The sequence below is a fragment of the Papaver somniferum genome, chromosome 7, assembly GCF_003573695.1.
Source record: "Papaver somniferum cultivar HN1 chromosome 7, ASM357369v1, whole genome shotgun sequence".
NCBI lineage: Eukaryota > Viridiplantae > Streptophyta > Magnoliopsida > Ranunculales > Papaveraceae > Papaver > Papaver somniferum.
This window is the reverse complement of record NC_039364.1, coordinates 207,763,317-207,834,634: the sequence shown is the minus strand read 5'-3', so window position 1 is coordinate 207,834,634 and position 71,318 is coordinate 207,763,317. Positions and strand designations below refer to the sequence as shown.

Below are 71,318 nucleotides of genomic sequence, written 5' to 3'. Positions count from 1 at the left end.
AATGTCATAGACTGTCTGAGAGTTTTCAAGAATTGGAGATATATCTAGGGGTGTAAATTCGGGCAGGCCGGGCCGCCCGACCCAAAAACTAAGACAGGCCGGGCAGGCCAGGCTTAATATTTGTGAGCCCGTAAACAAATTCAGGCCGGACAGGCCGGGCACAAGTAGATAATTTGCTACCCAAAGACCGCCCAAAGCCTGCTTTTTATACGGGCAGGCCAGATCGAGCCGGACAAGCCACTATTTTTTTTTAAGTTTAAATTTTCAAATGAACGGTATTAAATACAATATCCTTTCCTTTCCAACATCGCATATCGTAAGTGATAGTATTATTTTATATTTAAATTACACTGACAAATTTTTAATTTTAGCCTATAATAAATAATTAATTAGAGTACAATAAACTTTCTAATAAGAAAATATATTACCATTAATGTTTTGAAAAGGTTAATTATAAGTAAAAACAATTATATATTTTATTTTTCTTGACACAAAATTGACAATTATAAAATTGTAACTTTTAAGTCTTTTTAAGAGGATATTAAATGATTAATGGCACATAGAAGGCTTTCAGGCCGGGCACCAGGCCGGGTATCAGGCCGGGCATCATAATTAATATCAAAGCCCGAGACCGCCCAATAATTTAATCCAGGCCGGGCCGGGTGGTCCATGACGGGCCATAACAGGCTTTGGGCTACTTCGGGAACAGGCGGGCTCGGGCGGATACAGGCAGGCCGAGTATTTTCGGGTATTATTTACACCCCTAGATATATCTTTTCTGAGTCGAATGGGTTTCCATCTGAAATGTCTCAAATTTTTATGATATAGTGGCTTAGATAAATGAATTAGTATTTTATTTATTTGTTATTCAAATATATGAACATACGATGTAATATGTACTGTAGAGTCCATTCAGAGTTTTAATCTTTTTGGACCATTTTAGAATGGGACAAAATAAACAAGGATTCTGAGCTCATGGGACACAATTATTTATAGGAAGAATGAGTTTGAATGATGTAATTTTGTTTTATTCTACATAGTTCGATGTTTTGGTTTTGCGCGGTTACTAAAATAAGGGAGATGTAGAAGGGAAATACCATTTCAAATGATCGATAATATGTTTTTGTCTTTGCAAACTATAAAACATATCAAATATCGTTGGTTTTGTTGTGAATGAGGGCAAGAATAAACATTATTTGGGAGAATGTCAAAATATCAAACATACGAGAAATGAATCATATATGAGTACATGATAAAAGATTTGTGGACTGAAGAGCAAAAATATATATTGGTTTTGTCTTTATTTTTGTAATGATAAGGAGAGTAAACTCGATAATTAACAAATATTAAATTTAATATCCAGATAAAAATTATGCCCATGCCATTTCAGCACGGGTTAAGCGCTACATAAATCTACGCCGAACTAAAGGCTATGTAAGTAGTGGCCAAAATTTGTCCAGGAAGAAGATAAATCCACGGTCTTGGTTTTCTCAACCAAACTATTAATTATTAACTAGTATCCCATTAGTTTCTCATAATAAATTATTAATTAATTTTTCATCATAAATGTCCCCTTAATTGATCTAATAAATACATATTTTATTAGTAAATAATAACTTTATTAAAAATTATATTAATAAATATTAATGGTGGTATTGGATGAAGTAGTGGGTGGTAGAGATATTAAAGACACAAAAATATTATGGTGGGTGTTGGTCTTTTCCTGGTGGTGGAAGAAATAGTGCCGATGGCTGTTTTTAATGGTGGTGGGTGTTGGTGAATAATAGTGAACAAACACACAACATTATATTGTGAAAGATACAGTTAGCTATTTTTTCGCACGATTGGTAAGGAAAAATACCAAATATTTCGTGGATGATACCAGATCTTATAAGGCAATATCATCATATACTGTTGGATCACCCAAATAATACCCGATCAGACAAATCATGACTTTTAGTGTTAAATAAAATTGATTACAATATAAAAGAGAATTTAATAAAAACAAACCAATGGAATAAAAAAAATAGTGGAATAAATTAATTGACGACTTAAGTTTGTTCAATATAAACTTTTCTCATGACGTCTGTGATTAAAATTTAAAAAGCACGTCCAATGGTTGGGGGTGGAAGCAACGATGATGTGGGGGAAAGAAGTGGTATCAAGTGATATTTGGGATGCAGTGGGTGTTGGTGAAAGTAATATATTTTGTTAATAATGTTTCGCCACAAATTGGTTAACCTTATTGATCGTCTTAATGATAACAAAAACTCGGTAAAAATACATGACAATTAAAATAATAACTGCAAACGAACGGTACGAATCAAAATCATACACAATAAATTAACTTATTACTAAGTCGCACGGTTATGACACGAGTTATATCATAGCCAGGTGATATTTTTTCATGTTTCTTTGTTCTGTATTATAAAACAAAGTTTAACTAAGTTAGTTAACATAAAGAGAGATCTTGATTTGCCCTCCCGATTGATAAATCCACCTTTGTGGTCGATCCCATGAATACACGTAGGGATGTTCATGGTCGGTTTTGGTTCGGTTTCTAGCCAAACCAAAACCGAAACCAATACTATTGGTTTCTAAAAATCTAAACCAAACCAATCCATTAACCATTGGTTCGGTTTCCAAATGGTTCCAGTTGGTTTCGGTTTGTCCCAGTGGTTTTTGGTTAACCAATAATTATGTCAAACCAAAAAAAAATACACAAATTTACAGATAAAAAAATCGTAGTTGCCGATAGTATTGGTTTACACAAATATACAGACAAAAAAAGAAAAATCAAGAATAGTTAAAGCTTACTCTAATTCTAGAGATCAAAAGAAGATATATAATATATCTTAATTTAGTTATTGACAAATAAAAAAGAAGGAAGACGGGAAGAAAAAAGTCAAGTAGCAGCAGCTGTAGTTGGGGGTGGAGAAGGGAGGCGGCTGAGAGAAAGAGAGAGGGAGAGTATCATAATGAAATATTAGATTTAGGGTTTCTATTTATCCTCTAAATCAATGGGTAGAATCTAATACTTTTAAATCGACGGTAAAAACTAAGTTTAAAAATTAATCGGTTCCCCAATGGTTTTTGGTTCGGTTTTCAGGTCAAACCAAAACCAAACCAGTAATTCGGTTTTTCAACTTTTTTTACCAAACCAATCCAAATCTAAATGGTTTGGTTCGGTTTCTTTCTTATTGGTCTGGTTCGGTCGATTTCCAACGGTTAACCGACACCATGTTCAGCCCTAAATACACGCTTTAATTGGGAAATAACGCATTACATATTCTCTTTTTCCCATCCCAAAATCAAAAGCAAAGTGGAGAAATTTGATAGACTAAAAGTAACAAACCTACATTCCCATAAAACTAAACAATTGATTTTCTCACTCACATCCAGAAGGAGGGGTGGACTTAAAAACTTTAGTTTCCCACTTTTGAGCAAACCTAAATCAGAAAAAAAATTGGGAATTAGAGATCGACTAAAGAGACAAAAGAAATTAAATCCAAGAACATGATTTCGCTCAACCTTATTTCCTTGATGATTTGGTATCATCCTCGAAATCTTTAGTCCCTTAATTTATCAATTGTTTTTAATATCATCCTCAAGATTTCTTTAGGGAGAAGATAAATCAACGATTGTTTAAGTAAGTGTTTATAAGTGACGTCTATGATTGAAAGTTAGAAATTCATATCTAACGGTCTTAATCTGTGCACATCATTATTATCTCATTAATTTCTCATAATAAATATTTTATTAATCTCTCATGATAAATGTCTTATTAATTATCTAAAAGAATATATACTCACATTCAATAGATAACAACTATGTTAATAATTACATCAGTAGATATTATGGGTAATCAGGGTGATATTTGTGAGTGGCGGTGCATGGAGCCCGTGGCGGCAATGCTGCTGGTGAAAAAGGTAGTTGTAGTGGGTGGTTCTGGTGGTGGTATCACAATTAGTCAATATAGTAAGTGTGCAATGTTTATTCGATGTCGTTATGATACATATAACATTATATTTTACAAGTTGTGCTTGATTTTTTAGGTGTTAAAATAAGCTCGGTCAAATACAAAAGAAAAAATAATAAATCAAAATGTATGAAGAACAACTGACACTTTAAATAGTAACAACAAATAAATAACACCGGTCAAAATAATTGTTTTCACTTATTTTCGTGGCCGTGCCGTTACGGCACGGGCCAAGTTTTAGTCTAGAATACATAGCACAGTTTGGACAAATTAGGCAAGATAAAGAGAGGTCCAGATTTGTCTAGGGAGAAGACAAATCAATGGTCGTGGTTTCTTTAACTTAAACTCATTATGAGTGTTTTGTTAGTGATGTCTCATTAATTGCTCATAATAAATGATTCATTATAAATGTCCTCTTAAATGATATATTTTTATTAATAGTATATATTAAAAAATAATTTTAATAAAAAATATAATATTTATAGAAATTGGTGGTGGTAGTGGCTGGCGGAAGCGGTGGTGGGTGTTGGTGAATGGTGGAGGCGATAATATTGGTGGCGGTGATAAAAACAGTGGGGATGAGTGGTTTTATGGTTGTGGGTATTGGTGAATAGTCGTGGACAATATTAGCTCTGCATATTTACAACACATGTAACATTGTATTGTGAAAGATGTGATTGGTTGTTTTAACACTATTGATTAAAAAAATACCATATTTTGAGGATGAGACCATACTATTTAGGTAAAAATGATCATAACTGCCGGATCACCTAAACGGTTCCCCTGCTATCTTTAGTATCCGATTGTACAAATCATGGTCCTAACTGTTAGGATAAAATTGATTGTAATATAAAAAAAAAAATATAATGAAATAAATTAATTATCGACCTAAGTTTGTTCAACCAAAACTTTATACATACATGATGTTTGTAATTCAAAATTAAAAGTATGATCAACGGGAAGTAGGCAGTGATTGTGGAGGAGAAAGAAATGGTATCAGATGGTTTTGTGTTGGTGGCGGTTGGTGAGTAGTAATAAACTATGTTAATTTTGTGTCGCTGTAAAATGTGCAACATTATAAATTAGAAGATGCGAATGATCGTCTGAATTAATGATAAAATAAACTCGGTTAAAGTACATCAAAAATTAAAAAAGAAAAAACAACAGAATGTCACGTTATATAGTTACTAAAAACAAATGGCGCAAGTCAAAATCATTACAAAAAAAAATACTTATTATTGAGATAAAAAGTTAGGGTTGTACCCTAGATAGGTATACTTTTATGCCTATTTATTTGTACTGTATTATAAAAAAAAAACTTCGCTAAGTAACGAAAGATAAAGACCGGTCCTGATTTTACCTCCCAATTTATAAAATTGATGAATACGGGCGATCCCGTGAATACACGCTTTAGTTGAGAAAAAATCATTACTTATACTCTTCTTTCCTTCTTAAAAGTCAAACTTAAAACAGAGATCAACTGAAAATAACAAACCTACCTTCCCATTAAACAGAGTAATTGATTCTTTCACTCACATCCGGTAGGATGAGTGGATTTTGAAAACTTTAATTCCTCACTTTGGAGCAAACGAAAATCAGAAATAAAATTGGGAATGAGAGATATATTGCGGAGAGAAAAAAACTTAAATCCAAGAATATACTTCCGCACAATCTTCTTTAATTCCATGTGCTCTCAATCTTCTTCCACCAAAACGTACATCACCGACCAATCAAACTACTCTTTGGTGATAATATTTGAGCAAATCCTTTGTTTTTACATTGCTTCAAGTATGAATTTTTGGGGTTTCTATCATTTTCTTGAATTTCATTTATTGTATATTTAACTGAAGTATACATTTTCAAAGATAGCCTATTTGATTACAATAATCTCATAGTTGAAATTTAAGGGTGTCTGTATTTTGTGATTACCCAGATTATGAAAACTTGGATATCGCAGGTCGCTTGGGTTTTAATTTATTCACAACTTTTTGGTTTAGAAAGGTGAGATTTTTTCAAGTGCCAATTTTTTTCCTGTTTATTTAGACTTTAGTGGAAATATCATTTCGGTTTCATCTTAATAGATACACTCAGAGAGAAACTTATAAAATTATTCATATTACACGTTATAAATCGATTAGTATTTACAAAATGATCATATAAAAATCCATGTTTTTTCGGGATTCCGTTTCACTAAAAACTATTTTTCAACAAATAATCTAACATAATTATACGTAATTTATATAACACCGGCTCGTGCCATTATGGCATGGGTTAAACTAAGGATGCACAACGGGTAGGGTGGGTAGGATATGGCCTATACCCGCCACCCTACCCGTTTACCGGCGGTTAAGAAAATCTTTACCCGCCACCCTACCCGCCAAATAATGGATAGGGTAGGATACGGTTAAAAAACTGGCGGGTAGGGTAGGGTAGGGTTGGCGGGTAGGAGTAGGGTATGTGCACTTCTAGGTAGGGTGGGTAGGATATGGCCTATACCCGCCACCCTACCCGTTTACTGGCGGTTAAGAAAATCTTTACCCGCCACCCTACCCGCCAAATAGTGGATAGGATAGGATACGGTTAAAAAACTGACGGGTAGGGTAGGGTTGGCGGGTATGGATAGGGTATGTGCACCCCTAGGTTAAACCCTAGTACCCTTATACAATAGTCATATGACATTATGTGCCAACCAAATTTAAATACTTTACCGAGCTATACAGTAATACATACATTTTATCAAACATCTTAAGCACAAGAGGAGCATGGAATAAGAAGAAGTGGATAACTCGTTCAGGCTTCCTACTTCCTTGTTGAGAGTCGGAGGGGCAGAGAGGTAACATACGCTTGATTCCAAGTTTCAACAACACAAAAACCTGCATATATTCAATTAATAAATGTCGTTGTTAACATTTTAATAACAAAACTAATACTCCCCCTAAAGGTAAGATAGGTAGACTTTCAATCCGGACATCTTTGTTATTCCCCTTTTTGTAGTTCAAATAACTACAACAACAATATGATATGTTGCTCCCCCTTAGTCAATGCTTTACTCTTTCGTTAGATAACGTTTAAGCACAATTGTCCTTTCCTTAGTGATTACAAATCACTTGTTTACTCCATATATTTCTCCCTCTTATTGTCACAAAGTGACAAAGGTTCGAGCAAATAAAGGTCAGACCGAAAGGATCTTACAAATCTATGAGACTTGTACAACCTATAAGAGTTAAGCACGAAGGTTTCACATACCACTTTAGATAACCAATATCAAAACCGAAACTACAAGCAATTTGGTTTTAATATGTTATCAAGGAAACAATTTCCCGAAGCAATTTTCCCTAATAGTTTAACAAATTGACTAAGAAACTTCGTTCCCTTGTTAAACCGATTGTACACATACAATCGCTTATTTCGATAAGACCAAAATAAAGATCAGAATTAACTTTATTTTTCTCATCAGGTTCTAATTATTCAGAAAATAACTTAGACCTTTCACTTTAGACAAGACAAGTACTAGGTTAGTTAACTTGTATTTCTTGTCAAGGCATAATTCGATTAGACTTGAATAACCGAATCCTTCAATTTGATAAGTCTAACTAAGATCAGAATTAACTTAGTTTCTCTTATCCGGAATCGAGTCTGACTAAACAAATGATCCCATATTTCGTTAAGCCATAAACAATACATACAAACCAAAATAAATTGACTTGCACAATTATTTGTCTTAACCGGAAGCAATTGAAACAATTAGACATTATAGCACCGCAATTGCACCGAAATTTCGTTAAGCAAAAACACTTGATATCAAACAATAAAGAAGATACCAAACAATAAGTCAAATAAATTGACACAATTTTTCTTAACCGGAAACAATTGAATCACACACACACATCCATACACACATAATGGAATACATATCAATTGTAGCGAAATTTTGTTAAATAGGCTTTTCTTAAACAGGAAAACGATTAACTAACAAATTCGTTACCTCAGATTCCGCATCCTCTTCTCCCTAGAAAGATATATCATTAAACACAAGTTCAAGTTAGAAATCTCCCCCAGTATGTTGTCATCCTCTCGCAAGAACAAAAGAACAACAACAAAGAGAAACCTTTACCAGAGAAAGGTTGAATCGGTTTTAACTAATGCGTGCCAATAGAAAAAGTTGAAAACCCAAAACACATATGTTTATGTTAAACACAACTCAAGTAAACACAAATTGATTCAACATATCGTGACTTTTTACATATGAGTTTCAATCGTAACACCTTATGATCCTTTGATAAATCCTACCAACATGGGCTAGAACTTAATCCCGCTAAATCAAAAAGTCACACAAACCATAAGGGTTCACATCATATGAGATCGAATGTTAAGGTTATGAAAACCGAAATCAGACATCCCATAAATCGAAAACACATAGCAATAATATAGACATTCAAGCACAAGCTATGTAATCAGAAACTATCACAAGAAAAATTATAAAATTATAATTTTATTCATAAATAATTGACATTTTCATTCAAAAATAAACCTTATACAATAATAGAAATAAATAAAAAACTTGTTGTCTATTTTAATTGCAATTCTTATGAAGATCGCTTTCAAATTCTGGATTCAGATTCTTTTGAGCACTTCCTTTTCCAGCAGAAAATTTGTTCATCTCAAGCAGTTGAGAAAGAAGATCAGCTAGTACTTCTTTTGAATCCTTTAGCATTAGCTCATGATGTCTAATGCAACTTCTAATAGTAAGAATCTGTTTTCTCAGAGAATCTTGAAGATTATCATGTTGTGAGACACCTCGAGTTTCAGTCATAACCGATGTACAAAGTTCTAAATCATCAAGAGATGACCCTTCCTTTACCGATTTCTCCATTGATGCAAGATAGTCTTCTTTTAGACAAGAATAATATATATATATATATATATATATATATATATAAGATAGGAGAAAATCAAGGGGTGATATAGTTTGGTTTATGGAAACCGAATATATTTATCCCAAAAGTAAAAGATATCGACTATGAGATTATTGTTACCTAAGGAACAAATTTGCACATTCTACCCAGTTTTATGGCTCCTCACAATCAAAATTTGGGAAACAAGTGGTGATGCATTTTTCAACACAATCAGTGTGTGTCGAGGTGAGGATTAATCTCACCACATGTAACGAAGACATCCTTAGGATGATTTATAAACACAATAAATTGTGTTTCTTTGTGTTCTTTCTTTCTTGTTATTGCAAGAGTCTGCAACTTCTTTTTGAGATCTAATAAACTCATCATCCTTCAAAATCTTTATGCCCTTGCGAAGTGCCTTGATGAATTTATTTTGTTGGAGATTTCCATGGAAGATTGCAGTATGGTTATTCTCTCCACATAAAGAACTTAACATACTATCAGAAGAATTAGCTTCAGACCTTTTTGGTTTGTCAACCAATTTTTCTTGCTCAGATTTTACCTCTTGAGTTTTATCTGACAGGGGGTTTCATAAGGTTTTCAAGTTCTAGACTTATTCTTTGATTTTTCTTAATTCCCAACTCAAGTTTTTCTAAAAAGTTCTTTAGGATTTGATTAGACTCACAAGATACATCACTGTTATATTTGGCAAGAAGTGCGTTACAGCTGGATATTCCTTCATAGGGTTTTTGCTCCGGGATATCATCTAGAGTAGAGACGTAAGCCTTGTTGCACTTCTGAGCTTTTATGCTAGAACAATGTTTTGTCATATGTCTGAATCTTCGACACTTGAAACATTGTATTTCTTCATTACCTTTTTCATGACAAAAAGATAATGTATCAGGATTAGAATTAACTTTCAATAAAACATCCTTAATTCGTTGTGTTAGGAGTACGATTGTTGAGTTAAGCTCCCCTTGAAAATGTTTCTCAGTCTGGTTGATACATACTTCTTTCGAAGATTGACTTGTATTATCTAAACATCACATCCAATATTTCGGTTCTTCAGCGGAGTTTCTTTGTCAAAGATCTTTAACTTTCCTACAAGAGAGCTTCGAGAAAGTATAAAAAGATCATTGAATTCTATTATAGCATGTTTCTTAGACTCGTATCTGGATAGCAACGATCTGAAAATCTTGCATACTATTTCCTTTTCAGGTATAGCCTTTCCAAGAGAGAAAGAAGCATTGACAATCTCAGAAAGTTTAAAGTTAAACTCCTCGAAGGTATCGTTATCATCCATTTTAGGAATTACCATTCAGAAGAAAGAGATAGTAGTCATGCTTCTCTTTCAGAATCATTTCCTTCAAATACAGTCTCAAGAGTATCCCATGCTTCCTTAGAAGTTTCATATGACAGAACATGATGTAGAAGATCATGACTTAATGCATGTATTATGCATTCAATCCATCAGAATTCTGCTTTGCAAGAGCTCTTTCTTCATAAGTATAGAACGCTAAGCGTTTAAACTCTATTTCCGAATATTCCACTTTTGGTCGTTCGTATCTGTCTTCAATTAATAACCAAGTATTAAAATCTCGGGATTGAAGAAAAGTTCTCATAGCAGATTTTCATAATGAGTAATTTGTCCCATTAAATCTTGGTGGTACTTTAACTAAATCAGACATAGATTCAATTCTTATATGTTGGATCACACCAAACACAGATTGTTAGATCTTTTCGTGTTTTCCTGCTCTGATACCAATTGAACAGATGAGGGTACCCAAATACACCACAATCTTTAAAATATCCACCTATAAGTCCTCTTACCGAAAGTGATTGTCTATGGACAAATTCGAGAAAATACGACAAATCGGTATTCACACTTTGTGTGATCGTCTATGGATACGAGATCGAGACAATACAACAATGAAAGTGTGATTACTTGATAATAGGTTCAGACTTAACCAAACTCTATAGGATCATTATCAAGTAATACGGAGTTAACGTTTGTATATTTTACTTTTAATTATAATAAACAATTATAATTGCGGAAATAGAAAAGTAAAAGACACAACAAGATTTTGTTAACGAGGAAACCGCAAATGCAGAAAAACCTCAGGACCTAGTCCATAATTGAATACTCTCAGAATTAAGCCGCTATACAAAATATAGATCAAACTTCGTATATTTGATACCAAGCAACTAAACCTAGTTCACTTAGTTTCTTCAGTATCCCTGCGCTTCCGACATTCAATAAGTGCATGCACTGAAACAATTCCTTTGGATCGTATTCCAAACAGTAAAGGAACAACAAATCTGTGTGGTAACAACTCTATTGATTCTTTCCAGTAAAGATATCTCAAGTCATATGCAAAGGCTCTTCCCTTTAAACTAATAAACTCTTTTGCCTGGTTAGATCAATCTATCCAACAATTACCGAAGTAACAGAGTTTAGATTTGCAATCAATAAATATAGATCACAACAAGGAACTATAAAGCGATGTCGATCTCACGCAACTAATCAACTGAATAAATTCGATTCTAGTTGGATCCCCGACGATTTTTGCCGTTTGAACCCTCGGGAGAAAGTACTGGAGGCGCCCCAGAAATGCGCTAAGGGGCATCTTAATTACTAAGGGGTATCCCAATTACTATCGACACCCATCAGCTGGATAAGGGGTGTCCATATTCAAGCTTTTGAATTTGAAGTTTTGGCGGGAAAATAGGTTTTTCAATGGACAAAACTAGGGTTCGATATTTGGTCGAGTTTTAATGAGACTAAAGCCTTGAAATTTATTGGGTTTGTTCCAAGGAATTAAACATGACTGGTATGGGTCTTTTTTTTGATCAAAATTGGCCATAATTCGAGTTGGAGTAAAACAGGATGCTTGGACGGAATTGCTCATCTTCTCCTGCGGAATTACCTGGTTAGGCTTACTCTAATGGTTCTCCAAGATTCAACATTCTTGGAGAAACCACGTCATCAAAATTCAACATCCAAGTGTAGTGGGAATTCAAGATTCAAAACAAAGATTCCATTTGAAATGGCGTCTGATGTATCAACAGTTACACCAATAAGATTATAAATCCAACGGTCTATATGATCCTGATGGTTGAATTTCTATAAAGTATTTCCTAGACGCGAACCTTAATGGCGTTTGGTGTTTTTTTTGGGCGCCAACCCTAATGGCGTCCTTGTGTTGATTCCATCTCACGCCCAAGCAAACTGAAGACAACTCATTGAATTCAGCACAAAAACGACGGAAGAACGACACTTCTCTCACAAAAACTTGAATCTTACCCTCCCACTATAGTAAGCCTTATGATTTGGACGAGTTTCTGTTAGACATTCTCATGGTTCTGGGTTAATATGGGTCTGTTTGGATAAAACAAGATTGATAATTCAGTTAGATTCGAAAAGCAAGGATGCTTACGTGGAACAGAGGTGAAGATATTCTCGGTTTATTATTCATACTTTCCTGAGATATCAATGCTATTTTTTGGGAGATTCTGAAGAGTTTAAAGCAAGATTGAATTCTTACCATAACAACAGGGATGTGTACGTATTTTGGAGTTTAAAAATATGAATAAAATCTTTTTGATTTCGGTGATTATCGACGACACAGGAAAGTGAGGATATCTCGGGTTTTTGGAAGTTTTGGGTTGAAAACAAAGGAAGTTACGTGCAGTTTGGGAATATTTTTGTTAGAGCACTGCTCGGCCGAACTCGCATGCATTGCTATCTCAAGCATGTTTGTCAATGTTAGTGATCAAAACTATAAGTCTTGATTTCTAGATTATTATAGTTAAAGGTATCAGACTAGGATAGAAAGTGTAGTTGAGCTCAAGACTCCATGGAAATCATCATACAAGACGAAGGACTACTCAAGGAACTGGTGGAACTTCATCGACTAAAAGGTATGTTGATACTTGAACTTATCTGTCACTCAAAAGTCTATCTACTCTATCTCCTATTCTTGAGATAAAAGTTGTTTTAATATATAGACTTTCATTATACACATTTGCTATTTCGAGCCGAGTTTAACTCGCCTATCTATTTCTCGAAATATGTGTTGGTAAGCTTTCTCTTTAGACAAATTCATCTTTACCTAGTGACGAATGTCATGTTATGTTTCAATTACTTTGGAAATTTCTCTGGTGAAAAATGGTCTGTGAATACGACTATATAACGTCCTCTGAGAATGTTTCAATGATTGAAATGAGAGTTTAGATTACGTAACTATTGGTAGGATATAAGAATTGTTGTGGAAACACATATATGTATAAGTCCTTATTCCTTGAACCAAAGCTTGCGAACTTTGTTGATCAAGAGAAGCGGAATGTGGCGTGATCCAAGTTCGCGAACTGACAGAAGTTCTCGACCCGAGAATTTCTATTGGAGTTTATGAACTCCTTCCTTGAGCTTAAGTCCTCGAACCCAGTCCGCGAACTTGAGTAGGTTATATCTAAAATCGGTTTTTCTTGAACTCATGTTTATATAAACTAAGGAATGCTTTTGCAAACCATGACTATAAAGTTCATGAACCGATTCGAGTGAATCAAACCGTTTTTGCTTTGATTGTGTCTTGTGTACTTACATAAGATTTAAGCAATTGAACGACTCTCTAACTAGTTCATTTGAGTCATTTGGACTAGTTATGGTGAAGAAGAATATGGTGGATATGAAAGTGATCATATGGCTAACCATTTGGTTAACTATTGTTGAACCAACAAATGTTAATGTTTGGGAACGGTTACATAAACCCAAAATTGGACATTTCATTTGTGTGTAACAAGCTAAGGTTTCGATCCAATGGTTGAGAAATATTAGCTTGAATCTAATCAGGTTTTCATCTAACGGTGAATATTGAATGCTTTGTTACCAAGCTAACATTGACTGCAAACCCTGATTTGAAAGACTATATACGGGAGAACTCTATCAACTGGGAAACCTAATCCCCACACCTTACGTGTGATACTAGTTGCATAAGCTAGAGTTGATTCTCCTTTAACCTTTGGTTACTTCTTCTAAACCAGGTTAACGACTTAAAAACTTCATTGGGATTGTGAAGCCAGACCGATACTAATTTTCTTGTAGTTGTGTGATCTGATCTTCCTGTTTCTATCGTTTTGAGTACAATTGTAATAATTGGCTTGAGATTTATATCTCCGATAGGCAAGATAGAAAAGTAATCACAAACACTTCGTCTCATCGTTTGTGATTCCACAATATCTTTTTTCGCTGCGTCGATTAAGATTATTGTGAGGTGATTGATAATACTAGGATGTTCTTCGGGAATATAAGTCCGGTTTATCAATTGGTTCTTGTTCACCTTGATTTATCAAAAGAAGTAACAAAACTCGTAGGTATATTCGTGGGAGACAGATTTATCTATTACCGTAGTTGTGGGTGAGATCAGCTAAGGGAATCAAGTACGTAGCATCCTGCTGGGATCAGAGGCGTAGGAGCATAACTGTACCTTGGATCAGTGTGAGATTGATTGGGGTTCAACTACAGTCCAGACCGAAGTTAGTTTGGACTGGGCTAGTGTCTGTAGCGGCTTAATACAGTGTGTGTTCAATCTGGACTAGGTCCCGGGGTTTTTCTGCATTTGCGGTTTCCTCGTTAACAAAATTCTGGTGTCTGTGTTATTTCTTTTCCGCATTATATTTGTTTATATAATTGAAATATCACAGGTTGTGCGTTGTTCAATCAATTAGAATATCCGACCTTTTGGTTGTTGTTTTAAATTGATTGACACTTGGAAATTGGTCGTTGGTACTATCCAAGTTATATCTCTTTGATAAAGACTCGCAGATTTCTATTTGCTTGAGTAAAGATCAAATTGAGAGATTGAGATATAAACTCTTTGATATACTTTTTATCTAGATTGAGTCTGACTGTCTAGTTGATTTTCTAGAAAGTATATTGGAGCTTGTCCATACAGATTGCTAATCTAATTGTTTGGTGTGGTTGTTGTACCCCCGCTTTTTCAAGTGCACATATGATACTAGAACTATATTATATTGGTTAGAAAAGGTTTTGACAACACAGAGAATCCATGTAGAAAAAGGGAAAGTTCGAGACATGGGAGGAAAGATAAGAGAAGATTTATCGAGGTCTTATAGAGCCTGTGGTGTATAAAAGATTCGCTGGAGGTAATAAAAGACATAAGAGAGTATGTAGAAGAATATAATTAGCTAGAATTCGAGAAATAAGAAAACGCAGAAAGTTCTGGTGCTGCTGCAACTTGAAAAACACGAAGAACAAAAGTACGTTCAGAATAGTCGCAAAGAAGCTATCGTTATTCAACTACAGTAGCTGTCTATTGTTAATAATTCAATAGCGGAAGACCTTCTGCAACTCAAACCGTAGTGGCTGTTAACTTATTCGAAGAGTTGTTTTGGTCGCTATACATCTTTAGCGGCTTGAAATCATTGTAAGCATATTTCTATTATTTTTAATACAATGATTAATCAATTTTTCTCCACTTCTCGATTCATGAGTAGCTAAGTTTCTTTTCTAGGGTTTTGGAAGAAGTTATTTTCGATGAGTGAATTTTAGTAATTAGTTTCTTTGACTTATTACTCCAATATTGTGCTTTTAATTTGTCTAAATTTTTTCTCTTCTTTCTATGCTTTGTAAAAATCGTTTTGGGTAGTTTAGCTACCGATATTTTATAAGCGAAGGAAAATTAAGCCTTAGAATAGTGACGAGAGTCATAAAAAAGAGCTTGTAACGTTATATCTTCCAAAGCATGAGATTGGATTCAAAAAAATTTTGAGTAAATTTGGAGTATTTTGTCAAAGAAATTGTTATTGAGTTTAGAAATATTGGAAGTAGTGGAATCCAAAACCCTAGATTCATCTCTCCTTAGTTAAAAACAATCAAATTTAATTAGTTTGTCTTAGTATTTTCTTTTATTCTTCTTGAACCAAACCTTTAAAAATAGTATGAGCAACGAATCTTTCTTACCAAAACTAAAACTACATCACATGACTTTATTCTGGATGGTTTCATTTGCATCACAACAACAACTATCTTGGACAAGGGGTCTAGAGAGGAAGTCATCTAGCTTGTTTGTTAACTCCTTATTATACTTAATAAACAACCTATACTGTTGTAGATAACCCATCCACTTGAAGTACCTTGTTTGTTGGAGATTGCTTTGTATGTGGAGATACTTCAGCGGTTCATGGTCAGTATGAATAGCTGTTTCTTTTCCCCATAAATAGTGTCGTCATTTTTTGATAGCTTGAACTATTGCATACAAATATTTATCATAGGTCAAATAATTTAGAACTGCTCCGCAGAATAATTCAGAGTGGTAACATACTGGCTTACCTCCTTGTAGTAGAGCAACCCCCATATTATATCCTGATGCATCAGTTTCCACTTCAAATGGCATGCACATGTTAGGGAGTGTGAGTACTGGTGCTTGACACATTCTCTTTCAACTCCTTGAATGCTTCTTTCTGTTTCAGTCCCCACGTGCTGGCCCGACCCTTTGATAATACTCGCAATAATGGTGCAACTATACCTAAGTAATTTTTGATGAATTTTCTCAAGTATTATGTTTCTCCAATAAAAATCCGCAACACTGTTTGCGTTGTTGGTGGTAACCAATCCCTCATCGCATACACCTTACTTGGGCCAATTCAAATCTCTCCATTGCCTACTGTGTGCCCTAGATAGTGCAATGATTTCTTAGCAAATTCACACTGCAAATTCACACTTCTCCGTATTCAACTTCAAATGTGAAGACCGGAGCAGTTGTAATTTTTTTTCCAGATGTAAGATGTGTTCTCTCCATGTTTGACTGTATATCAATATGTCGTCTAGGAATACCATTAAAAAGTTATCAATAACGGTCTTAGAGCTTCATTCGTCAGTCACATGGAAGTAGCTGGAGCGTTTGTTAACCTGAAAGGCATAACTAACTATTAAAAAACCCTTGTTTAGTTTTAAAAGCAGTCTTCCAAACATCCTCCTTTCTCATGGGAACTTGATAGTAGCCAGATTTTAGATATCTTGATGTAGTATTTAGCGTGCTTTAGTTGATTGAACAAGTCATCAATACGTGACAGAGGATATGTATTCTTAGTGGTGATTTTATTAAATACTCAATAATCAATACACATGCGTCAATCCCCATCTTTCTTTAGTACTAGAATAATTGGAGACCCCGCTGGTGAAGAACTAGGTCTAATTAATCCTTTGTATAGGAGTTCTTATACCTTCCTTTTCACTTCGTATGACTCCATCATAGATTTTCGATAAAGCCCAACATTATGTACATCAGCATCCGGTAGAAGTTGAATTTCGTGTTCCACTTGCCTTTTTAGTGGTAGCTTTTTGGGTTCTTGCATGATGTCTTCAAAACCATCCAACAAGTGTTGTAATTCTTTATTTTTCGTCTAACTGTACTCCCAATCATATGCTTACCTAGGTTCACCTATTTTGTTGTCAACTGGTTGAACCATAAGTAGTGCAAAGTTTTCACAAGCATTTATCAAATACTTGGTTTGTTGCGGAGTTAGAAAATGAAGTTTTTTTTTTCAGAGGCTAGAATGCGGAACCCCTTTCCACCCTTGACTAACCTCCGAATATTTTCTGGTTGAAAGGATATTGCATCCCTGTCCCATAGGTAAGGATTACTAAAAAATAAGATGACAAGCATCTAATGGAACAACATCACATGTTACCGTAAGATGAACTGATTTTGAAACTCAGCCATTAGATCTCCAAAATCCACTGACTAAATTTGGTGACTCTGCACATCAATTATCAGCCGTCAGATGATCTGACTTTCAAACTCACCCGTCAGATGAACTGACTAAATTTGGTGTCTGCACTGGGTTTTCTGTAAATAAACGCAACTTTAAGGGCTGCAATTTACAGACTTAAAACAACAACAAAAAAACTGAACAGAGAAACTGGGTTCTCTTTTTTTTTTTCTTCTCTTCTCCGTTTTCCGTCAGCTTCTTCTATAGATTTCCTGTTGAAACGAAGATTTAATAGAGGAATTCAACATGCAGTTATACTGATTCATCACCAGGTTAGTTCTTTTTTGGTATTGGATACATTGATTATGCCATGGAAGTTGTAAATTTAAAAGAGGGTTTTTCTAGGGTTCTCTGATAAATTATTCCACATCTCCACCGAGCTTTATGATTTTCTATCTCCAACCAAATCGAATTTCGATTTCAGATTACTAATTTTACATTATCATCATCAGGTTTTGTGAATCTCTTATCATCTGGTTTTGCGAATCTCAGATATTCTCGAAGAAATCAATGTTGATGATAAGAACTTCCTGATGTTGCTGATGAATATATGGGTTCAAAGGTGTATAGTAAAATTTCCGATTTCTAATAATACAAAGAAAAGCAATTAGGGTTTATGTAAGGTTGTGAATCAATATTTGTTTGAAGATTAACAACAAATTTAATACAGAATTCCAAAATTTAATTTACAAAAGTTGGGTTTAAGTTGGGTTTAATTTTTTGAAATCTGAAATTCTAGGTTTTTTGTAAATTATTTTGGGTTTATTGTTTGAGATTTTGTAATTTCGTACCTTGGAATTTAGGGCTTTTAGTACTAACAACAGTACCATTTGATGTGGTTGAACTTTGATTCAAGTGAATTTCTGCTTTTAATCTATTAAACAAGAACAAATTTCATTTACTTACGAAATGGTGGTACTTGCTCAAAGAGTATTTGCTGGTATAAGGTAGATTAATGAATTAGACCGTCATGATGTGTTACCCATTATTTTTTATATAGTTTTATGTGAGAATTTGGATTTGTTTCATTTTATCTGATTAGCAGCATGAGAAAGCATTTGCTCTTTTGTTCTCAAAACTTTGCAAAAAAGAGCTAATGTTATGAAATTACTTAACTAAATTTTGTACTGTTTAGTCCAGGTATAGAAAGGAATTGGGCCCAACAAATGAGGCGAAACATGTAACTGTTATGGAAGCAGTCACATCAATTCAACCAAATAGAATTGCTCCCTCCCGTATCGTTATCATCCAACTCTCCTTGAAACCTAGGTCAGGTACCTTAAACATCTTTAAGTGAATGGAAGTTTTTTTGGACTGGACTGTGAGATCAGATTCAAAGTTTATAACCTGACCATTGATTAATTTTCATGTTTTTGTACACTACCAGCTTCACGCTCTCTTTCTGGCTGCAAGAAAATCATAAGTCAGAAATTCTGGAGTCCCCCATATTTATAGTACAAGTGAGTTTTTTTTTCCCGACCTTAGACTATATTTCTAATATTCATGGAAGCAAAGGACTATGTATTTTGTGTTACTCTCGACTACCGTTAGTCTAATAAATCATAATTTGTTGGATGACATCACAAAGATCGACTAATATGGTTCAATTGTTTAATTTTTGGATTAAGTGTTTGAATTTTAGATTTGATGATATGTGAAGTTAACTTCCATATGAGATGAAACCTACGTCCAAATTCTTAGATTCATACTTTACCACTTTCCAAATAGTTTACAATAAGTGATTTTGTTAGTGACGGATGGTAGTGATCTATTTTATGGTATCGTGTTGTTGTGCTTCGTCTGTTAGTTTGTTAATCATGGTAGTGATTGCTAGAGTGACACTAGGAAATATGGATGGTGGATTAAAATTTGTAGTTTGTTATTTTGTTAATCACGGTACTGCTAGAGTGAGACGAGGAAATATGGATGCTGGATTAGGAAATGTAGTCTGCATTTGACAATTTCCAATATGTGTTAGTAATTTGGGTTGATCAAATTGAAAAATTATTGTTTTCTTTTTGGGTTTAGATTATACCTATCTATGGGTGTTTTAACCATTATTTTCTTACTCTTTTGCCCATGAACTTTGAAATATAATGGTTTGCCCTCATGAAAATCCTTGAATTGTAAATGGCGCAGCTATCAGGTTAACTCTTGCAGGTGTGTGGATTTCATCATGGCTGTCCAAGCATTCACAAGTAGTGGGGTGTTTCATACTTTTCTTTGCTGCTTATACTTGCATCTTTATTTTCATACAAATTACTCTTATTCTTTGCCTGATATTGCGGAGTTGTCGTTACAAATCTTTTGCAGGTTTTTTTAGTGATTTTTCTTGGACAAAAGATAGAGATATACTGAAGAAGAAGCCTACAGAAAGTAAGCAAATTACAACAATCCAAAGGTAGAAAGGAGTTAGCTACAGAACATCCTCAAGAGTCAAGACCCCCCAAAAACCAAAAACGTTTATAATTCTAGGAACACTTGATAACAAAGGATCTCAGCCCTAAATGTTTTTTGGAGTGGTATTTTTGATTTATTATCTTCTAAATGAAATTGTTTGAATGTCCTTATTTTTGGAAAAAAAATGAAAAATGCATATGACAAAGATATTTGTTTGCCGACGTGCAACGCACGTGCACTCCACTTGTACTTCTTAATGGTTTCTGGATCTCTCATGTCCACATTCAATGCTATAGCTTGCTTGCGAAATTCGGTAGTGTATTCTTGCATATTTTGCCTTTTACTTGCCGCAAGAACTGTAGTCACTCGCGTGAACGCTCTCTATAACCAATATTGATTTTGGATAGCCATTGTAAACTGCTTAATTACCTTCTAGCTCTGGATACAACTTGATCAATTCTGGACCCTAATTTGATATATGTGTAGAATAGCCACAAAGTAGAAAAAAAAGTACAAATAGATTACTCTGAACCCTAATTTGACATATGTGTAGAATCGCCACAAAGTAGAAAAAAAAAGTACAAGTAGATTACAATAGAAAATTCTGATTTTTGCTTTAGAACTTACAACGTTTATCTTTTAGGTTTATTTTTGACCTAGGTGTTGCTTCTTTTATTTTTGTTAGTATTCCCCCTAGTCTTCTGTTTGTGCCCCTCTACAAGCACCTTAGGTCCCTATTTATAGTTGAGGTCTGTGCTAAAACTAGTAATACTCCGTTTACGCGACTTCCTTATATTTGTAACCTTCTAGGAATAAAAATCCTATTATTCCTTTTAGGAATAAAAGTCTGCTTCTAGAATTTCTTGGAGAGTAATTCAGTGATGTTTTGAACCTAGGTTTAGCCGTTTAGGGCATCCTAATGGGTCTATACCTAAAAACGGATCAATAAAACTTTGAACACAAATATCTTAGCATGTTGTCACTGAATCTATCATTCATGCGCTGTTTATCGTTTGATTCTGACGTAATTGTAATTACGAGTCTCGATAATTCATAAAAGGAAAAAAAAATACCTCACAATTTCCAATACTCAACCTCAAAAATTATATCCACTTTTTTTCCATAACTTGATCACAAAATATAACAAAAATTAGGGTTTTCGTCACTAAACATCTCATATGGAAGAACATGATCAACCCCATAACCATTTCCAGGACCGTACCCATATACATCCCTTTGTCTTGGACCAGCACGAGGGTGTTCATGTTTTAGCAGCTCCTCCCTCTGTTCTCTGGTCCCTTCCACCACCACCACCATTTTCTTTCATCTCTTCGCCGCCATCGCATTCCTCAGCCGGAACAATATGAACATCTCTTTTGAGTTTTTTGTTTCAAATTAGTTGTGAGTTCTGTAACATCCATTGTTCCTTTCACTGTTACTAAATTCTTGGCCTTAGCAACGCGGAATGAATCATGATCAACTCCTTTGTATTTCGTCACACACTTCCCAATTTTGTTAATACAGTCAGCACAATGTAAATTAATCTTCAAAATAACAGTACTCATCACTTGAGGCGCCTGTTTTTTGACAACTTTCTTCTCCTTGGTTGTTTCCTTTTCTGGTTTCTTAGGAAGAGGGTTCAACTTTCTTTTTAGTTTTTAACGCAATATATCCTCTTAGTTTTACTGGATCAACTCTTTTTCCTATTACAGTTATTTCGTTTGTTGCACCATCTCTTTGAGTTTTCTCAACACCTTCAAAACTTTGAATAGATTTCCTAACTTCTATGGGGGGTTGGATAAACCCTCCATTTTCCATGCCAGTTGGCCTAGCAAACTGGCTGCGCCACTATGGGGAATAAGTTAAGCGATCGAGTCTCCACCGAACGGTTGAGACTAAACCGACCGGTCTTATGACCGCTTCGCTCGACATCAACATCGACAAGACCGCTCGCTCGAGCACAAGCATCTTGCATTAGAGCAGCGACATACAAGGCAACTTGGGCGTTGATTATAACGAAGCGACCGGACAATCCATTTGCATCACGATCGTTGATGTTCATAGTTTCATCACGAAATTTAGCAAATATGTTATCCCACAACTTAGTAGATTGTTGATGGGCACCATCGACACTATCTTGTATATAGAACACAAAGTTTCTGCAAATGCTTTCATATTCGGCTACGGTAAATTTTGCACCCCTAATCTTCTTAGTTTTTAGATTGAGTATTAGATTGAGACATATTAAAGAAATTATACAATACGAGTGAATGAAAGAGTTGGATGATGAAATTTGTTTGAGATTAACAAATGTGATGAGTAGAGAAGAGAAGGTGTGGGTTAAAATGGTAGAGGAATGTGGTATTTATAGGGGGTAAGATTTATAGCCGTTGGATCAGATTCCACTTAACGGTGTAAACTAGACCGACCGGACTTACAGGAACCGCTAGCGGTGTAGTAAACACCTAACGGTGTAGATTTTACCGAGCGGTCTCGACCTGGCCTGGCTAAGTGGCAAATTTTCCACTTAGCCAGGCCGGTTTGCCAGCTCCATAGTGAGTGAAAAAATGGCAAACTCTTTGGTTTGCCACACCCATAGGAACTTTCCTAACACAACCATTACATTGGCAATGTCTAACGTTCAAAACTATAGTCACCATCTCTACTCCATCATCTTCTTGTTTCTCATTCTCTCCCTTGACGATCTTTTCACCTTTATTTGGTAGTTTCCTCCTTATTTTTCTTCTCTTCTTTTTGATCAGTATATAGGAATTTTTAAGAGTGCCAACAAATTTCGAACTCAAAGAATAGATACCAACACCAACCAATTTTACAATTATTACCCCCTTTTAAGTCTTCTCATAAGAGTTTTGCAAAAAATACCAAGATTTTTGGGACAAAACATGCTAGAGAGGCCTCTGCCCCGCATTTTTATTCTCATAGTTTTGGGAAATACTCAAAGGGTTTATCCGGTTCTCTTTTAACTTTGTCAGTTAACAATCCTGTGAAGACTATCTTCACTAAGTTCTGTGAAGGCTATCTTCACAACTTTTCTCCTATGAAGGTTATCTTCACAACTTTTCTCCAGTGCAAAGGTCTAGAACCCTAACACCTGGATCAGATCAGGTTCAATTCAACCTCCAAAAATCGACCAATTTTTTTTTTTAGGGTTCTTTCTTCCTCACATGTCTTACACAGAAAATTTGAAGAACGTGCATGAAGGTATTGAAGTCTTAGCAGACAAGATGGGCAATCTTGTTGAGACTATTACTAACCTTCATGTTCTTGATGAAGAGACTCAAAAGAAGAAGATGACAGATAAGTTGTTGCTACGTGAACAAGAACGTACTGCTCTCGCCACACAGCTTGCCACATCCATGGAAACCTCTTTCCGCACCGTATTTAGAGAATTTTTACCTCTGCTACAACAACGTCCTGGTGCTGCAAATCCCCCTCCACCACCTCCACCACAAAATCATGGTCAACCACAACAGCTGCGCCCTAATATGAAATTTCCAACCTTTGCTGGTGAAGACCCTGATGGATGGATTTTCAATGCAGACCAATATTTTAGTGTTTACAATACCTCTGATGCTCTTAAAATTATTGTCGCCTCTGCTCATCTTAAAGGCGAGGCCAACCAATGGTTTCGATGGAGAAGAACCCAAATTACAGTCAATTCGTGGGAACAGTTTTGTACTTTGGTTCGTGAAATATTTGCTCCGGAGAAATTTGTTGATGCTCGATTAGATATTAGCACAATTAATCAGAAAGGTACAGTCCATGAACATATCTCTGAATTTGAGCATCTCTTAAACTTTGTTGATTTTCTTGAGGATTATTTAATCAGTTGCTTCATTCGTTCTCTAAAACCTCATATTGGTGCTACGGTTAAGTTGTTGGCACCACAAACATTACTTGAGACGTTTACAAAAGCACTTCATCAAGAAGAGGCCTATGCAGCTGTTACTAAGGCTGTCGCAAGACAACCTTATCGTCATCCTCCATTTAGGCATGCTGCTACGGTACAACCAACTCCATACAATAAGTCCTCTATACCACCTGGAGCTAGACGACTTTCATTGGATGAACAGAAACAAAGACTTGCCCAAGGCCTCTGCTTTAATTGTGATGAACTCTTTACACCGACTCACATTTGTGCCAATCCCAGATTGACTATTGTTGATGTTCCTGAAATAGATGCCGACGTTGAGGATGTTAACAATGCTGAGAAACTTGTGGACACTAACAATGCTGACACTAATATTGAACCAATTGAATCTGAGGCCAAGATCACTTTTCATTCTCTTTTGGGTACTCCTTTTCCTAGGACAATGCATATTTCTAGCTTTACTAAGGGACACGTTTTAACAATTCTTGTCGACTCGGGTTCTACACACAATTTTCTTCATCCAAAGGTAGCCAAACAGTGTGGTTATTCTATTTTCTCCACAGATGCTGACTTACGTGTAACGGTTGGTGATGGTGGTCAGATAAGTACTCAAGGATTTTGTTTTAATATTCCAATTCAGCTACAAGGATATAATTTTACTTCTGATTTTCATCTATTACCTATTAGTGGCTGTGATGCCGTGTTGGGTGTCCAATGGTTACGTACGTTAGGAGAAATCTCTTGGGATTTTACAGCTTTAACTATGAAGTTCAACATTCAAGATGCTGACATTCTTTTGGTGGATAACAACGCCTCAACTGTAATGATGATGGACAATTCTTCCATGTAACATTTATTGAACAAGGAGCACTTTGGCATTCTGTTTCAATTATTTGAATTTAATGTGTCTACAAGGGATTTAAATGCCGAACTACCACCTGAAATTCAGCATTTATTATCCACATATTCGGACATCTTTCAGTCTCCTGATTCATTACCACCTTCACGACAGCATGATCACCACATTCCTTTACTAGCTGATTCTTCTCCGGTTAATATTCGACCATATAGGTACCCTCATTTTCAGAAGAATGAGATTGAAAAAATAGTTGTTGAGTTAAAGGAATCTGGATTGATCCGTACCAGTTCCAGTCCCTTTTCGTCTCCAATTTTAATGGTTCGTAAAAAGGATGGTACTTGGAGAATGTGTGTGGACTATCGGGCATTAAATAAACTTACTATCAAAGATAGGTTTCCTATTCCTTTGGTTGATGATCTCTTGGATGAGTTACACGGTGCGTGCTTCTTTACAAAGCTCGATTTACGCTCTGGTTATTATCAAATTCGTCTCTTTGAGCCAAATATTGCTAAGACAGCTTTTCGGACGCACGATGGCCATTATGAGTTCTTGGTCATGCCATTTGGAATTTCGAATGCTCCAGCTACATTTCAAAGTTTGATGAACGATATATTCAGACCTCATTTACGCAAGTTCGTGCTCGTTTTTTTTGATGACATATTGGTATATAGTAAGAGATTTTCTGAGCATCTTAAGCATTTGTCTATTGTGTTTGATATTTTACGTTCCAACCAATTATTCGTGAAAGAGTCTAAATGCACATTTTCCCAATCTTCCGTGGGTTATCTCGGCCATGTTATCTCATGTAATGGGGTATCAGTTGAAGATGATAAAATCAAGAGTGTTCTTTCTTGGCCTATTCCTAGCACAGTTAAAGAGCTTCGCGCATTTCTTGGTCTTGTTGGTTATTATCGCAAGTTTGTCAAGGATTTTGGCACTATCAGTAAACCTTTGACTCGGCTATTAAAAAATGATGCTTTTGTTTGGAATGATGATGCTACTTCTTCATTCAAATTGTTGCAGCATGCTCTTACTACAACTCCTGTATTAGCATTACTCGATTTTAGCAAGGAGTTTTATCTTGAATGTGATGCTTCGGGTGGTGGTTTAGGTGTCGTATTAATGCAGTCTGGCAGACCTCTTGCTTACTACAGCAAGCCGCTATCTAGTACTCCCTCCGTCCTAGTTTACTTTCCAAAATAGGATTTTGCAAAAACTTGAAACAAATTCAAATTACTCCCACATACATCATCAATCTTTCAAATTACTTGTTTAATATACTAGTTTTTGTATCCTAGTTTTTATTTCTTTCTTGATAATTAGATAATTTTAGTAGGAAATATAGTAATTTTTTGGTACACTTTTGTTAAAAAAAATTCAATTTTGGCAAGTAAACTAGGACGGAGGGAGTAAGAATTTAAATCTTTCCGTTTATGACAAAGAGATGTTAGCAGTTGTATCTTTTGTTCAAAAATGGCGTCCTTATTTATTGGGAAGACATTTTAAGATCTATACCGATCATAGAAGCTTGAAGGATTTTTTTGGATCAAAAATTATCATCTATGGGACAACAAAAATGGCTATCTAAATTTTTGGGATATGACTATGAGATTGTTTTTCGTCATGGAAAAGAGAACGTAGTTGTTGATGCTTTATCTCGTCTCTCCAGCCCTCAAAACTCTCAACACCTATTTTCTCTGGTGTGCAAGAAATTGTCAAAAAATGTCATCAGGATGATGCCTATGGGTCATTAATTGCTAGTCTACGTACTAATCCTGGCTTCAAGCACAACTATACTTACATAGATGGAATCTTACGATATAAGCAAAGGATTGTGGTTGTTTCTTCTTCTTCTTGGTGCTCCAAATTATTGGAAGAATTTCACACAACTCCAATGGGAGGTCATTCAGGTTACTTAAGAACCTTCAAGAGATTGCAACAAAAATTTTATTGGAAGGGAATGAAACATTCAATTAAAGAGTTCATTGATCATTGTGACATTTGTCAACGTAATAAAACTGAATCGATATCTCCTCCTGGCCTCTTGAATCCCTTACCCATTCCTGCTGATGTATGGCTTGATATTTCAATGGATTTCATCGATGGGTTTCCTCTATCTGAGAGAAAAAGCTCCACTTTGGTTGTTATTGATCGAATTTCCAAGTATGTGCATTTTATTGCTCTGTCTCATCCCTATTCTGCTAGCATAGTTGCACACGTATTTGTACGAGAGGTGGTTCGTCTTCATGGGATGCCAAAGAGTATTGTCAGTGATAGAGATGCGATATTCATGAGAAATTTTTGGACTGCATATTTTTCTTTACAAGGCACCCAACTATGTCACAGTACAGCGTACCATCCACAATCAGATGGTCAGACTGAAGTTACTAATCGTACTCTAGAGTGTTATTTGCGTTGCTTTGCTGGTATGAAGACAAAAGATTGGTTTAAATGGCTCCCTTGGGCTGAATGGTGGTATAACACAACCTTTCATACTGCTATCCAAATGACTCCATATGAAGCTTTGTATAGCAGACCTCATCCAACCATTTTATCATACTTACCAGGCTCTACCTCAGTACATGATGTTGATATAAATCTTCAAGCCAGAGATCACACTCTTAAACTGTTGAAGTCTCACTTGCATGAAGCTCAAGCTAGAATGAAGAAATATACTGACTCTCACAGAACATAACGTAGTTTTGAGACTAATGATTGGGTCTATTTGCGTCTCCAACCATATCGACAAACAATTGTTGCTAGTCAATCTTTTTCGAAGCTCTCTCCTCGTTTTTACGGGCCTTTTCGAGTCTTGGAGAAAATTGGAACAGTGGATTATAAATTGGAGCTTCCTACCACCAGTCGTATTCATACCGTTTTCCATGTTTCTCAGTTAAAAAAGAAACTCGGCGTAATTGTTAATATTGTCGCTATTTTACCAGATATAATTGACTATGACAAATGGGAACCATCTACAATTTTACAGAGACGGATGTACAAGAAGGGGAATCATGCTGGTACTCAATGGCTCGTGCAATGGAAGAACCATCCTGAAGATGAAGCAACTTGGGAGGACGCTGATGATTTCATTGCGCGATTTCCAGAATATAAGACTTGAGGACAAGTCTGTTTTCAAGAGGGGTGGGATGTTGTGATGCCAACACCACACAGTTAGTTATTTGCTGTATTTAGTTTCCTAGCTTTCCATAATTAGTTAAACTCTTTCCTAATTTAGGCTGTCTTTAAACTTCAGTTATTTTCTTGTTATTCAAGGCTTTGAAAGCTATAAATAACCTAGCCGCAGCTTGCTTAGGGAATCAATCAATAACAATTCAAGTTTACTTTATTTCTTCTTCTTAAAAGCTGGTGGCTAACTCCTAATTCAAAGGGTTTATCCGGTTCTCTTTTAACTTTGTCTGATAACAATCCTGTGAAGACTATCTTCACTAAGTTCTGTGAAGGTTATCTTCACAACTTTTCTCCAGTGCAAAGGTCTAGAACCCTAACACTGTCCTTCCCGTTTGGTCCGAATTTGATACTTCTATATACGTGTATCCCCTCCGGAACTTCTAAAAATATCCCCTCCCAACTTCTAAAAATAAAATTGCCTCCTGGCATCTGTGTAAACTCAATTGGGGAACTTCTAAAAAAAATAAAGAAGATAGTGCCAACAGGTGCCTTTAATTAACAGTTGCGGGTGCCTTTAATTAACAGTTGCGGGTGCCTTAAGAAACTTTACTTCCTTGGAGTAACTACCTAAAGAACATGGGAGGTGCTTCTGTGAAGGGAGCAATACTGAAACAATGAGTAAGTCGAACAATCAACTCTCACGGCAAAAGTGCCACAGGTTTGAGGCAAGAACTACTCGGTATAAAAGCACCATTGTCCAAACAACCCATTTTGATGATGTTACTCAATATCTACCTTTTTAGGCTACCTGTTGCGCGCATAAATGAATAATCTTGTCAGAACATAGCCAAAGTGTTAGTTTGTAAAGAAAGGAAGTTACAGCGAGAAAATAAATGTAAGAGCAGCAAAAAGATGAAATGAAAATAACGGAAACCATTTATTTAGTCAGATTACAAGGAGATATAGTAAGTTGTAAATTACATTCTTATACCTGTACAAAACTAAATGTATATACAGCATAACCAAGAATGGAGACTGGAGAGCAAGCCCATTGTCACGCACCTTGTCTTTCTGATCCTGCATTAACTTAAGTATCTCTTGGAACAGAAACACTTAATACTTTCAATATCCATTCAACTGAGCTTTAAGACTGGTCAGTGGAATGTAACGCACCGCAAGTTCATTTCTGACGGTGACGGATCCATCCATTTTCTTGTCCACAACCTGTAAATTCTGTACATCGACACCAACTGGAATCACCAATCTACCTCCTGGCTTTAACTGCTGTATAAGTGCTTGCGGAATTTCTGGAGCTGCTGCACCTACATGAATAGCATCATAGAGTGCAAATTCTGGCCAACCAAGCCTTCCATCTGCAGCCATGTAAGTGCATATCAATAAACCCATAACAACCAATAATAAGCATATGATAAATTAGCATTGACGAAATTCATAATTTAGAAGAAATGATGGAACTGTTATCATCTTGATCAGTCGTATCTTTTCAACTTTTGATGGTTCTATGGTATCAGTCAATATGTAGCATGTCGGGGAGACTCCTGAAACTTCGTAATAACTTTCTTGAACTAGTCAAGCATGAAAATATGATGTACAGTTGCCTGAGTCTGATCAATTAACTTATAAAACAAGAGAACTGATAGGAGGATATCAGATGGCTGACCAGTATATCATGGAATGACAACATAAGTTCCACTGATCCTCTTTTAAAATGTCCCCATTCATGTTAAAATTGAAGGATAATGCATAGTCAATGTGTTACAGAACATACCACTGACATGTATAGAGAGGGAGCCTTCCTCCAGGAACGGTGCAGCTGCACTGTTTTTTATATTCTCAAGGGAAGTACTTGCCAACTCAGGTATGTGCTCGATGCCGATAGCATGCCCTTGGGATCCAACCATCACGGCAAAACATGCAGTCAGATATCCCGTTCCTAAAAGAAGACCATAAGCAGAAAAAATGAACTACAAAAAATTGCACTATTCATAACTCCATATGATAACCATACAATCTGAGGTGACACAGTCCTCAAAAGTTGCAGTAAGTTAAAAATATATTTCTTGATTTACAGGTACAATCATCTAACATATAAAAATGCTTCCATTTAGAGCGAAAAAAGTGTCATCTGAAATAGTGCTTATTGAAGTGATGAAACTAACAAGAAAACATGGGAAACCCAGTTCATATCCTTGAACTTTTCTGCATTCTCCCACAAATATCGATAATTTCAAGTTAGTCATTAATGAAATGATCGGAGGCCAAGAAACAAACTTTACATAGATCAGTCCTCTTGCAGGTCAGACCAAGGAGGGTTGGCCAAAAAATGCAGATGAGGTGGAGTTTTGTGGAAATATTTGTAAGTGATACCTGTTTGTTGGGAAAAATTGTGCAAAGTTATCCCACCTAATGTTTATACAAACTTTATTTGTTTGGTGTACATTCTCACTAACCTACTCTGTGTTCATACTTCCTCAAGGACCTCACCTAGTTAACACTCAACTGGATGGAGCCAAATCCATGTTACACGATACACCTTAGTAATGCAAAAGAAACTATGTAGAATACACAATTCTTGACTCAAGATAATTTAAATGCTAAAGCATGAAAATTAGGGTAGCAAGTAAAAAGATCCATTTTACCTGATCCAACATCTAAAGCATGCATTCCTGGTTGCAAATTCTCCAATAAAAGTTGGAGACACACAGCATGCATATGAGGAGCAGATATAGTTGCATTATACCCTATAGCCAAAGGGGTGTCAACATAAGATTGAATCCCATCAGGAACAAATAATCCCCTATCGATGCTCTCCATAACTTCAGCTACCTTCTTTGAACTAATTATCCCATTCTTCTGCAATCTAACCACCATTGCTTCATTCTTACCCATATTCCCTTTTTTTAAAACAACTCGCTGTAAAATCGTCATAAAGAACATCATACACAATATAATACCATAATGTCACCATCTGTGGGTATGCAAAATTGAAATTTCATGAAAAGAACACAGTCTAAAATATGTAATGATAATCAAAATGACGATCCATATGTCATGTTGGTAAATTAGGAGTTGTCGAGTATCAACCTTGTGAGTATTACCACACAACGACTTTCCCTCATATTAGAGAGGCATCTATTGTTATAAGAAAGGTCAATGGAACTAGCGGCCTCAAATATGACAGTCAGGCCTGGATCAACTGGGCATCTACTCAAGATGACAAGTTAAATCAAAAATCAAAAATCAAAAATCAAAATCCCCTTATGTATAACAATCAAGTCCGGATCATCATTTTTTGTTTTTAATAATGAGATTAAGATTGTATATGGTTTATAAATTAATATTCACAATTCTCAACTAACAGTTATTTTTTAATCAATTATCAAATGATCAACACCAAAAACAGCAGAAATTGAGCAATTATAGCAAAGGAAAGAGAGTTACCTTATAATCAAGCACTGAAAGTTTCCCGTTCTGGAGAGTTAGGGTTTGTAGGAGGAGAAAGAAAGAAAGAAAGGATGTGTATTTTTTGTTGGTTTGACTGTTTGAGTGAATGAGTGGGGATATTGACAGAGGCGTACGATAGCGGAAATCATAAGCTATAGAGAGGTTGACCAGTACATAATTGACACGTCCTGTGGTAGATGGTTGGAATTTAACGACTATCGGGATTCGATTACAGTTGAAAGACCGATTCCTATTCATAATTAAGGGGCACAGGAACCGAGCCGGACCGTCCCGGAACCGGTGGAACCGTACCTGGTTTTGTACCGAACTGAGGAACGGGGTATAGGTACCGGTCCTAAAAATAGGAACCGAGGTTAGGGAGGTACAGGTACACGGCCCTGGCCTAGTCCCGTGCCGAACCGTACCGTCTGTACCGATTAGTTGTAGCCGTCAGATTTAGGGGATGATAGATCAATAATAACCGTTGGATTAAGTGGTGGTATATAAGCAAACATTATAGGGCTAGGGTTTCTATTCTCAATTTCGTTTCTTTTTTTCTTTCCGTCTCTCCTCTGTCTCTGAGAAGGAGAATAAGTGAAGAACTCTGTTGGAACTTGGATTACTCCTCTGTCTCGTTGATTGATATGAGTTTATGTCTCAGTTCTTACTAAGAGGTAATCAGATGTTGCGGATTTTGATTTATTTTTTTTTCAATTTAGGTTAACGTTTCTTCTAATCTGCATCTTCTTATCTGTGTACCTCTCTTTCATTATAATCATGTTTTCGTTGATGATTCGTGAAAAATCAAGACAAAGCTTCGATGTGTAATCATTACTTTTGTGAAGTTTTGAATCTTTTGATCTTGAAAGCTATGTCTGATTATATTAGGGTTTCACTTTCACAGGGTAAGACAAAGGGAAAAGAAAGGAACTGAACTGGATTAAGTATCAATCAGATTATCTAAGGGAGTGGAGAAAGAGAAGGAAAAGGTTAGAGATTTGTTGTTGTTTTGGATTATGTTGTTCCTAATTCACTGTCTAGTGTCTAGTGCTAATCTTTGAATGGTAATGGTGCTGTTTTAGTAATTTGAGTACTTCTTTTTCTTTTTGTTAATGAAATTAGGGTGTTAGTAATTGTTCTGATTTCTAATTTACATGATTGCTAGAAGTAGGTAGATAATTAGTTAGTTACTCAATCTTTTTGGTGTTGTCAAAGTGCATTTACTTGCAGTGATGCTCCAATTCTGTGGTTTTGTAACTTTTGTTTATAAAGTTAATATGGGTTAGGTGTTCCTACTAGTTACAATTAGCAATCTGGGATTACGATTTGGTTCATTATACTGTTGTTAGACTTTGTTGATGATGCTGTATAAGTACCAAGTAGTTAACTGCAATTACATGTTAGAGCAGGACAAGAATGACAAGTAGTTAGTTCTTATGTTACATGAATCTTCTTATGTTTCATCACCTCCATGTTTGTCTAAATAAAATGGATTTTATTGAAATGAAGAATCAATAGGTACTGAGAAGTTATCTGACTTGATCAAGTGTATGATTAGGTGCTGAAGTGCAGATTTAAGTTCTTGGAGTGGAGTGGGTTTTCTGAATTGGGTTTATTAAATGTTGTTGAAATCTAATTTATTTATTTTTCTTGTGTTTTTGATTAGGTGCTGAAGTGCAGATTTAAGTTCTTGGAGTTCACTAATTCAGTAATTTTAGAGGGTTGCTGATACTGCACATTCAAGGTTTGTCATTTGGTATTTGTGCATTCAAGGGATATGTAAATGTGAATGTGTGGTGGCTGAATTACAAGATTCAAGTTGCTAATTAGGTTCCCTTCGTGGATAGGAATTTATCTATGAGATTAGGATAGAGCTGGTAACACTTGTTGATATTCTAGAAATGGTCTATGTTGTCCATATGTAATTTATCTATGAGATTAGGATAGAGTCTTAAGTCCTTGTAGAAGCTCTTTATCTACAAGGACAGTTGAGCATTGCTTTGCACACAAAGCTGGCTAAGGAAGCCAATACAACTTGATCTTCTATCTGATTACATACCAGATGATGATGTTGAAGTTGAAGAAGGTAACATATTACATTATTACTTGTGTTTGGCAGTAATAGATATAGTCTAATAGTTACTAACTGCTATTATTTGTTTTTACAGCGTTACTTGGTCCTATCAACAGTGATGACACCACAAGTGCTGCTGACATGGATTAGAAGATCAAGATTCAAGATTACAGAAGCACTAGCTGCACTGCTAGTTGATTAGTTGTTCTTTTTTCAGATTTTCTCATTTTCAAGACTTAGTGTGTGTGTCTGTGGCTACTGCTACTTTTTTTTCCATATTTTCAAGACATTGTTTGTTTGGTTTGTTAGTAATATTGCTACTTATTAGTTGTTGCTTTGAATGAGAATTTGTTCTATAGAAAAAACAGGTAAAAGAAAAGGCAGTCATTTTTGTGCTGAAAAGGTACCGACTGGTGCCGGAACCGCACCGGAACCGAATGGTACCGGAACCGAGGTACACGGTACCTGTACCGGTCCAAAATCTTCGTCCCGATCCTAGGGAGGTACAGGTACTCGGCCTCGGCAAGAACCGAGCCGAACCGTACCGTGTGCACCCTTATTCATAATTGTTGGGGAAAGCCACTAGAGGGAAAGCTGATTTCGGTGTGGATTTAAAAAAAAAAAAAAAACTTTCCCAATTCAATAATCAGTTTTTATCTTGATATTTCCATATATGTTTTGAAAGGCTTTAGTGTTTGGAAGTTGGAAATCCCACTCCTACATACGCACATTGCAAGGTACCACATCTCATTTTCTTGTAGTATGGTTGAGTAGTGGCCTCAGTCCCCGACCAAATTTGTTTTTGGTTTATACTCCGTCGCTTATTATGTTTTCAATAATGGATGTGTAGTTCTCAAATTTGCATCGAAGCCACATGAATGCAGAATATTATATGGATACAGTGTTCCACGTGTATGGGTTCATTTACTGTAAGATTGATTGCAAATACAAACACTAGTAGGGTTGAACATGGTTTCGGTTTTCCGTTGGAACCGGACCAAATCAGACCAATTAGGAAGAAACCAAACCGAACCATTTACTAATGGATTGGTTATGGTGTAGAAAGTGGAAAACCAATAGTGTTGGTTTTAGTTTGGTTTAACTGCTAAAACCGAATCAAAAACCATTGGAAAACCGATTAATTTTTAAACTTAGTTTCTATCGTTGATGTACAAGTATTAGATTCTACCCATTGATGTAAAGGATAAGAAGAAACCCTAAATCCAATATTTCATTATAATACTCTCCCTCTTTCTCTTTCTCCTTCTCTCTGCCATTACTGCTACTAGACTTTCTTCATCACGTCTTCCTTCTTTTTTGTTTGTCAATAACTAAATTAAGATATATTATATATATCTTCTTTTGATCTCTAGATATAGAGTAAGCTTTAACTATTCTTGATAAAATTTATCTGTTTGTGTAAACCAATACTATCGGCACGATTTTTTTGTCTGTTAATTTGTGCAATTTTTCTTTTGGTTTGATATATAGAATTATTGGTTAACCAAAAACCACTGGGACAAACCGAAACCAGCTGGAACCATTTGGAAACCGAACCAATGGCTAATGGATTGGTTTGGTTTAGATTTTTATAAACGGATAGTATTGGTTTCGGTTTTGGTTTGGCTAAAAACCGAACCAAAACCGACCATGAACATCCCTAGACACCAAAGTGTTAATCATTACTCTTAAGCTGTTTTTCAAATTTGTTAGTCATTACTTTAAGCTGTTGTGGTGAAATTTGCTTAATTTAACCAGACCTTCAGCTTGGGACCTTTCAACATGGAGAATTTCCCTCCAATTGTTTTTTAGAGAGCAAAAGGGAAAATTTTATAAAAAACTAGATTTCATCGGAAAGATGAAAAATAGTAAAATTCAAAGAGAACCAAGTTACCTGTTGGTAACTACAGCGTCCCAGTTCCAAATCAAAGTGCTTAAAGAATAGCCATGAAATAAATTGGTGTTAACTGGCCAGCTATACAGTGTACACTTAATAGTAATTATTAACTGATCAAAGTTCCTCTTGAAACCCTTATAAAGCCTGTAGTTTCTTTCCTTCCAAATGACCCACCAGATGGAAAACGGTAATAAGCTCCACAACTGGTACATGAATCTCTTAGTCTTCTTTCTTCTTCCCCATTCACAAACATTTTGCTTTACCGTGTCAGAGAAGACCCATAACATGTTAAAACTGTCCAAGAAATAATGCCAACGCTTTCTTGTTTCAAAGCAATGAAGAAATAAATGATTTTGTGATTCTTGTTCAACACCACAGAAAAGACATGAAACAGACCAGCTTTATGTAGAACTTCAAGAGTAGGAATACCATCATGACACATTGTCCAAACTAAAAAAGCGACTTTTAAAGGTACTCTTGGGTTCCATACCTGTTTTTGAGGGAATACTAGCAATCCATCTACATCAAGAGAAGCATAACAATTTGCCACTGAAAACTCCGGTCCAAACTGCCATTTTCTGCAATCTTCAATAATTTCATCAGAAAGAGATGTAACCACACCTAACACTTGCAACCTTCATCAAAGTTGTCTGAAATTTGATGTAAATACTTGGAGTTCTTCTCGGCATTTCTAGCCCAATCTTCCTTTGCTCTCTGTCCCCACTTTCTTGCCACATCAAGAGTAAGAGCAGCATGTTTAGCTTTTGCTTCTTCTCGTGCAACTACCTCTGCAGTGGACAAAACAATATCTGCTTCTTCTTGCAAATCCCAAGAGTTAATAACATCCTCTAAGTGATCAATTTTAAGTTGTAAGTCCCCAAAAGTCTTCCTCCAGGCCTTGATAAAAAATTTCAGTCCTTGTAGCTTCTTCACAAACACAAAGCTTGGTCTTCCAGTAAATGTAAGATTTTGCCACCAAACCTTAAGATTAGGGAGAAAATCTGGATGATGCAGGAGATAGTTATCAAGTCTAAATGGAGCTTTATAATTCAAACCAGAATTGCAACACAACAAAATGGGAGTGTGATCCGAAACTGGCCTTTTCAATCTTGCTTGCATAATAGAAGGACATTTAGTTTACCAGTCACTAGTAACCAGAAATCTATCAAGCCTAATTAATAGTGGAGGCTGTTGTGAATTCGTCCATGTAAACTTACCTCCAGCCACAGGTAAGTCCATAAGCTCATGCCTGCTCACAAATTTTTTGAAGAACCTTCTATTAGTAATACAACCACCAGATTTGTTTCTCTCTGATTGAGATAGGATAGCATTGAAATCACCACCTAAAACCCAAGGATCCTCGAACAAAATTCTAATATTTGACAATTCCTGCCAGCATTGCCTACAATACCCAGAATCAGAAGCAGCATAAACAGCAATGAATAACCAATGAAAGTTATCAGAAATATTTGTAAACCTTATAGAAAGTGAGAAAGCCCCAACCAAGTGATCTTCCATGTGTAAAAAACCTTGTTTCCACATAACAATAATCCCACCTGAAGCTCCTCCTGAAGGTTGGAAAACATAATTACAATTAGAAGACCCCCATAGAGCACGAAACAAACCATCATCAACTATCTCCCTTTTAGTTTCTTGAATCGCACAAATAGTAATATTATTCTTTCTAATTGCATTTCTGACTGCTGCAATTTTATTATCATTCCCAAGACCCCTAATATTCCAACACAAACGTTTATGATCCATTGAAGGAATCAAAAACCCTAGAAACAGAAATTGGATTAAAAACATTCATAACAAGTGAATTTGAATTACCCAAATCGTTAATTGCATCAATTCGACCCTCCTCCACATCTACTTCATCCAATTGCTCCTTATCTTCAGAATCATAAGACCCTAATCCATCATTATCTGCATATGCTGGAAGCTCCATATTTGATGGGTTTGCAGAATTCCTCTGAATTAAACTTTTGCAAATTTCTCTCATGTTAGGATGATTACAGTCGATGCCAAGATTTTTATTGAACTGAATATGAAAATTTACTTTGGCCTCGATCTCCTCTTCCATCTCTGCAATATTTTGAGTTGTAGCCTTTGAAGTTTGAGAGTGAGTCGACATAGACATCAAAGGAGCAAAACTGTTAGATCTAAGTACTGGCGAGCTCGAGGATGAATCCAACGGACAAACAAACTTTGAATTATCAGCAGGCTGTCCCATCGACTGTCCTAAGAGCAAGGGATATGGAAGTTGAGAGTCTCATCCAAAATGAAAGACTTGATCAAATTTGGTCATACTATGGGTAGAGGGAAACTCTCTATCGCCCCAAACTCAATTGAGCTCTCGTTCAATCGATAGAGAGAGTGAAAGTGTTCACTACACGGCTCTTGGTTTGACGTTTGAGAAAAATAGTTGTGCAAAATGAAAATGAGCACACACACGACACTTAATTTTCCGTTTGAAATATTTTTTTTCCTTAAATGGCTCTTGGTTAGGCGTTTTACTATTTTTGATCTTTAATTGGCTAACATTCTACCATACATATCTCATAACTTCCAGAGGCATTCTTTCTTTGCACGGCTCTGAGTTAGCCGTTTTAATTTTTTTTCTAAAAATGTAGTACTTTGAACGGCCAACTGTATGACGCATAGACTCGTTCTCTTCTATCCCATGGTCGTTTTCTCCCTCTTTCGGATAGGCGCTCGCTCGTTTAGAAAGGGATAGACTGTTTTATAGTCTATCCCATAGCCCCTGCTCTAAATAACAAGTGTTACCCTTATCCGAACTTATCCTACGCCTAACAGTGATCCAAGGGTGTAGATTTCCCCTTTCGTGCCTAGATAGAATACCCGTATCCAAACCCGTAGTAGGAGATGAAACCCCTGGCCTAGCGTCACAAACTCTTTTCCAGACTGAATTTAGCTGTTTTACAGCCGAGATATCAGAAGAATTAGCCTTTGAAGAGTTCACACGCATAGACATAGGCGAAACTGGGGGAGGAACGGACTGCGAAAAATTATCTCTTGTTCCGCACGATCCCCAGTATGAAGCTGGTTTTCTGAATCTTACTCGGTTGCCAAGGACCCAATGGTGCCCTAGTTATTGACCTTCATGATTTTCTTTTTGGTTGACGAAACGGGAGTTTCGAAATTTTTACAAGTTTCTAAAATAATTATTTGTTACTAGGGGGAAAGCGTTTTCTAAATCCACCCCATAATCGGCTTTCCCTCTAGTAAAAGAGGCTTTCCCCTAACAATTATCCTCCCATTCAAGTTGAGTATGAATAGTGTGATTGTGATTTTGCCACTTCGGCCGATTTCATTTCTCTAAGGACCACAACAGCTGTGCTGATCTAAATATAGTTGTCATGTTCCATGGATGTGTAGAAAATCCACAGCCAGACGAGCCGACTGCATCCAACCCGCCATCCGACAACAAAGTCTAATCTCAGCCCGGTCCTATGGAGATTGGTGATGAGAATGGTCCAAGGACCAAGGAACACAATTTTCTTTTCCGAAAATTCTAAATCTCAGCCCGGTCCTATGGAGATGTGTGTATGCGGTTTTTAGAGCGTCCTTTTGGACGGTCTGTTTAGAAGCACTCTAAATCCACATACCTTTTCTCTCTACGGTCTTTATCATAGGAGTTGTCGCTTGTCCACAAGAACCAGCACAAATCCATCTAGTTACGCAAGGTATAAAGAAATGTTATTAGTTGTATTTTGTGGTTTCCCCACAAAATCTTCTTGCTTGCAAAAAAGATGCTCAGACCTTTTTCTTTTTCGCTTATCTTTTTAATTTTTATTAGTAATACAACAAAAAATGTCAGTCTAGTAGGAATAAGAGTATGGTAACAGAATACACTGATCTCTCTGTGAATTGTGCATGGTCGTTAAAGCCCATTCATTTCCTCTCCTTTACCAGACCACTGAGCAGACATCCCATGAAGAAATATTGATACACTAAAGATTTAACACCAATTACATTTTACAAATGAAAGAAAATGAGTTGAAAAAATCCAAAAGGAGAGGAGAACAAAACATTTATATGCTTCAAAAAAAAAATATATATAATATCTTTATATTTGATACTGTACTGAGCACATATGATTTCTGACTTTATTCTTGTTTTTTAGTAGATAAGTCACATAATTATGGAAACACAATCACTATAAACACTACCAACTATAACCCAAGTTCAGATGTCTCTGTAATCGGCATACAAATCAAACATTCATACTGCTGCCACATTACTGACTTCTTAGCTAGGAAATGCTGCTCGGAGTCGAAAAAGAAGATACCTTGATCATCAGGAAGATCCTTCTAACTCATGATCCGGATGGCCGTTGTGTCGACTCTAGGATGTTGCTTCAAATGATAGAGAATGTCATGTGCTATGCTACAACAGCTTCATGTCCTGTATGTAGTATACTATCCACGATGTCATCCATGTTTTCAATCTTTCTATAACACCATTTCAATTGAAATGCAAAAAAAAAAAAAAAAAAAGATATCTCATATTTATTTACGTGGGTACTTCAATTTCAGGACACTGTCAATTAACTCTAAGAAAATTGTAGGTTTCACAAACACTAGCTGAGACGCTATTGGGAAGCAGCAACAGGGTTGCTGGAACACACAAAGATCTTTGGAAAACAATTCACAATGTCTCGTGTGAGGTACAGCTACTTGACGATGTCAAAGTATAATTTTACACTTACAACAGTCATTTTCTGATTTTCAATTTCGTTTGTACGTAAGTGAACCTAAGCAAAAAGTTTCACTTCGTTAATGATAAATGATTGAGCTCATAAAAACATCACCGTATAAATCAGATATTATGTGAATGCTCTGGACAAGAAGATTTGCATGCAAGGACAATGTCGTTATTCGAGCTGCTAAGGAACTTTACCTGGGACGCAAAAATGGTTGTAGCACTCTCAGCGTTCGCAACAAGCTATGGTGAATTTTGCCTCCTTATACAGCTGTACCCGATGAATCCACTCGCTGTCTCAATTGCAATGCTTAAGCAATTCCCTACAAACTTGGAAATGTTCAAGCCCCGATTCAAGGCCTTGAGTTCGCTAGTTACAGCCATGGTGGATGTAACCAAGTGTATCATCGAGTTTGAAACCCTGTCAACGCAACAAATAAAGCTCGACCACAAGGAAATATCTGATACAAAATCTCAGATTTATGCAGCAACCTATTGGGTGCTTAGGAGTACCTTGACATGCTCTTCTCTAATCACAGACTTGATTGCGATAAATGATCAGCAAGTGCATGTTCTTTCCCTTCATTCATTACCTTCAAGATGCATCTATAAATAGATATTCTATAATATAGTTCAGAAAATTAATTACCTTAGAATGATCTCTTATAATGTTTGTTAAAATTCAGGAAGCTGGATTCAAACACCACTAGTGCTACATGGGAGCTGTCAAGCCTTGTTTACAAGGTGACCCGCATATGTCGTAAATTGCGGAAACAGGTTGACAAATGCCACCTGCAGATAGGTTGGTACTGTCTCATTACTTTTCCTCAAGTTTTTTTTGGACGAAAATTTAAACTTAGTTATGCATAAATGTGATAATAATACAAACACCCCTATGATCTTTCTCTAATCTTCCTACATTAATTAGAGAATAAGCTGCACAGGAAGCTGTTGGACCTCTTTGAGAAAGAGACTCACTTAGATAACCAAAAGGTACTCAGTACACTGTTCTCTCTGAAGGATGACAAGCCACTAAAGGATTGTTGTTCACAAGAAAAGGTTTGCTTTCAAACATATCCTAATTAAAATTAGAAGAGATGATCCTTCCTGATTTTAGTCTACAGTCTGCACTGTATGTTATGTGCAATGCTTCAATTATGACTTTAACTCGTATCATCCCAACATTATTGTTATCTACAGATTGGGGTTCCTGACTTACTAAACAAGGTGGTGGTGCTCTTGATCTCAAAGCCAGAGATATTACCTCTAGAGGAATTACTTTATCTTGTGCAGCAGACATGCAGTAATTTTCCTCGCGATGACAGAACAATGAGAAGATATGAAATTGTATGGGTGCCCATTCCATCTTCCATTACATGGACTGACGAGGAAAATAAAGTTTTCAAACATTTATCTGACATTTTACCATGGTACTCGATACGCCAGCCCTCACGAGTTAACTCAGCAGTTGTAAATTACCTCAAACACGTGTCTGGCTTTGTAGGGGAACCAGTGATGGTAGTAGTCGACCAAAATGGAAGGCTGGCCAACTTGAATGCCATACATATGGTACATATATGGGGTCCCTCAGCTTACCCTTTCACAGCTTCAAGAGAGGAAAAGCTGTGGGAGGAAGTAAACTGGTTTGGACAGCTTATAGCTGACGAAATCGATCCCCTCTTATCCAAGCAGGTAGTACTCTAAACTTAAAGTATATAGTATACACCTAACGTGATGTTGTGTTAATCGTCAATAACATGGTGCATCTACAGTGCTATATAGAGTTTGCAGCATTTTTTAAGTTATTTCATAGACCTTCATGGCACCTAGCTTTTTAAGTCTATCCACAGCAACTACAATTTTCCTAAACAAAATTTTGAAGACTATTGTACACTGTAGCAATAAATCCCAGAGAGTTCACGAAAATATATTCCCCCTAGCTGTCCGGTATGAAAGTTTGTACTCGCGTTCATGCATGTTTTACCAACTTAAATAAACTCAAACAGTTTGGATTTGTATGCAATTACATCAAAATGATGTCAGGTAGAAGAAGGAAGAATCTGTCTCTTTGGAAGCAGCGACATAAATTGGATCAGAGAACTTTCTACTAGGATAAAAGAAATGACTAAAACAGGTCTGCAGCTTGATCTTATCTATGTGGGTAAGAGGAGGTTAAACGATGATCAACATGTAAGCAACATCATATCCACCATAACTCAAGAAAAACTAAGCAGTTACCTTGCTTACCCGAAGATGCATTTCTTTTGGCTTCGGATGGAGAATATCAAAAGATCAGAAATCAAGCTAGGGAAGAAGGCAACAAAAGCCGAACACATTCTTAAAAATGTAGGGTCTTTGGTAAATTTTGACGACTGTGAGAAGAGTTGGGCCTTGTTTGGAGAAAGGTTCTCAAAAGATATACTGCAACTACAGGGAAGAAAACTCATGGAGTGCCTGAGGCTTTTTCAAGTGTGGGGTGAAAACATAGAGAAGGTCGGTTTCATGGCAGCCATAAGACGTGCACTTGAGCCTCCTATGGCATCCTTGGAACCTTGTTATATTTGTAATGTTAGTGAGTTTATACAAGGCAATCAAAAAGAGGAAGGAATAGTGTTGTGTGAAGAATGTAAACGTCCAATGAAAATGTTTTCTGTGTATCAATGCAATGCAGTAGAATAAAAACACATGGCAAATATGATGCATATGCTGCTCGATTTTCAAGCTGAACACATCAATCACAGAGTTGTTATTAATGTTTTGTTTCTAATTTTTCTAAAATCTCGAGCTCTTCATGTTTTACAAACAGCAACTGAAACTAGTGATACCCCATTTCTTCAGTGTACTTAATCCATGGGTTATGAACTCATTCTTTTCAACGGCAATCAATCACTACTTATACTCCATTATTATTCCAAAAGAAATACGTAGTCAAAATGATGATAGGACTTCTTATGGATAACCACAATGGGTATAATAGAATTTCTATGTTGGGAAAGAGTTAGGTTAAGCAATTTACTCTTACCTGAACTTTTAAGAAGCAGGATTGACTGAATACAAGGTAATGTCACAATTTTGTAAAACATGTTTGATCAAACATGCTACACAAAAACACACTTTATAGTTAGATATCATAACTTCTTTTTTAGCATGATCACTTTATGGGCCAAGAGTTATTGTATATGAAAGACTACCATTTTTCTATAAACTTGATGAAAAAGTTGAGCAGTTAGAATGAGTGGGGTGAAAGTTAACATTTTACCTTTGAAAATTGCCATCGCCCATTCTTCCGGTCAACCAATCTGCAAAAATGAAAAATGTCGCCAACTTTGAGAAAATATATCACATTTGATTTTACTTATCGAGCAAATCCTAAGGAGTCATCAAAACTGTTACACCGATGTCCAAGGCCCCTACTAACTTCACACCAATTCATCCAAAACTATACCAAGAAACCAATTTGTGACTATCCAATGTCGCCAGTTTGTAGACAGATTATATCAATATACAGTCCACGGCAAATGACAAAGCAAAGGTAGGCTACCCTAGCACCTGGGTAACTTCTGTAGAAACAGAACATTACGTGCAGTATGAGTTGGGATTTATTAGTCACATCTACATATACTCATTGACGTCCAACTAAATCCAAGCAATTGCTTAACAGTTAATACCAGTTTTTAATGAGAATCACATGTATAAAAGAGTTATATACTAAAAAAAGGCTTCGTAAGAGAACTTTGGCATTCATTCAGCTTTGCCTTTTGTCTTCAAGGTCCCATGAAGTCCTACTTTATTCTGCTATCTCTTTTTCCTAGGCAATAGATAAAAGAGTACTGAACACAACATCATTTTAAAACACTTCTCTAAGTCTCTAACCGAGCTTTCAGACCAATCCATCACAGGCATTTCACATACTATCCCTCATTTATGCTGGAGTCACCTCCATCCATTGCTCGGTCCAAGAAACACGACTTAGTTCAATTTACTAAGGATTCGTCTAGTTAATGTTTATCTGATAGATCTAAGTAATGGCCTGGGTAATATTTTGTAAGTTCTTTACGTGCCGAAGGAAAGAATAAAAGGACCTAACTTGGGCCTACATTTTATCCCCTAGGAATGGCTTTGGTAAAGGGCATTTCACAGAATCTAATACAGCTATTAAAGCAAAGAATCAGATTTATTTTTCCTTTAACTTTATTTTCTTTTCAAGGGACAGACAATAATAGTAAGAAAACTATGGTATCAAGTAAGGAAGCAATTCTCTTGTCTCGGGTTTCAGTCAGCATCATCAACTTACCATTTCAAAAATCTGTTACAGAAATTTCAAAGAAACTTAGAAAAGTAGAACGAATATCCCAGCAGATCTCCTAGATTAAACAATACTTGAATTAGTCATTCATTTAGAGCAAATGTAGTAAAAGCAGAGTTAACTATATAGATTCTTACTTACCCACACATTTTATACACTAATATCATAGAGGATAGCTCAACCATAAAACTCAACATGGTTGGAACCTGCCGATGTCACTGTAGTACAGTGGTAAAGTCTTTGAGTGATGATAACAAAGACCTGGAACTGAAACTCATCACTTATCAGCACTAATTTATCGATCAAAAATATATATAATTGAACATTGTTACAGTAAATACTTCACTTTTAGCAGTAAAAATGGCTAGATGATTGGTGCACATATATTAGGCTTGATAAAAACACAAATCTCAAAAAAAAAAAATCAAGATTGCAAACGAAGTATTTTCTAAAACTAAGGTAGGGAACTAAGACAAAGTAGGAAACAAGGCAGATGTTCCAATTGGCTTTATTCCATGTGTTTAATATGCTTACTTTTCAGTTACTATAAAAACTAATTGAGAATACAAGAAGTAAAACACCACACAGAATACAAAGCCTTTGTTTTCTCTCTCTCTCTCTCTCTCTCTAGAGCTCCTTTAGTTTATTTTTTCATCTTGTGTGCTACTTAATAATGTCAGGAGGGATGAAAAATGTAGCGACACAACAAGGTGCACAACCTGCAGTGGCACCAACATTGTTAAGATCACCTCAAACTGTGCAGACAGTACAAACAATGCCACTGCAACAACCAACACTGATGAATTCAACAGTGCAGCACCCGGTGCAGCATCCAGTTCAGCTTCCGGTGCAGCATCCGGTACAGCATGGGGGACAGCACCCAGGGCAGCATCCTCTGCCTGTTACTGCTCAACAGAATACAAATTCCCATTTACTGAATAATAGACATAATGAACTGGTACCTGTTCAACAAAACAATTCCTTACTGAGAGGTGACCGTCATCTGTTCTCATCGTCTGATGATAATGTAATGATGAGACAAATTCAGGGTACTCATGCACCTGATGGTCGTGAAGTTAATGTCAAACCTTTACTTCATATAGTTGAAGACATCCTTCATCGTGCCACTCCTTCTCTTGATGGTGTTCTTGCTCATGAACACGTACTCTCCTTCTCCATCTCTATCTCTGATACAAGCATGGCTTCAGTTATGATTAACAACAATACCGTGGCGCTGGGTTTGATTATAATGGATTTGTGCGATTTTCTGCAGGATACTACGCAAGCGCATATGGATGCCCTGGATGACAGGACTCACCATGTGGATTTTATTGGCATGCTTGAAGCATTATCCTATACAATTCATAAGATCTCATGCGAGGTGCGCAAAGAACTTACTTCCTCTTCTCTTGATCTTAATTTGAATGTTCTATGTATAAAAGTTTTATGAAAAAAATATACTATTATAGATATCCTGCAAATGTTCGGGAGGAGGAGATGCTCACACGACTACTCTTGCATTGTTTAATACGCTGTCGAGTTATTCATGGGATGCAAAGGTAGTGATTGCTCTAGCAGCATTTGCTGTCAACTATGGCGAGTTTTGGCTCGTTGCCCAGCTTTACACTACCAACAACCTCGCCAAGTCGGTTGCTCTCCTTAAACAGCTACCTGACATATTGGAGCACAGTGAGATGTTTAGACCTCGATTTGAAGCCCTCAAACATTTGACCAAGGCTATGCTGGATGTGACAAACTGCATTGTTGAGTTCAAGGACCTTCCAGCTCAGTACATTACAGCCGACACACCAGCCATGTCAATGGCCCTAGCTCATATCCCGACTGCTGCCTATTGGACAATTAGAAGTGTCGTAGCATGCTCATCCCAAATGATTGGTCTCATTGGCCTGGGTCACGAGTATGTTATTTTCTCCTCTTTTTCTCCATATAGTAGATTTGGATAATCTATTGTCTAGCTTATTTCAGCTCTGGATCTTTACTATCTGCTTGAACAAGATCTATTCACTTTCAGGTACATAACATCAACTACTGAAGCTTGGGAACTTTCAAGCTTGGCTCATAAAGTTAACAACATTCATGGTCACCTCACCAAGCAACTGTCTGTATGCCATCAACACATAGGTGTGTACAACATATAGATTGATGCTACAGATTCCAATCTCGAAACCCATAGAACCTAGAGCAATATGAACCTGGTTTTTGCTGTTTTTCACTATGGATTCCCTGGGACTCTATGATGATTTAATGATATTATATAGATTGATGCTACAGACTCCAATCCTGAACCCCATAGAACCTAGAGTAACATGAACCTGGTTTTTGCTGTTCTCCTCTATAGATTCCGTTGGCTCATAAGTTAACAACATTCGTGGTCACCTCACCAAGCATTAACTGTCTATATGCCATCAACACATAGGTGTAGAAACTAATGTAGATAGATGCTACAGATTCAATCCGGAACCTAGAGTAATACGAACCTGGTTTTTTATGTTTTTCACTATGGATTCGCTTCGGACTCTATCATGATTTAAGGAAAACCAGCTAAAACTCCTCAATACATTCCACAACAGCGTTTAGTAATTTGTTTGGTGAATGCAGATGGCAAAAGACACATTGAAGCTTATCAAATGCTTGTACGCCTTTTTGAAACAATCCATATTGACAACATGAAGATCCTAAGAGCATTAATTTATGCACACGACGATCAGCCACCATTGGTTGAAGGTTCCACCAAGAAAAGGGTTTTACTCTCACCCACCATTTCCTTTATCTTCACTGGTTTCCTTTATATGCCTTGTGTTCATATTTTAAAACCCTAACCAACCTGCACCTTGCCCTATTTATTAACAATGTTTGCATGTATGTAAATGTCATGAAACAGGTTCACCTTGATGTGTTGAGAAGGAAAAACGTGTTGCTGCTGATAACAGACCTCCAAATATCCCAAGAGGAGCTCTCAATTCTGGAACAAATGTACAGAGAATCTAGGCACCAGCCAACTAGGACTGAGAGTCAATATGAGGTAGTGTGGCTTCCTATCGTAGATAGGACGTTGCCATGGACTGAACCCAAGGAAAAGCAATTTGAGAACTTGCAGATGTTGATGCCATGGTATACAGTTCACCATCCTTCTTTGCTGGACCCAGCAGTCATTAAGTATATCAAGGAAGTATGGCGCTTCCAAAAGAAACCCATCCTTGTGGTGTTGGACCCACAAGGAAGGGTTGTTAGCCCTAATGCACTCCACATGATGTGGATATGGGGAAGCCTTGCTTTCCCTTTCACAAGCATGAGGGAGGAAGCTTTATGGAAGGAAGAATCTTGGAGGCTTGAACTCTTAGTCGATGGCATTGATCCCTTGATTCTAAACTGGGTATGTACTGTTTAGTTTACTGTATAGTAATGCATTCCTTCCACATGCCCTTCCCTAATTTCTATGTCACATTTTGCATATGCTTTGTCTCTCTAAAACAGATTAGTGAAGGGAGATTCATTTGCTTGTATGGAGGTGAAGACATAGAGTGGATCAGAAAATTCACTACCACAGCAAGAAATGTGGCACAGGCAGCACGAATTCCCTTAGAACTAGTGTATGTGGGAAAGAGTAATCCTAAAGAACGGGTGAGGAAGAACATTGCCGCCATAACCACGGAGAAACTTAGCCATTGTTGGCAAGATCTCACATCAATCTGGTTCTTCTGGGTCAGGCTAGAGAGTATGTGGTACTCCAAGATGCAACACGGCAGGACTGTGGAAAATGACACGATAATGCAAGAGATCATGACAATGTTGAGTTTTGATGGAAGTGATCAAGGGTGGGCTGTGATCAGCAGGGGATCGGGTCTTGACATGGCGAAAGCTAAAGGAGAAACGATTTTGACAGCCTTAACAGAGTATGATGCATGGAAGGAACACGTTGAACCTAAAGGATTCGTACCTGCACTTACTGATCACTTGCATCAGCTTCACACTCCACATCACTGCAACCGCCTCATACTGCCAGGGACCAGCGGAAGCATCCCCGAAATGCTGGTTTGTGCTGAATGTGGTCGCCCCATGGAGAAGTACATCATGTACCGTTGCTGCACCGATTAAGCTCAAAGTATGAAGGGATTATAAATGTATTGATATATAATAAATATAATAATATTTTGTTATTGTTTATCGGGTTTGTCTAAGTAGGAAAACAAGGTTGTTGTTTTTTACTTCTTACCACTACTTAAAGTTATTTTGCTATGCTTCTGTTGTAGCTTCTTATGATGGCAAGGGGATTCTTCTCTCCTTTGCTTGGATTTAATTTCGCATGTGTTTGTAATAATCTCCTAAGATAATATATAATGGCTACTTCTAATTACTATTAACTCTCTTGATACAATAACTACAAAGTCAAAACTAAAAAGGTAGGGTTATTTTCAGCATTTTCTTAAATCTCATGGTTCACCGTGACAAATGTTTCTTCTTCGGAAAAAACTATTCTTCCTAAGAGAACAGAGCAAAAGAACAACAGAGGTAAAAGCTAGGAAAGTACTTGCAAAATTAAAGGTGGACATTGTTTCAAAACTTCCCTTATTCTGTCGCTTACTTTTCGGGGCAAGAAAGAATATTCACCACATTCAAAATGGAAAATTTAAGAACATTTTCATGAAAACTTTTGACAATATTCAGAAGTAAAAAAACATGGTGCAAGTTTCTATCAGCCTAAATTTGGTTTGTTAAAGCAAAAAAAAAAAAGAAAAGGGAACTTGCCCTAGAATCATCATCCTACTTTCCTAGCTACTTGCAGTTCAGGTTGAACTCATAAATCTTCGGGCAGGAGAGATTAGTCTTGATCCGTTTGTAAGAGATGAGTATGGTAAATCATAACTGGAGCTGAATCAGATGCAGTCATGCAAGTGGGAATTACCAAAGACCATAACAGCCCCCGTAACCTAGACGGCAAAATTACAAATCTGGTCATCTAGTAACACTCCTTTACGTGAATTGTGCATGAAGATGTACTCGCATGCTGAAAACATAAATTTGACTCAAATATCTAACCTCATTTTAGATGTGGGGTCCCTAAATCTTCGGGCAGGAGAGATAAAAGTCTTGATTCGTTTGTCAGATGTATCCCAAATTATAACTGGAGTTGAATCAGACTTCATGTTTGTTTTTTGTTTTTCTGGATCTGACTTCACTTAGATCTGACTAAAATCACCTGACTCATCTGGATCTGACCAAATATGTTTGTTGTTTGAGTCAGATTTGACTCATCTGACTTAAAATTATGCGAGTCAGTGGCTTGGTCCCATGAGTCCGTGACATTTTGTTATCCGATTCAAATGGGTCCGAGTCGGGGGTTAGTTCTGAGTCAGGTAGCAAGTCGATATGACTCATAATAAAAACAAACAATCTGACATCTGACTCGCATCGAGTTAGGGGTTCAAACATGTTGTATTCACGCAATGATAGCGGAAATTACCAACTTAGAGTGTGTTTGTTTTTTGCTAACTCGAGATCTGGATCTGACTCGGCCTGAGTCAGATGTCAGACCGTTTGTTTTTTATTTTGAGTCAGATATGACTCGCGATCTGAGTCAGACCTAACCCCTGACACGGACCCGTTTGAGTCAGGTAATAAAATACCCCTGACTCATGGAAACAAACCACTGACTCATATTTTTGAGTCAGATCCAGATGAATCGGGTGATTTCAGTCAGATCCAGATGAGTCAGATTCAGATGAGTCAGGAGAAAACAAACACACTCTTAGTTAGCTAGGATATGATATTCCATATGTGTGGGGATTGTAACAGTCCCCTGTAACCTACACGGAATCAGGCACCACAAAATTACAAATCTCTGTCATCTAGTAACACTTCTTTATGTGAATTGTGCATGAAGATTTACTCACTTTCTGAAAACATAAATTTGACAAAAAAATCTATCCTCATTTCATTTCAGATGTTGTGGTCTCTAGAAAAAGTATAAACATCTTGCTTTCGATATCCAAAAGATAACTTGCGACATTAGGTAGGAACTGATTCTGCATTAAGGTTTACAACACATGAGTGCAAAGCCAGGCAAGTGACTATAAAGGAAGTAGGAATTCTCTCAAGTAAAGCACAAATTTCATTTCCCTAGATTCCTAACCTTATATGTTTTTATATTTAAGTTGCCACCAACCACATTAATCTTAACACCATCAAAAACCTCCTTCTAAAAACTTTCTTTGGGTGCAACAGCAAAACAAGAAGCTACAACAATGACAATGGGGAACACTGAGATGATGGATAGAGAACAACCCCATGATTCTCTTCCTAGAGTTGGGGTGATGACTGATATCATCGCCACAGATCCTCCAGAAAATATTACAATCAATGTTAGATCACTCTTATGTATCGTCAAAGATATCTTAAAATATGCAATCTCACCTAGTGATCTGGTACTAAATTCTGCACCAAAGTCTCTGCATTTATAAACCAGGAAATCAACTAAAGATATATATGTACACTAACTCATGCCTCTCACTGTGGTTTCTATGCATAGGAGGAGCAACCAGAATTTGATCTTCTTCGGGGCATGAACAACAATCCTCAATTACTCAAATTATTGGCACACGATATCCTACGAATCAGAACCGAGGTCTTACAGAAATAATAGTCACTTAATTGATATTCTTTGTTAAAGTGAGTATATTATATGTGTGTGATAATGATAACAATGATGTGATGCAGATATTGTGCTACACTGAGAGCGGAGATCCATGGGAAGAACAAGAGGTGGCTAAGAGAATATTCATAACAGTGTCTAGGTATTCATGGGAAGTAAAGTTGGTGATGGTACTAGCAGCATTCGCCGTGAATTATGGTGATTGTTTGCTCACCTCTCAACTTAATACGGTTAACCCCATGCTAGGTCGATATCAGTTCTTAAGCAGCTACCCATTGGCTTATCGGTTCTTCATCATAATGAGCAAAACATTAGTAGTAGTAGTACGAATACCAAAAAATCATCGGAAACAGAGTTGATAAACGCCATAAGTAAGCTAATTCAGTCGATTCTAAGCATAACAGAAACAATAGTGGAGTTTTTCGAGCTACCTGCTGGATATATCACGGATGATGACTCTTCATCCTTGTCGAGGGCCACCTTACTGATTCAACCTGCTGTTTATTGGACCATTCAATGCATAATGGCTTGCATTTCTCAGTTCAACGGCCTCCTGATAGTCTCTGACCAGTATGTTCATAAATAATTATATAATCAATTACCATTATTTAGTTGTCATTCACTTAAATATGACCATGTTAACAGAATGATGGAGCCCTGGGAATTTTCACTACCGTCGTGGGATCACAAAATTGACAGAATACATGGAAATCTTAGCCATGAAATCAACAGTTGCCGCCAAGAAATAGGTCAGTAAACTGTATATATGTGTAATCCAGCTACCTTCAGTCTGCCTTACAACTCCTTGTATTGAATAAACAAAATTGTGTTGAAAGAATCAATGTAAATTCATTGCAACGGTGCAGAACATAAAAAACACAAACAAGTGCATGAAAATCTCGTCGAACTCTTTCGAACAACCCAAGCTTACAACACGAAGATTCTCAAGGCATTACTTTGCACCAAGGATGCCCTACCTTTGATTGATGGATCCTCCAAGATAAGGGTACTCTATCTCTCTCACTATGTCACTTTGTTGCTCTGGGCTTCTCAATTCAGTAACCGATTGACACTCACCAAGATGAACAGGTAGGAGTTGAAGTACTAAGAAGAAAGACAGTGATGTTATTGATATCAGACCAGCAGATATGTCATGCAGAGCTCATAATTCTCGAACAAATATACAATGATGTCCATCTAGGAAAGTCCGAGAGACCTTATGAAATGATCTGGCTCCCGGTCCATGATACAACCCAAAGCATGGGATGGACTGATACTATGCAACACGAGTTCGATCGGGTTAGGTCTTCAATGCCCTGGTACTCCTTGTACCACCCTTCATTTCTTGATCCGGCAGCAATCCAGTTCATTAAGGAGCAGTGGCACTTTAAAAAAAAGAAACCGATAATAGTGGTATTGGATCAACAAGGGAAAGTTACTTGTCAAAACGCCATCCACATGATGTGGATTTGGGGAATCACAGCCTTCCCTTTTACTAACATCAGAGAAGCGGACTTGTGGGACTCAGAGAAATGGACAATCGAGTTCATTGTGAATGGGATTGATCCTACCGTGCTAGATTGGGTAAGTTAACTCTATTGAATTATGAACTGTTGAAGGGCAAAATTAAAGTTTATGGTGAGATAACAAAAGAAAAATATTTTGACTGTCTTGTTACAGATAAGGGAAGACAAGTTTGTTTGCTTGTATGGAGGTGAAGATATCAACTGGGTCAGAATATTCGCTACAACCATGCAACGCGTAGTGCAGGAATCCAAAACAAACCTAGAAATGCTCTATGTAGGAAAGAGCAACCCGAAGGAACAAGTGAAGAATATTATAGACATTATCATGAAGGAGAGACTAAGTCACTGTTGGCAAGATCCCATGTCCATCAGGTTTTTCTGGGACAGGTTAGAAAGCATGTGGTATTCTAAGCTACAACACACTCGTTCCATTGATAATGATCCTATGATGCGCGAAATTACAACAATGCTTACATTCGATGGAAGTGGTGATGGATGGGCCATTTTAATAAAAGGATCAGGAGAAATAGTGAAAGCTCATGGAAGTAAAATGCTAGAAGTACTAGCGAAATTTAATGAATGGAAGACAAATGTTGAACAACATGGGTTCGCTCAAGCAATAGCTAGAGCTTTAGACACGTACCCTAGTCATGAGCATTGCTCATGCTTAGTAATTCCAGGGATGACACCTGGGAAAACACATGAACTTTCCTGTACAGAATGTGGTCGTCCCATGGAGTTGTACACTTTATATCAATGTTGTGACAACTAAAATAATTAAACCCAACAAATAGATGCAATAATAAGTAAAACAGGCAAAACAGCAAGGAGATTTTACCCAATTTTCAAACATTGTACTAATAATTTTGTACCCCATATATAAAAGCTCAATAATATTCCCAAGTTATGTCCAAGCTTTTTGAGAACGTGAAATGCTAGTAAGACAAAAAAAAAAAGAAAAAAAAAAGACTATTTGGCTTAAAATACTACTAGGATGGGTAAAATACTACTAGGAGTATCTTGTTACTATTTATCAAAAAAAAAAAACTTGTTACTAGGATGGTTGTCCTTGCTGACTTGAGCCTGACTATAGATGACCACTTCATTTTCCTCTACTTACATATTGAGATTCTTGACTACAGGTAACAGGTGCTCAGATTGGACCAAAACTGAGGATTGGTATGTTAAGATTGTGATGACTAGGGCCAAGTTTACAATCAAGAATTTCCAAGAAGGATTCTTCAGAAAAGTAGATAAGCTATTAAAGGATCTTACCTATGAGACGTTGATTTCAACTTATCAACCTAACGTGATCTCTGGTCCAAATATATTGATCTAACGGTTTTTACACGAATGGTGGACTTTGACTTAATAGACTTGGAATTAAGAAGGTCTTTGGTCTTTGTCTTTGCACCATTAATTACTCACCCGGAAAATAATTGAGTCATGGGGCCCACTTCATTCAGGTTTTGACGAAACTACCCTCTTCTAATAAAAAGTCCAAGTCAACAGTATACTTTTGGCCGCCTTCGTTTTCTAGCTTCAACAATTAATTAGTAATAAATAAACCTTGGAAACGTGAACTATTTCTGGATGAGTATTAGCCATTAGTGATAACAGACTACAGATGTTTGCCGACTTTTTTCCGGCAGAACTTCCCAAAAGTTAAATCGACTAAACTAGTAACTTTTTTGTCAATTAAAAATGTTCCATATTTCATATTGTTAGTAAGCAATCCTGATGTTAAGGGAAGAGCATGTTCGATTCATCAAAATGATTTATTTACTTTTAATAAACAATCCAATAAAATTTGAGCAGTGCCCTTCGTTCAAATTCTGCAATTATTTTCCAAACGAATAAAAATTTGCAATTATTTTCCAAACAAATATAAAATGCAAAATTTAAATGCAGATTCTTAAAACCTGTTCTTTACATTTTCTTTCTTTTTTTTTTCTTTTTTGTTTGATAATACAAGGATAAATTAGTAACTTGAGCTATTGACGTCAAACATCTACTTCTTGGTAATTATCACCCCTCTTGCCTATTTGGTCCACGCGGAAAATTTATTTCTAAATATAAGGACGATTCAGAAAGTGCTGAACTCATCACAAGTGGCCAGCCGCCAGGAGGCCCTAAACTTATACTTCCAAAATCCAAATCAGAAAATCGAATTCCGACACAAATGGCTACTTTCCCGGCAAAATTTCAATTTTCTCTTTTCATTATTCTCTCCCTAGCTATCCTAATTCATGCCAGATTAAATCTGGACCCTTCAGATTCCGATGCTGTCGTAATTTTCAAAAAAAGCTTGGGTTTCAAGGATCAGTTGCGAGAAAATCCTTGCAACTCACCTGGAATATACTGTGAGAGAATAACTTTCTCTGGAAATTCAGAGATATTCCGAGTCAGTCGAATCAGTCTTGCTTCGGAATGGCTCAATGGAACCTTATCTGCCGTAATCAAACAATTCTCTGAGCTCAAAGAACTTTCTCTTCCTAACAATCAACTCGTTGACCAAATTCCTAGTGAAATTGGTCATTGCCGGAATTTAGAAGTTTTAAACCTCAAGAACAATCGATTTTCCGGTGATGTTCCATCTGAGTTTTCATTTCTAGTAAGTCTCCGAATACTTGATCTATCTGACAATGAGTTTACAGGTGATTTAAACTTCTTGAAATTTTTGCCTAACCTCGAAAAACTGTCTGTTTCGGATAATTTATTTACTGGAAAAGTTCCAGCTTCAGTGTATAATATTCAATTTCTTAGTCTTTCTGGAAATAATTATCTCCAAATTCCACAAAAGAAAACACCTAAGAATATAGATTATCTACCTAGTGAGTTGAGAACCAAAAATGTCCTTCCAAAACGTTATATATTTGCAGAGAAAGCTGTTCCACCTGCAGCCAGTAAAGGCAGCAATTCCAGCAACAACTCTTCTGCGGCTCCTTCACCTTCGAGCCATAAACACAAAAAACACAAAAGAAATGTGAAGGCTTGGACTATCGGGTTCATTCTTGGTACAATTGTTGGAGTGCTATCAGGTCTCTTCTTCTCTGTGTTATTTAAGATTCTTATAGTGTGTATTAAAGGGAGAGAGAAGGAAACATCAGGCCCAACAATCTTCAGTCAAATGATCAAAAAAGCTGAAGATCTAGCTTTTCTGGAGAAAGAAGACGGTTTAGCATCGTTAGAGATGATAGGTCGAGGTGGCTGTGGAGAAGTTTATAGATCTGAATTACCTGGAAGCGGCGGGAAGATGATTGCAATTAAGAAAATAAATCAGCCCCAGATTGAAGTAACTGATATAACTGGAGGAGAGAGCAAAAACTTGAGTAAGAAGATGAGGCAAGTACGTTCCGAAATACAGACAGTGGGTCAGATTAGGCACCGGAATCTCCTTTCTTTACTGGCCCACGTGAGTCGGCCTGATTGTCATTATCTTATTTACGAATACATGAAGAACGGAAGCTTACAAGATGCATTAAAGCAGGCAACAGAGGGCACTAGGGAAATGGATTGGTTGTTGCGGCATAAAATTGCTATTGGGGTTGCAGCAGGCCTTGAGTATTTACACCATCAACATAGTCCTCGCATCATTCATAGGGATCTGAAACCTGCAAATGTCCTACTTGATGATGATCTAGAGGCCCGAATTGCTGATTTTGGGCTTGCGAAGGCTATGCCAAATGACAATACCCATGTCACAACATCTAATGTGGCAGGAACAGTTGGTTATATTGCACCAGAGTACCACCAGACGTTGAAGTTCACGGACAAGTGTGATATATACAGTTTCGGTGTGCTGTTGGCAGTGTTAGTGATGGGGAAATTGCCCTCAGATGAATTCTTCCAAGACACGGAAGAGATGAGCCAGGTGAAATGGCTAAGAAATGTTATGGCCTCAGATGACCCTGGTAGAGCAATTGATCCTAAACTTATGGGAAATGGATACGAGGAGCAAATGCTTCTCGTCCTAAAAATTGCTTGCTTCTGCACTCAGGAGGATCCTAAGGTGAGACCCAACAGTAAAGATGTCAGATGCATGTTGACTCAGATCAAGCATTAAACACAGAGGTAAGATGGTGGGTGAAATATCTGATGTTACCCTGTTTGTATTCATTATAATCCAAGCCTTACTATTAGGCGTCAATAAGAAGAGTCTTGAGTATGTCAGCAGTTCCTTAAGTCTGTATGTAAGAAGAGTCTTGTTGTTACGAGTATATTTTTGTTTCCAACTAGACAAAATAACTCCAACTATATGTAATTGCAGAAGATATTATGATCTTTTTCATGGTAAATTAAATCACGAAGTCGTTAGTACTCGCTGGTTATATATATGTTCTTACATTTTATAGCAAGTCCTTCATAATTTTTTCCCCTTGGGTGAGAACATTGCACAAGAAACTTGAGTTTGAAAACTATATGGGGGAGATATCAAGGCAGTAATAAGCATCGCATACCATCTAGACAAGGATTTTACTGTTCAGAGGGGGATGTGAGAGAAAGAATTCCGAAGTACCTCAAAAATCCAGAAGTAGTTGTGGGAGTATCCTCTCCAAGTGAGTTGCTTCTATTTTACTAGCACCTTCAGCATCAGAAATTGTAGCAGCACGCTGCACGGCTTCTACATCAACAAGAAAAAGGCTTGAGAAAACTGAACAAAATTTGAAGCTAAATACATAGGAGATCAGGTAAGAGTACCTGCAACGAAGAGCCGAAGAAGCTCAGAGCTCATCTTTAGAGCATTCGCATTAGCTGCGACATTAAAATACATCAATAGAATTATGGGTGACCTATTAAATTTAACAAATCAGGCAACTACGAAAAGGACTTTGCACAAATGCTGGAGCAGAGATAACAAATGTGCTATAAAATGGATATGCCTTTCCACAAGGATTAATCACCAGGTTTGCATTTATGTTGGTTACATGGCGAACCTTGTGCCTTATGAGATGATAGAAATTATATGTGCATTTTGCAGACCAAGATGTGAACTTAAAAGTCTTATGGAGAAATTGTATGTCAGGAATGAATGTTTAACTGTTCCTTGAACTTAAACAAATTTTACTAGCAAAACAACTAGAGGACTTAAATTCTCTTTCAGCCCTAGCACAATGAGAATTACTCATTACCCTGTGATTTTGTATGTCTCTGTAAAACCAGATATACGCTAGTATTATCCATCCATATCAGTTGCTCTGAGCATATTGTACTAAATTAGAAAGAGCGATTCTTTAAGTCTTAACAACGCCTAAACCAAATAATGGTGTTAACTCTATCGCTTGCCACATAAAAGAAAGAAGGAAACGAGTAAAACTGCATCCAGAAACATCTAATCACTGAGGCATTGCTTATCTTCCCATGACTATCTATAACAACATCAGAAAAAGAAACTCTAGAATAAAGGTGACGGTACCTGTAGTTGACCGATTCTTTTTTGAGGTTCCAGCTCCAACCTGTAGTGTAGTAGTTGAAGAATTAACCAGAGCATAAACAATCATAAAGCAATAAACTTATAGTGATGGATAAGAGCACCGTAAACAACCCTAAAAATATTAGGTTTCCATGTAAGGAAGAGATATCATATACTAGTATGATTTATCACGCTCATGACACATTCATAAGTTTAGCAGAGTTCACACGTCGTAAGGCATTGGTGAAACATGAAAGTTACACAAATAACAGGTCTGACATACATAGTCTCTGATCTTTAAGAACAGTTAATACACAAAAACTAAATCAAAATCTCAATTTCTGAGCATCAAATAGCAACTCTTGAATCTCGACTTGTGAGAAAAGGGATCTTCAAGGACAAAGAACTGAAACTAGTAAAAGACATGATGCAAGCATAACCTGATTCTTGATATCCAATTGAATTTTCTCAAACAAAATTGCATTCTCAAAATTAATTAAAATCTAGGGCACAAAAATTATTAGAAAGTTTAATCAAAATCTTACCTCGCTATCTAGATTGTCAGTGCCTTCATTTCTCTCACGCTCTGCAAATGAAGTAAAATTAACAAAAATAAACACGAAAAATATGTGAATGCACGTTAAAGAGATTATGGAGAAACTAAGAATACCTATAGATTTTCTGTTCCATACAAGCTTGAAAATGGCGTGAATCAAATCCTGTAAAATTAAGGTTTTCCAAGTTTAAAAGGTGCATATTCTGCGTAGCGAGATGCATAGAGAAATAAATTGTTGGGACACTGACACCAAATAGAATTACGGGTGCTTTTAATAATTAGTTTAGGGTTATTTCCTTGCAACACAAGTATTGATTATTATAAATATATAGTTTGTTTTAGGGTTTGAATAATCCAAGAAAATTAACGAAACAAATTTAAGTAAGCACTGCTTATTATGGTGGTTGATCTCCAATCAACGGATCAAATGATTATTATGGTTTGAGTGAGTATTAGGATCTTGTGTGATTAGTATCAGGATCCTATCATCTGGTATCAACTAGGTTTAGATCCTCATTATTATTCATTACATCTTCCGCTGCTATACCGTCCCATCCGTATCCATTTTATTTAAAAAAAATAAAAAATAAAAACGAACGATTGATTGCTGACGTTATCTATCGAAAAGCATCATTCAACGATTAAAAAAAAAGGTGAATATTGGATTTGAGGTATCTGTATCACTATTGTCAAGCAACCTCGTATCTTCCTGGTGAATAAGGGTAGGACGACACGTCAATCTGGGGACAGGGTGCGACAACAACAAAAAGACAGTTCTGGTCGGGTGAGTTAAATTGATTATTTCAAGTCTTGTTCGTGTAATCATCTTAACTGTTTTAGTGTTTAAGTTCCATCTTTCCAAACCTAATTTATTTAGGTTAACGACCAGTACCAGTACAAGTTTGTTTAGGTGTCTTTTCTTTGGGACTTCAAGTTTTTCTTTTGGAGTTTGTCAATGACGCCAAATACACAATTAGCTGCGCTGCTGGAAAAAATATGTGCAGATACTATAGCTTCTGGTAGAAGACTTGATTCCATAATTGCAGGGTTGCGAGGTGTGCCTGCAACAAGTTTGAAGTTCCCTATTTTTGACGAAGATGATGCGGAAGGGTGGCTTTTTAAGGCAGAAGAATACTTTAATTTTCATGGTATATCTGATGGCGAAAAGGTATCCATGGCTGTTGTCCATCTCAGTGGTGATGCAATTCTTTGGTACCAAAGGAAGATATATGATCTAGGAGAACTAACATGGCCACAATTTTGTCGCACACTTTGTTCTCGATTTCCATCTCGCAAGGGTCCATGCCGTACCCATTCCGCCTTGGCACATACAGCTCACTCAAGTATTGGTGATGTTCATGTATACGTGAGAGAGTCCATTAATTGCAGTTCTGATGCTTTTGTGGAACATAAAATTACTCATTATAGTTCTGACAAGAAAGTGTATACAAATACATTTGAGTGGGAAAAGTCTTGGTCAAGACTTCCGGATGATGTACCTCGTAAAGCATGTCCATCCACAGCCGTTGCAGAGGAAAACGATATTGTACCCGCAGTTTCCAGCTCGGACCTTGAGGGCAAGGTCCTTTTTAAGGAGGGTGGAATAATACAATAACAGCGTATGCAACCTATTGTTTCTGATTTAGATGGAAAAAAGACACCGTTAACTGAATTATTGGAAAAGATTCATGCTTATCGTATATCATCCGCTGCCAGAGTTAAGGCCTTGCTAGCATCTCAAAATATATCGAGCACTGGGCTACATACTATGCAAGTACAAAATAAAGTTTCTACATCATCTTTGTCATCAATGGTAGTCGAGGATGTTTATTCAGTCGAGATTGTTGAAGAAACTTGTCATGGATTGCGGAATGAAGAGAATAAAGAGAAAGAAATTGATAAGGTAACAGTTTCTACGCAAGACTATTCCATCCCTTCCGAAGAAAAACAAGATGTCTCACACTATAGGCATGGAAATGATAAAAAGAATATAGGCATGGAGGTTACCATTAGTGTCGTCAATCCAGTTTCCATTTCTCCGACCAAGTTATCCCTTCCCGAAATTGGCTTTTGCACTGAATTGCACTGCCATCGTGAAAACAATGTTCCACTTGAATCTAATGCCCGTCTTAATCCAGGTAAGGTTGGGGTTACATTTACACGAACAAAACCTGACGTAAATGTTGGGACCACTGGACAACTTGATCATGGGAAATATATATTACCCATTAGACACGATGGTCGGGAGGAAACTAAACTAGCTGCCGCAATTAAAAAGTTTCATCCAGAAAAAGGCAAATCTAAGGCTATTGCTTTTGATGAGATACAGATAGGAATTGCACATGCGTCAAGATCAGACCTTGGGGACAAGGTCCTATTCAAGGATGGTGGAAAAGATAATCCATCTGAGGTTTACTGTAACGATCTCTACATACCGGATACAGGGTCAAGTTCTTTTTCTCAGCCTTCTAATTGCCAAGTTTTCGACAATGAGGAACTTCGTGAAGATGGTGTTAGGAAGTCTAAGTTGTTCGTCACTTCGGAAGATTCAAAAGTATTTTCGGGAGCAACAATTATGGACCAGATTGTCTATATATATACCGGTGTTAAATGGAACAGAGAAGGAACGATATATTTAAGATCTTATGACCGTCCAGTGATTGAATTCATAGAAGCAACCACAACCATGTATGATTATTACATGACGCACCAAAAGGGTCAGTTAATTTCTGGACAAGGACAGGGACGCCATGTGAACTCTCTTGCATTCAGGATATTTGATCGTGGAAAAATATTCCAACTTATGAGTTTAATGGCCAAGTGTACAAATACATTTGGAGACCAGGGATATTTCAGATCAGAATTTCCACCTAATGTTGCAGATGCTCAAGTCACAATGATTCATATGTCCAACAAAAATGCTAACTCTCAAGCCGTTTGCGCTGCTCCAGATACGCGACTAATTGGATTAATTGTTCCCTTGTACGGGACAAGCTTATCAAGACTATGGAAGCCACCTTGGCTTGTAATTGCGAAATGTGATATATCATTTTGTCTTGCGATCCAACTTGAGGACAAGTTGTGTTTCAAGGGCTTGGAGATGTTGGGACACTCACACCAAATAGAATTACGGGTGCTTTTAGTAATTAGTTTAGGGTTATTTCCTTGCAATACAAGTATTGATTATTATAAATATATAGTTTGTTTTAGGGTTTGAATAATCCAAGAAAATTAACGAAACAAATTTAAGTAAGATCTGCTTATTATGGTGGTTGATCTCCAATCAACGGATCAAATGGTTATTATGGTTTGAGTGAGTATTAGGGTCTTGTGTGATTAGTATCAGGATCCTATCATAAAATTAGGGTTACTTACGGGATCAAACGTATTTTGGTCCTCCATGGAAGATCGGTACTTCAAAAATCCTCTTTCACTTTGCACTTCTCGCCTTTGTTTATAGCAGACAGATTTCTAAGACAAGAGGGTAGCGATTGAAGCTGTCAGGCAGAAGGGCTAAGCTGAAAAGACAGTTAGCTGCGCTAATCTACTTGACGGCCAATCCAAAACAGGTCTCATCTAGGGGTGAGCATTTGGCCCGTAATCCGCGGATTTAATCGGACCAACCTCTCATTTGCGGATGGATGCCCAAACCGTTCGTTAATGGGTTGGATGCAGATGGAATTTTTGAAATCCAACGGATTACGGGTTGGGCCCGGATACAACCTTGAAAATCCGTTGGACATCCATATCCGTTAAATTAAGGGAATTTATATAGTTTTATAAAATATTATGGATCATTTAAGAATTTTTAAGGTGTTTGCTTGGGTGTTGTACATGGCATTTTTATATTTTTTTATACATATATAGGATATGTAGGTATTATAAGTAGTAAAACAAATCCATTGGATTATCCGTATCCAATTCGTCCATCCGTGCATCCATTGGATGCAAATCCGTTGGATGCTGGATTGGATACGGATGCCAAATTTGAAATCCGTAATGTATTGGATTGGATACGGATGAGGTGAAAACCGGTCCATACCGGCCCATGCTCACCCCTCTCACCTATGAAGCCTGAAGCATAAAGGAAAGTTACCTGGAATTTCATATCGAGGTCGTGAAACTCCTGAAGGAAATAAATCTCGGTACAGCTGAGAATCCAAAAGTAACTTTCATTGGTAGACTTACGATCAAAATCTCTCCGTGATTTTGCAGAGAGATTTAAATCTCTCCGAGATTTTGTAGACGGATCAAAATCTCTCCGAAGATTTTCTTAACGGATCTGAATCTCTCCATGGTCAGCTGAGACTCGTCCTGAGAGAGAAAGAAGGCTTTGTACGCCCAATTAATGCCTCTGCGAGACTTTGGCTCACTTGTCTTTGACCAGCGTATCTTGCAGAGATGTGCTAGGAATCAACTGTGTGTCCATATGATGGGCCAACAAGACCGTTGTATCTTGAAAGGATGTTCTAGGAGTCTGTCGAAAGGTCCCGGAGGCAGAATAACCAGTGTATCTCGCAGGGATGTCGTAGGAGTTATTCGAAAACCTCAATAAGTCGAGTCAGAGCCTAGAGCAAACATGACCAGTGTATCTCGCGATGATGTACTAGGAACAGTCCTTGATCTACAATAGGGTGAGTCGTGTTTACAGGAGATATGCAAATCTCCTCTCTGGGTCATAAGTCCGCGGGGGACGTATTTACGCATCTACAGAGCCTACATGACCAGTAGCATCTCGTTGAGGATGTATACTAGGAATCATGGCATCACAATCATCTGCGTCTCGCGAAGACATGCTGGAATTGTGGCTGTTCTGGCTCATAAGTCTGTCGGGGACGTTTTACGCTCTACAGAACCTACGTGACCAGCAATATCTTGTCGAGGATGTGCGCTAGGAATCACGGCATCACGACCAGCAGTGTATCGCGGGGAAGTATACTAGAAATTGTGGCTAAGGATGCCTTGAGGTACAAGGGATTAATCTCTCCCGTGAGAATTGAATTCTCTCTGTAGGGTTGAAATGACAGTTTTGCCCCTTATCCAAATTTCACCATCTACATTAAGTCCCTTACTCAGAGTAGAACCTTGATTGTTCTATGATGAGTATATAGATGGTAACAAATCATTTGTACGCAATTACAATTCGTTCGTCCTTTTAGACTTGCAGAATTCCCGAATTGATGTTTAGCCTTCGATTGTTATGACTCTGATCTTGGAATCGATTCTGGACCTTGGAATCGATTCTGGACCTTGGAATTTCCTGGGACTTTGTGTTGGACGTTAATGACATGATAATGAAGTCTTGATGAGACAAAATTTCTGTCGAATGGAATTTGTTAATTAGGGTTTACTTGTCCAAAACCCTAATTTTCTCTCTTTGTGCATCCTTGAGCTTCTGAGTTTGTATAGGCGAGTATGTGGGGAAGAGAGAATTTTTGAACGGTATCCTGTATGGACTTGATGTTGGTGAAGGGTCGTAAGAAAAGATAAGATAGGTACTTACTTTTGAAGTTACGGAGTCCATATCCCATGTAAATTCTGAATTCAGGCTTGTACTGTACCTAAACCCTAATTTCTCTTTTCTTTGCGTCTGACTCCTTCGGACACTCTAGAGAGGCTTCACGAGGCTTGGAAGGTGTGCATCCATCTTGTGGGGTCGGGAACTTGCGTGATGAGAGCTTGTTTAATTCCTTGTACCAATCAGGCTCCTTTTTATTAGAGAAAATACATATTTTTGAAACTAAGGGTATTTTCGTCAAAAACCACTGTGAGCTTGATTTTTATTTAGCATGAGAGAGGCATGGAACTTCCCTAGGCATAGTCACGTCTTGAAAGAGAGATTGGCGCTTCTGGTTCTGCTTTTGGAATTCATGAACCCGAATTCCCTGTATTAAGCCAAATTCCCTTTATTTTCCCTGAAATTTTGCTTTTATGGATTCCGTTTCAATCCCATTCTTCTTCGGACATTTAGAGAACTCAATATTCACGTGCATCATGCCCTTGGAATGAGTATATGAGCGCTTGGTCGGTCCCTAGCCGTATAAAGGCTTTTTTCTTTGAAAATACTCAAAATCGTAATATCAGGGTATTTTGGTCAAAATACTTTATGAGCTCGTTTTGTTGAAGACTAATGAGATGAAAGGGATTGAGAGAGGCTTAGAGAACCGTCTAAGAGAATGGGAGAGGCTTTATATCCTCTCTTTTAGAATAAATCCCTTTTTCACAAAATTCTTGAAATTAGGGCTTTTCGTCAAAACCCTAATTCTCTTCGACCCGCAAGCTGAGAAGCAAAGCATGCTGGAACTGCTAAAAGAAAACATCCACGTCTTCGCCTGAAAAATGTCAGACATGCCAGGTATAGACATTTACGTCGCATGTTATTCTATAAACATCGATCCAAGCTTCAAGCCAGTGAAACAAAAAAAAACAAAGAATAATAATAATTATAGATAAGTTATACAATGCAGTCAACGGAGACATTAAAAGAATACTAGAGGCAAACATCATAAAGGAATGCCAACATTTTGTTATCTGCTGAAAACTTTTGATTTCCTAGGGAAATATGAGATGAAGGTGTTGATGGTGGTTTTTTGACGAAGGTAAAAATCGTCAAATCATAACTTTGCATATTTCTGATTGGTTTCAGACACGTATGTGAAGTTTATATTTCAGAATTCGAGCATGAAAGCTCATCCCACGATAACCTTTGATTCTCTTAGAATACGCATAAATATGCAGTCTCTCAACTGAGACCACGACATATTTCATCAACTGAGCAATTTCAGTATTCACTTCTGTATAGAATCAGAATGATTGAACGGCTCCTAGATGTATTAATCACTAGTATAGAGCAATAACATCTTCAGGATGTCGCAATGTTCTCTGACTTTACAGAGTAAACATTCAAAACGAGTACGACGCTTCAACTAGCTCATACCTCGATTTTCAAATAATTATAATGCTCCTAGACAGCCTGTCTGCTAGTATAGAGCCATCAATTAATTATTTCTAGTCGCACGGTTCATCAATTGAATTCCTATAAAATATTCTACGTTCTTTATAATATTTCGTACTTTAATTCATGGCTTTTCCCAGCAGAATTCCATGGGTTAGTAATAAATATTCAACGTACAGGCATCTGGGCCACCACCGAGTAAGCCCCAAGAAAATGGTGCGAGTGCACTTAACAATAATGCACGAATGCACGAACGAGCATTCAAAAATATGGACGAACGAGGAAACCTATGCAAAACAGGGAAGAAAAAATAATAAAGAGGCGCCTAGGGGATAGGGCCTACCGGACGGCTGGTCCCACGCCTCTCCATTTTATTTTATCTTATTTTATTATTTTTCCTAATCTCATGAAAACTCCTTCATTTGAGCAAAACTCTTAGTTTATCCATCACACGACAAAAAATAATAAAAAATAGGAAAGGGTGTCACGGGACCGGGCCTACTAGACGGTCGTCCATGCCCTAGCCGTGGCCGGTCCCACACACTATAATCCCTTATTTTACTATTATTATTATTTCTTCCTTCATCTCATGAAACTCCTTTGTTTGAGCAAAACCCTGGTTTTTCCATATTTTCTCAAATATTGCTCAAACTGTCAAAAAGCCAAAAAGTCAAATGGTCACATGACCGGCTAGGCTTCTCACGCAAAATATTAAAATATTGATCGCACGAGAAAAGTTCTACTTGCTCATTCGAGCAAAATCGAGAGTTTCAGTCAAGATCAAACTCTTCTGAAAATCCAAAATATTGCTCGAACGCGCGTCATAAAATATCAAAATTCTCAGAATTGAGACACGGGCATGCCACCTTGACCGACCAAGGTCGGTCCTTAGGCTTGCAGAAGCCGGTCCCACATCCTATTTATGATTTTGACATAATTAATCTTCTACCGTTCATATTGGTTCAAACTCTTTCCAACCAACTTGGAACTTATTCAATCGACCACCAGCTGGTCCCATAACCACTAAGGGCCGGTTTCATACCCCTTGGTCGGTATCTCATCTCTCCATAATTAGGTTTTACCACGTAATGCTCAGACGAGCACTATTTTAATAAATGATTAAACCAGCATTTAATCATCTTTTCACCAACTGGCCTTCAAAGGACTTTGGTACATGCTCATTCGAGCACCTGGGCGCTACAAGGTCGGCCCATCATCCCATGTATCCGGTCCCTCTCTCATTCAATTATTGATTTTCAGTAAATCATTAATTGATCAACAATCGATCAAAATTAGGGTTTCGAACCAAATGCTCTGCAAATCATAATTCTGAGCAAGTTCAAGCATAAATAATTTTATGTTGATCCAGCAATCAACATCTTGATTAATTATATAATATTCGGTCCAGCTTCCAATATTTTAAAATTAATATTTTATTTGGTCGTGCTACTAATAATCATTAAACGAGCAATATTTGCTCAAACTAGCAATATTGGTTCAACTATCAATATTCAGTAATCCATCAAATGAGCAATATTTGCTCAGACGAGACTAATAATATTGATTCAACTATCAATATTTAATAATACGTCAAATGAGTTAGATTTGCTCGGATTATCAATATTCATCATGTTGATTCAACCATCAACATTATACATTTGTCTCAACAGACATGCTCAATCCATGAATCATAGAGCATTCTCCAATCATGCTCGACTCAGCAATATTAAGACTCATCGTTTAATCAAGTCAACAAGTGACTAATTAAATACACGTCTGCCTTGCAGACTCCACAATCATGAGACATCAATCATGTCACATGGGGGGATATTAATTAAGGTTTTGGTTTGGCGGCCTACGGCACGTGTGTTCATCCACGATGAGAAATGTGAGTAAGTAGTGCAAGCGGTTGAGGAATTTAGCAAAGAGGTGGGTGGACGAACAACCAAGTCTTTGCACGATATGAAACTGGTTTAACCACGATTTCCACTTTCCCACTCTTTCACTCGAGCAACCTTCACACTGACTGGATATCAATGTGTCTACATTCTGGAAATATAATAAGTCTTTGAATTCATGATTGAACATACAATCACAGATATACGGGAATTATCACAAGAATTCTCATCCGAACAATCACTCTCAACAGAGTAGAATTCAAACTTATTCGAACTCAACAGTTCATCAATTTGCAGAAACCCACAACACATTCAATCCTTTGATCATCATAAATCTCACACATCACTTCTTAGATTCCCTCCTACAGATCGACCCATTCTCTCTTGTTACCAAATAGACTCTGGAACGACCATCTTCTTGGTTTAGGACGGAGTCCTACAGATTGATCTCTCGAACTCAAAGCACTCCCGTGCAGTGCATCTGTTTGCAAAAGGTTTAAGCAATTTGCTCGGTCGAGGAGTCCCCGTCCGCGCGGTCGTATCTTCACTTTTCTAAAGAAACAGTAAATCGTTTTCTCCCATCAACAGATTGGCGACCACAGTGGGAGATTAATCTCTCGATTGCAATCTCAATTCACAAAGATGGTCGGTCTTAGATTTGGTTCAGTTACTAACCCGGGTTCAATATCCAATCCCAACACTGCAAGCTCTAGTGGTACTGCCACTGCTGGTGCTACCCCTCTCAACGTTGCGGGCTCTAGTGGTACCACTAACACCATTCCTCCGGCCAGCAATGTCATGCCAGATGTCACTCCTACTCCTCCCAGTACCGGTGCTCCAATGACCACTCTTGTTAATGTCCCAAGGAATGGTACTGACACCATCAATAATCCTATCTTCGGCCGGTCTCTTGAAGAAGTCAGAGAAAATACGCCTACCATAGATGATATTATGAAGGTTCGGGAAGTTCTCGATAGAAACCAGACTGACATGGATGCAACACAGAAAGAATAATGTACTTATCTCAAAACTCTCACTGACAAGATGCCGTCTGAGCAAACTCAGGACAACGCCAATCGGAGAAAAGAAAAGCTAAGGAAGCATCCTCGACTATTGATCCTGAAGTCTCTCCAATCCATGTCGTAGATGATGATGAAGTCCACAAGGCTGCAGATAACCAACCAGCAAAGAACCTGCAAGTTTCATCACCCGTGAAGACCTGGAGCGCTTTTCAGAGGATCGGGGAAAAAAATAAGACATCATCTTTTCATCTTCATCAACCTCCATATCCTGAAGCTACATAGAGGAATCCTCTTCCGAAAGGCTACACTTCTCCAACGTTCACACTTTATAATGGAACATGCAATGCTCGGGAACATGTTTCTCGATTTATAGAGTCATTGGGAGAGTATGATCACAACCATGTCGTTTGTCTGAAGGAATTTTCAAAGCCTCTGACAGGCAGAGCATACACCTGGTACAATAACATCGCACCAGGAAGCATTGCCAGTTGGGGAGAGATGATTCATGTTATCTACAGAAAGTACTTCTTTGTTTTAGAGCAAGTCACTCTCTCTGATCTGGGAAGGATGTTTCAAAGGAGAAATGAACATCCCAATGATTATGTGAAAAGGTTCAGAGTTCAGGCTCTGTACTGTCATGATCCAAATGTCACAGAGCAACAACTTGTAGACTTGTGCATAAATGGAATGATCCTGATCTACAGAAATTTACTGGAAAATCTCTGATTCCAAACTTTCTCGTAAATTCATGAGGCGGCCAAGCGATCAGCAATTACCGCACCTGCTTTACTGGAAAGACCAAAAGCTACAAAAGCCGAGGAACCACGAGAAACTCGAGGTAGCAGACGCTTGATCAACAAGCAATACAACCTCCAACCTTCCATAAACGTTGTTGAAGAAGGGAGCAAACAAAAATCCGAGGCACAACACAAGCACGCTCCTCCGGCCCCTCCAAAAGCACAAAGGAAAGATAACCAAACCCAAAATGCACAAGCCCCGACCCAGCGCACGGAAACTGATCAAACATAATCTGGATTTCCTTTTCCCATTGAAGAGGTGATCGAACTTATAGAATTCTGGATCCAAGATGGTGCAATCAAATTACCATATGTCAGAAAAGAACCAACTGAAGAGGAAATGGAAAATCCTCGTTATTGTCGCTTTCATAAATTCGTCAATCATCCCACGAGTGACTGCAGGATTTTGAAGCACATATTCAAAGAAAAGGTCGAATCAGGAGATCTTAACATGGGGACTGAAGGAGTACACAGAAACCCTCTCCCGGTCATGACTTTCACTCTCTACGAACCACCTGTCAAGGAAGCAGTTCAATACTTAATCGAGCATGTTTGTGAATTGCTGTACTTATCAAAGGCTTGAAGGAAAGACATGTTTGCTGCATTAAGTCACATCGTGTCAGGGAAATGTTTATCAATTCAAGAAACATTCCCTGAACCTCCAGTCACAGAAGAAGAGATGTACAACTAGGGACTTCTCACCACAGTCCATCTCAAAGGAAAGCGAACGTTGATCGATGTTGGCACTGCTGTCAATGTTATACCGTTGAAAACCCTCAGAGCTGATGGTATCACTCGACAAGAAGACACTCATGCTCCCATCTCAATCATGGATCATGAAGGAAAGCCCGGGGATGCTTATGGCCACATTACTATCAAGATGAAAGCAAGCTCGACCTGGACAGAATCCAAGTTTTACATAATCCGGGAAGATCCAGGGTATGACATGGTTCTCAGACGAGCATGGATTCACGCTGAATAGATGACTATTGATGAGGTGTTTACACCACTCTCAGTCGAGGAAATCTCTGATTCAGAAGATTCAACAGATGTTCCATCAACAAAGCATTTCGAGCAATTCCAAACTCTGATGGAGTTGAAACATGGTAGGCTCAGAAACCTATAATAAAATATACTGCAACTGCACATTGTCTAACTCGTATACAATGGCAAGTACGGGTCGTTCCCACAAGGAGTGTGAAAATACTACTATCAACTAATACCAAGAATTAACTAATCAAGAAGATGATGTTTAACGATTTTCAGATGTTCGAGACGAAATAATAAGTAATAAAGACGTAACCAAAATAGTGGGTTATTAGAGTTTCGATTTCCACCAATTCAATCATATAGAACTCTATTAATCTTTATTTATTACTCAAGACAAATTTCGAAATCAATCTCATGTCTCGGAAGATGGTATGTTAAATTCTAAACTATAGTTTCTCTGTTGTAATTTCCTTCGCTCCATAGGTAGTAATTCTAAAGCATTACTTAACAATCCTAAAGCATACCACGTCAAGGCTTTTAACCAAAGCACGAAATATCAATTGAAAAGCATAAATAATAAAAAAAAATCACATAATCGATTAAATACCAAGCTATATGAGGAGAAATCACTAGTCAATGGATCATTATTAGAAATATCACCGTAGAGAATTACACAATTAAATTTGCTTCCATCTAAACCCTAACATAGCTCTAACTAGACATGACTTTCTCAAAAACCATATAAACATGTTAACAAAAAAAACTAGCTAAAGCAAATAAGCAAAAACGAAAACAGGAGAAATTAATCTTCAAAGCCTACTCCTTGTTTACGGCCCAGTCACCGTCCTCCCTTCACAGATTGTGTCAATATCTTTTTATAACCCACTGCCTCCCTTTCCATAAGCCAAACATGGGAGATATATTGTAATTAAATGACTTGATTTTTCTTCCGTGCATGTCGCCGCTGAAAAGGTAAGATAATATCTCCATTTGATTTTGCATACAAAATCCATGCGCACTAATGGTCTAAATTTGGTAAATGTCTTGGTGACTTTCTCCGCCACACGAAAGTACGTG

General features: G+C 37.1%; 6 protein-coding genes, 2 long non-coding RNA genes and 1 pseudogene across 16 annotated transcripts; 6 read left to right on the top strand and 3 right to left on the bottom strand.

Moving 5' to 3' along the window:
* Positions 1-17,795: 17,795 nt before the first annotated feature.
* Positions 17,796-20,373, top strand: LOC113299466. Of its 5 annotated transcripts, XR_003334933.1 has the most exons (6): positions 17,796-17,936; positions 18,117-18,226; positions 18,805-18,933; positions 19,052-19,124; positions 19,804-19,862; positions 19,978-20,373. It is a non-coding gene; the product is annotated as an uncharacterized LOC113299466 (long non-coding RNA). The 5 variants fall into 5 exon arrangements; XR_003334930.1 differs by lacking the exon at positions 19,804-19,862; XR_003334931.1 differs by having other exon boundaries at positions 19,804-20,373.
* Positions 20,374-28,477: 8,104 nt separating this feature from the next.
* Positions 28,478-31,550, bottom strand: LOC113299464 (protein-L-isoaspartate O-methyltransferase 1-like). 4 transcript variants are annotated; one of them, XR_003334927.1, is made up of 5 exons: positions 31,407-31,550; positions 30,605-30,878; positions 29,734-29,898; positions 28,936-29,317; positions 28,478-28,752 (listed from the first exon to the last, which is right to left on the bottom strand). XR_003334927.1 is itself a non-coding variant. In XM_026548481.1 (5 exons), exons 3-5 carry the CDS (start codon positions 30,852-30,854, stop codon positions 29,067-29,069), a joined length of 666 nt encoding a protein of 221 aa, XP_026404266.1. In that variant the 5' UTR covers positions 30,855-30,878; positions 31,050-31,169; positions 31,407-31,513; the 3' UTR covers positions 28,841-29,066. The 4 variants fall into 4 exon arrangements, 2 of the variants coding, with proteins under 2 accessions (XP_026404266.1, XP_026404265.1); XR_003334928.1 differs by having other exon boundaries at positions 29,007-29,317; XM_026548481.1 differs by lacking the exon at positions 28,478-28,752 and adding an exon at positions 31,050-31,169 and having other exon boundaries at positions 28,841-29,317; positions 31,407-31,513.
* A 244-nt stretch (positions 31,551-31,794) lies between these two features.
* LOC113299465 lies at positions 31,795-32,995 on the top strand. The gene is made up of 3 exons (XR_003334929.1): positions 31,795-32,083; positions 32,314-32,398; positions 32,968-32,995. It is a non-coding gene; the product is annotated as an uncharacterized LOC113299465 (long non-coding RNA).
* Positions 32,996-35,414: 2,419 nt separating this feature from the next.
* Positions 35,415-37,799, bottom strand: LOC113299463. 2 transcript variants are annotated; one of them, XM_026548479.1, is made up of 4 exons: positions 37,214-37,796; positions 36,858-36,948; positions 36,598-36,782; positions 35,415-36,381 (listed from the first exon to the last, which is right to left on the bottom strand). In XM_026548479.1, the coding sequence occupies exons 1-4, from the start codon at positions 37,614-37,616 to the stop codon at positions 36,002-36,004; spliced, it is 1,059 nt and encodes a 352-aa protein (XP_026404264.1). In that variant the 5' UTR covers positions 37,617-37,796; the 3' UTR covers positions 35,415-36,001. The 2 variants fall into 2 exon arrangements, with proteins under 2 accessions (XP_026404264.1, XP_026404263.1); XM_026548478.1 differs by having other exon boundaries at positions 36,598-36,948; positions 37,214-37,799.
* A 2,738-nt stretch (positions 37,800-40,537) lies between these two features.
* On the top strand, positions 40,538-42,829 carry LOC113299462 (protein SIEVE ELEMENT OCCLUSION C-like). Its single transcript, XM_026548476.1, has 5 exons — positions 40,538-40,673; positions 40,795-40,910; positions 41,037-41,167; positions 41,309-41,800; positions 42,152-42,829. Exons 1-5 carry the CDS (start codon positions 40,663-40,665, stop codon positions 42,785-42,787), a joined length of 1,386 nt encoding a protein of 461 aa, XP_026404261.1. The 5' UTR covers positions 40,538-40,662; the 3' UTR covers positions 42,788-42,829.
* Positions 42,830-44,999: 2,170 nt separating this feature from the next.
* Positions 45,000-48,791, top strand: LOC113299461 (protein SIEVE ELEMENT OCCLUSION B-like). The gene is made up of 7 exons (XM_026548475.1): positions 45,000-45,576; positions 45,688-45,795; positions 45,884-46,332; positions 46,447-46,556; positions 47,034-47,176; positions 47,317-47,808; positions 47,910-48,791. The coding sequence occupies exons 1-7, from the start codon at positions 45,088-45,090 to the stop codon at positions 48,528-48,530; spliced, it is 2,412 nt and encodes an 803-aa protein (XP_026404260.1). The 5' UTR covers positions 45,000-45,087; the 3' UTR covers positions 48,531-48,791.
* A 1,843-nt stretch (positions 48,792-50,634) lies between these two features.
* LOC113299460 lies at positions 50,635-53,522 on the top strand (annotated as a pseudogene).
* A 1,178-nt stretch (positions 53,523-54,700) lies between these two features.
* On the top strand, positions 54,701-56,943 carry LOC113299458 (leucine-rich repeat receptor-like serine/threonine/tyrosine-protein kinase SOBIR1). Its single transcript, XM_026548474.1, has one exon. The coding sequence runs from the start codon at positions 54,793-54,795 to the stop codon at positions 56,674-56,676; it is 1,884 nt and encodes a 627-aa protein (XP_026404259.1). The 5' UTR covers positions 54,701-54,792; the 3' UTR covers positions 56,677-56,943.
* LOC113295863 (protein MHF2 homolog) lies at positions 56,870-58,766 on the bottom strand (the record flags this gene model as incomplete). Its single annotated transcript, XM_026544193.1, has 5 exons — positions 56,870-57,234; positions 57,312-57,365; positions 58,027-58,066; positions 58,569-58,609; positions 58,694-58,766. Coding segments are annotated over 5 exons (312 nt in total), but the record flags the coding sequence as incomplete, so codon positions are not given.
* Positions 58,767-71,318: the final 12,552 nt, after the last annotated feature.

Excerpts from the sequence above, each read along its gene's own strand:
- LOC113299464 (XM_026548480.1), bottom strand. The coding sequence starts at position 30,854 with ATGGGTAAGAATGAAGCAATGGTGGTTAGATTGCAGAAGAATGGGATA. Across the intron at positions 29,899-30,604 it reads TGCTTTAGATGTTGGATCAG|GAACGGGATATCTGACTGCA; the intron begins GTAAAATGGATC and ends GTCTTCTTTTAG. Across the intron at positions 29,318-29,733 it reads CCTCTCTATACATGTCAGTG|ATGGAAGGCTTGGTTGGCCA; the intron begins GTATGTTCTGTA and ends ACATGGCTGCAG.
- LOC113299463 (XM_026548478.1), bottom strand. The coding sequence starts at position 37,616 with ATGGGACAGCCTGCTGATAATTCAAAGTTTGTTTGTCCGTTGGATTCA. Across the intron at positions 36,949-37,213 it reads TGATGCAATTAACGATTTGG|GAGGAGCTTCAGGTGGGATT; the intron begins GTAATTCAAATT and ends TCCAACCTTCAG. Across the intron at positions 36,382-36,597 it reads GGACTTACCTGTGGCTGGAG|ATTTTCTCCCTAATCTTAAG; the intron begins GTAAGTTTACAT and ends TGCATCATCCAG.
- LOC113299462 (XM_026548476.1), top strand. Across the intron at positions 40,911-41,036 it reads CAAATGCCACCTGCAGATAG|AGAATAAGCTGCACAGGAAG; the intron begins GTTGGTACTGTC and ends TACATTAATTAG. Across the intron at positions 41,168-41,308 it reads ATTGTTGTTCACAAGAAAAG|ATTGGGGTTCCTGACTTACT; the intron begins GTTTGCTTTCAA and ends TGTTATCTACAG.
- LOC113299461 (XM_026548475.1), top strand. The coding sequence starts at position 45,088 with ATGTCAGGAGGGATGAAAAATGTAGCGACACAACAAGGTGCACAACCT. Across the intron at positions 46,333-46,446 it reads CTCATTGGCCTGGGTCACGA|GTACATAACATCAACTACTG; the intron begins GTATGTTATTTT and ends ATTCACTTTCAG. Across the intron at positions 47,809-47,909 it reads ATCCCTTGATTCTAAACTGG|ATTAGTGAAGGGAGATTCAT; the intron begins GTATGTACTGTT and ends TCTCTAAAACAG.
- LOC113299458 (XM_026548474.1), top strand. The coding sequence starts at position 54,793 with ATGGCTACTTTCCCGGCAAAATTTCAATTTTCTCTTTTCATTATTCTC.